Here is a 72089-nt window from a genome sequence, read left to right as displayed (position 1 = left end):
TAAGTGTTGTATTGATAAATTTGTACCGACGCGTAGAAAGAAAACTAAACGTCATAGTCCATGGATCACTCGTGAGAACATTCATCTCAAGCGTAGAATAAAGCGCAAACGCAAGTATACGTTAGCTCAGCGTACCGAATTCTGCTCTTTAAGGGATGCTTTACTCATCAAACTACGTAACGCCCGTGACAAATTTCATAATCAGACTATGATTATATTCTTAAAAACTCCCTAGACAATTTTTGGCGTTTCATGTCTAACTCTAATCGAAGTGTTCAACAGCTGAAAATAAACAGCAGCGTAAATTCTAATCTTAATGATATCGTTAATGAATTAAATCACACATTTTGTAAAGCATTCACTCGACCTTCAATTCTCAGCGCCTGTGATAAATCATATACGCCTCTGTGCATCTCAATCAGTTCCTGACGTTTCAATTAGTCGCGAAGGAATTCTTTCTATGTTGCTTGATATTGACGTAAAAAAATCGCCTGCAGCCGACGATTTGCCTAACAACTTTCTTCGACGCTACTCCGAACTAACTTCTGGATTCCTATACATTTTTTTTAATGCATCCCTTAAACAGAGCTCAGTTCCAAAAGACTGGCTGACGGCCAGGGTAATCATCATCATCATCAGCCTAGTTACGCCCACTGCAGGGCAAAGGCCTCTCCCATACTTCTCCAACTACTCCGGTCATGTACTAATTGTGGCCATGTTGTCCCTGCAAACGTCTTAATGTCATCCGCCCACCTAACTTTCTGCCGCCCCCTGCTACGCATCCCTTCCCTTGGAATCCAGTCCGTAACCCTTAGTGACCATCGGTTATCTTCCCTCCTCATTACATGTCCGGCCCATGCCCATTTCTTTTTCTTGATTTCAACTAAGATGTCGTTTACCCGCGTTTGTTGCCTCACCCAATCTGCTCTTTTCTTATCCCTTAATGTCACACCCATCATTCTTCTTTCCATAGCTCGTTGCGTCGTCCTCAATTTCAGCAGAACCCTTTTCGTAAGTCTCCAGGTTTCTGCCCCATATGTGAGTACTGGTAACACACAGCTGTTATACACTTTCCTTTTGAGGGATAGTGGCATCCTGCTGTTCATGATTTGAGAATGCCTGCCAAACGCACCCCAGCCCATTCTTATTCTTCTGGTTATTTCAGTCTCATGATCCGGATCCGTGGTCACTACCTGCCCTAAGTAGATGTAGTCCCTTACCCCTTCCAGTGCTTCGCTACCTATCGTAAACTGCTGTTCTCTTCCGAGCCTGTTAAACATTACTTTAGTTTTCTGCAGATTAATTTTCAGACCCACCCTTCTGCTTTGCCTCTCCAGGTCAGTGAGCATGCATTGCAATTGGTCTCCTGAATTACTAAGCAAGGCAATATCATCAGCGAATCGCAAGTTGCTAAGGTATTCTCCATCAACTTTTATCCCCAATTCTTCCCACTCCAGGCCTCTGAATACCTCCTGTAAACATGCTGTGAATAGCATTGGAGATATCGTATCTCCCTGTCTGACGCCTTTCTTTATAGGGATTTTGTTGCTTTCTTTGTGGAGGACTACGGTGGCTGTGGAGCCGCTATAGATATCTTCCAGTATCTTTACATATGGCTCATCTACACCCTGATTCCGTAATGCCTCCATGACTGCTGAGGTTTCGACTGAATCAAACGCTTTCTCGTAATCAATGAAAGCTATATATAACGGTTGGTTATATTCTGCACATTTCTCTATCACTTGATTGATAGTGTGAATATGGTGTATTGTTGAGTAGCCTTTACGGAATCCTGCCTGGTCCTTTGGTTGACAGAAGTCTAAGGTGTTCCTGATTCTATTTGCGATTACCTTAGTAAATACTTTGTAGGCAACGGACAGTAAGCTGATCGGTCTATAATTTTTCAAGTCTTTGGCGTCCCCTTTGGCCAGGGTAATACCGGTGTTTAAATAAGGTGATAAACTTATTCCTAACAATTACAGAACTATTTCCCTCATAAGCACATGCTGTAAGCTCTTGGGGCATATTATCACTAATCACATATCTAACCACTTGGATGCGAATGATTTTTTTGTTGATTTTCAGCATGGCTTTCGTAGGAAGTTTTCAACCTCAATTCAATTGTTATCCATTGTGGACGACTTTGCCAGTGCCATAGATGAACGCCTGCAGATTGACGCAATATTTGTAGACTTGTCAAAGGCATTCGACCGTGTGCCACATTCAAATCGAATTGAAATTCTTAAATCACTTGGACTACCAGAAAATATAGTTCACTGGATTCAAGCTTATTTAGAGAATCATGTTCAGTTTGTGGAAATCGATGGTGTGAAATCTAATAGCCTGCCTGTCTTATCCGGTGTGCCACAGGAGTCAATGTTGGGATGCTGTTTCTTATCTATGTAAATGATATTGCTAAAAATTTGGATCCTAATGTCAAGTTGAAATTGTTTGCGGATGATTGTGTCATTTATTCTACTGTCAGGGGTTCTTCATGCCAGGATACACTTAACAATAGTCTTTGTAAACTCGCGGACTGGTGCGACGACTGTGATGTTTGTGATGTGTGTCGTGCCCGACATGGTGCGGTGGTCGGGACTGACAGAAGCAGACGACAAGGAGTGCGCGGTGCTGGAGGGGGAGAGAAACCGACAACGCCGGAGAGGCACGTGAACGCGCGGCGCAAGAAAAGCAAACAATAAGAAAATGCCAACCTATTAGGAGAGACCACGGGGCGTCAGGCAGTCAATCGGAAAATGATTAATCGGCCAGAGCGGAAGAAAAAGCGTGGCGCGCTGGCAGAAGGGGGAGACGCCGGGAGAGTTCAAGGAAGCGACGCCAGGAGAAGGTCGGCCACCGGAACGGGAGTTGAAGACAGGCCGTCGGGTTCGGGACCCGAGCCACCAGGAGTTCACCCGACTTGGGCCTCCTGCCAACCCGTTCCTGCGCGTCGCCAGTCTACCCGCGCGTGCCGCCAGCTGCTCAAGGCCGGCGAGCTTCTGTGTCCGTGGGCAGGACGAGAGCATTCGGGCTACGGGCCCAAGTTCTACGCCCAGCTGCCCGGCCAGAACGCCCCCGCCATCTACTCGTGCCGCCTAGCCTCCTGCCTCTATCTTCAAGCCAGAGCAAGGGCGCTCCCGTTGCCCGGTCAGCCATCCTATACCCCGACCCTTGGTGAGACCGGCGCAACTCCTTTCGTCAGCTTGTCGCCGCGTCTCCGCGTCGAGACTGTTATGTGTCCCTGCCGTCGTGGCAAGCCTGGACACGCGCACTATTAAACGTCATACTAGCCTCAAGTGTGTTCCTTATCGCCGTGATGTCTATTTGAGTGTTTATTTTATGCTTTCTATCCCCTTCTATTTATTTTAAGCCTCTTTCTAGTTCCTATAAAAGTTTGTGTGTTTTCGAAACCAACGGCTTTGTCCTGAATTAGGTCCTCGGAGGCGCCGCCTAAGAGAACCGTTAAAACCTTTCAGTACACGAACATTGCATCACAATGACAGAGGAATGCAAATAAACTTATCCAAAACAGTGTCAACGACACTAACACTGAAACGAAAACCACTACTTTATACATACCACATTGGCAACCGGAACCTTGAATCTATTACCTCTGTGAAATACTTAGGCATAACAATTAACAGTAATCTCAAATGGGACACCCATATTAACAACATATGCAACAAAGCCTTCAAAAACTTTGCTTTCTACGCAGAAAGCTAAAGAAGTCACCTTCATCTGTCAAGCAACAAGCTTATCGTTCCCTGCATTTAAATATTTTGTGGAAGTAATATCCGCCTCTTCGAGTAGACCAGCTCATGGAGTATAATTATGCTATCTGCCACAGGTAATTCTTTTCAATGTAAAGTGTTCCCTGAGCATGAACTGAGTGGTAAGAAAATCATGCGCTATTTCGCTCTGTGAAGGTATATCACCAGTGAAGCGGTGTGGCAGACGACAAAAAAGTGACACAGAATTTGGAACAAAGGTGCGAACGGATTATCTTGATCGGTGGTCATCGTGACGAAAGGTACGCGCACACATCTATCTTTATACATCCGCGTTCATTAGTGTTATAAATTTGTTATATACATACGTGTTTTCATTTCGCGATCTATTGAGGCAAAGAATTTGAGACCGAAATCGCCGCACCGACTGGCAGTGGGCAGTGCCGTCAGCGCCTTCGCAGAGGAAGGGGCAGTGTGGGAACGCTCGCATTGAGCAGCAACGGAACCAGCTGTGGAGGACTAGACGACAACGACGAACGCGCGAACAGTGGCGCGAGCTGTTGCTGATGATGATAGTTTTTGCTGAGAGATTTATTGACAAACACGCAAAATTCACGGAACCCTAGCCATAAATGTCTTGGGTGTAAAAACGTTTAGTACTGTTTCTATAATGCCTTTTATATGTTGCAGAGAACTAGACCCATGGTCGTCGTTTCGAGCGACTTCCTTCTCTTTGTTTTCTTCCTCGTTCTCTTCCTACCAGTGCTCATCCGCATGTTTTGTCTTCTTACTCGGCCACGCTTCGCAATTGAAAAAAGAACCGACAGTGCAGTTCTACCGAAGGAACCTTTTCTTGAGGCGTGACACCTGCACGAGCGAAATAATTTCTTTTACGCCTGTCGAGTCCGGTGCCTGGAACTGAGGTGCTCACGTGCTCTCCGATGCGATCAGTAAATGTAAAAGGTCCTTCAAACCTCGCTAGTAACTTCTTGCCTGGTGAGCTGGCTCCCCATTGTACTCGCACCTCGTCACCGACGTGATACACCGCAGTAGGTCGATGTCGGCGGTCATAGTAGCGCCTCTGCTTTTCTTGCGCTTGTGAAACTCTTCTGATTGCTGCTATTCTGATCTAATTGAAGGCTGACGCTCGGTCGTCGGAGCTGGAGATGGTAACGCGAGTGTCTAGGTTGAGGACCGCTTTAAACAGGGGCAGCTACCCGTAGACAGTTTCATGTGGCGTTGCCCCGGTAGACGTCTTCAGCGCCGAGTTAGCGGCGCTGAAGACGTCTACCGGGGCAACGTCCCAGTCGGCTTCCCCTTTTAAAGCGAAGCTTTCTTTGCCTCTTATTTCGACTTTGACACTGCTGCGGCTGCTGCTGCTGCCTTGCACGCCGCGTAGGTTGAGGGGTCACGGGGGGGGGGGGGAGACGAGATAGGCGACGTCAACGACGTTTCGGTAGAGCGAGACCACAGTGTCCTCTGACGCGCCCTGGGGGACGCCACAATGCCTTCTGAAGCACCCTGGGGGATGCAAGAATGCTCTTTGGACGCCGTAATTGGGCGTGACTTCCCGCAAACGAATTGCAGGAGTGGCCGCACTTGCCTCCGTGCTCGCGCGCAACAACAACGACAATACAGGGATGGGAGAATGTTGGACAGGGAGTCGAAGGCAGGGAAGGGGTACAACCACCGTATGCCGTACCGACGCAGTCAGGAAACGGGCGATTAACCTTATGCTGAACAACTCGCCCGCCTTTCCACTTTAATAACCTTAACCCTCTGCGCTCGTGGCAGTTCACCTAGCATGACACGGGAGAAAGAAAATGCGTCATCAGAAAGTATCGCTCATTTGAGATCTCTTCAGTAAAGGAATGTCTCTCTGTTTTGCGTGTACTACGTGGACAAACACAAGTGTTGCAGGCAAGCTAATATTTAACATCACATCACGACTGTCGTATGCTGTCAACATCACCACCAAATACCGTCAATACCGACAGCACAGAAAGCTTCGCCTACATCGAATCCCACAGTGCCGAGGTCTGCATATTTTTGCCCTACCTGTAGTGGAGCTGCATCGCGTACTAAGGTACTTTCTTAGTTCGCCGCTCCGGAATGTCGTGGCATGGTCTGACATTGAAGTTTTTGGAAGGCCATGTCTCTATTCAGATCTGAACTTCAGGAAATTGATTAGCTGACCGGAGGCGAGAGATCATTGTGAGTGGCCGCAATGATGTAGCGGTTTCTTGCTGTAGTGATCAGTAGAGCTCCGATGTAGTCAATGCCAGCAGTATGAACAATAGTTTCTGGGAGTGGAGTAGGTGTATCTAATCGAGGCTTGCATCCTGGCAGTTGCTTGTATTGCTGACAGAATTCGCAAATGGCGACGTATGAGCGGACATTGCTTTCCATATTCTACCGGAAGAAGTGTTCTTATGTTTTTCGCAGCGTGGCTCACTGGCTGATGTACCCTCCTTCCCGCGTGTTATGAATGGCTCGCAATTTTTTCTGTATGAAACGATCAGAAGTCACTAGGAGGTGACTTTCTTTTGAGTGTTCCTTGTGCCACTGACGCCGATACAGTGTGCCGACACGTATTATAAATGTAGAATTATTTCCTTCAGCAGCGATTGAGGCATTGATTGATGATAAGTCGTTGTCTTCCTGCTGGGCTTTGGAGAAGTCTTGTTGAGGGAAGAAAATGCGACGCTCCTCGTTCTGGGACACGAGGTCAAGGGAGTTCTGTGAGAGAGCACCGGCAATGTTGTTCAGTCTCCCCATCACGGTGGCGCACGTCACATCAAACTCGTACTCTTGGAGCGTGATAATTCATCGGGCAATGTGCTTCAGAAGCTGCTTGGAAAATGTCCATCTTAATGCAGCATCATCGGTCACGACTCTGAACTTTCGCCCGAAGAGATAGTGACGGCATTTATCATCCACACGCCATACCACCGTTAGACATTCTAGCTCATTGGAGTGGTAGTGACGCTTGGTATCTAAAATTTTGTGGCTCGCATATGTGGCAGTACGTTGGCTGCCGTCAGGCTCACGTTGCAATAGCGCTGCAACGAGGCCCACCTGACCGGCATAAGTGTGCACTACCGTAGTCCAGCGTCGTTGAAGTGACTTAGCACGGAAAGGAGGGTTAACTGCTGTTTTAAAGTTCGAAAAGCGCCTTCTTGTGGGGCACCCCATTCAAAACCAACTCTGTTTTTAAGTAAACAGGTCAGGGGAGGGGCGGTCGATGCGAAGTGGGGAATAAACTGCGTAAATACTAATCCATACCCACAGAACTTGTTTCAGGCAAGTTGGTATGGGATATTCTGCCACAGCAGCAATGCGTTCCGGGAATGGTTGGATGCCGTTTGCAGAGGTAGTATATCCTATGTGTGAAATCTTGGAGACACCAAGCTGGCCCTTCTGGCGGTTCAACTGAAAACCAGCCTCATAGAGCTTGCGTAGTACTCTGTCCTAACTGCGCAATGTTCTGCCGTTGTACGAGCGACCAGGATGTCGTCCAGGTGTACGACACAAGCTTGGTTCCTCAGAGGTCTCAGTACGCAATTAATGGTGGGCTGGAAGGTACTAGAAGCCGTGCGCAAGCTAAATGGCATGCGGTTAAATTCGTACACGCCTGAAGGAGTCCGAAAGGCTGTCTTACACTTATCTTCTTCTGCGGCGTGATATGCCAGTATCCCGTGGGTAAATGAAGCGACGAAATGAACTTGGGAATGTGGACCGTATCAACAGCGTCAATTCGAGGAGGTGGGTACGCGTCGGGCATCCTAATGTTGTTGAACTGCTTGTACTCTACACGAAATACCAACGAACCATTCCTTTTCCGAACAATCACGACAGGCACTGCCCACGGGCTTGGAGAGAGCAGAATGATGCCCGCGTCGAGCATTTCACGCGCGTGTAGCGCGATCACGGTACGCTCCTATTCCGCCTACATCCCCAGTGGCACGCATATCGACGAGTGGTTACCCGTGGGTATATGATACAACAGCAAATTAGTGCTTGAGAGGTCGGCAGTTCTATGGGCGAACAGTGCAGCGTGGTGAGCGAGTACCGATGGCAAGGTAGGCGAATTTGCAGGCTCACCTGTCGGTGTCCGAACTGGCGTAGAAGTGACCGTGGTGCCCCGAGCCAGGGTTGTAGAAGGGCGGAGCTCAATACGACCGCGGCCGATGGTCATATGAATGTCGTCGGGCAGCAAGATATCCATTCCCAAAATCATGTCGGCAGGGAGGTCCTCTAAAACAGGAACTGCTGGGATAAATTTTGTCCCGGCTGACGTCCGCACATGAATGTCGAGCGTGCCCACTGGCATAACGCTGCCTCATAAACTGTAGAACGGGGGTCGCGTCTATGGGCGGATTGTGTCAGAAGCGTGACGTTGGTGTAGCGCCTTCATCTCAGCGCCGGTATCTAGAAGCGCCAACAGGTCGCCTATCATGTCTACAAAAACTGGTAACACGGAAGGTTGGCAGACCTGGTAACGGATTCGGGTTTTGGCGATTGAGAGCAATCCTTCGCATTGCGACCAATACGACCACAAGAGGAGCAGCCGTGTCGCATGGGGACGGTCGGTGAAGGTCCAGCCTCCGGCATACGTAGAGCAATGCGACGCCGAGCACTCTGCTGTTCAGCTGCTTTCGAGCGAAAACATAGGGTGGCGTTTTCAAAGGCTGAGGAGAGAAGATGGCAGCATGCATAGAGTCGCGCAACCCGTCGACTACATACTGGGGAGCAGCAGGAGAGAGCCAGGTGATGCCGCAGTCCTCGAGAAGCTTGAATTTTTCCTATACTTAGAGAGTTACCTCTTCCCTTGGTGCTTGCCGGCGCGAGCGCATGCGCATGAAGCGATCTTCAAAGGCAGAAGGGAGCTGGCTGAAATCAGCCACTAAAACCGCACTCCCTTTGGCCCAGGAAGTCCACGTAGAGCCGTCATATCTGGGCCACGCCTTGGCGGAATCACGAAGCTTCCTTTCGGCGCGCGACATCTTCACGTCTTCAGGCCATGCGTGTCAAGGTGTCACTGAATAAGTGCGTACCCACAACGTTGGATTGTCCTCGATGCCACAAAACTCTGGAACTTTCAGGGAAAATGGCTAAGGAAGTCCGCTACGCGCAAGGGCTCTTATGGCGGATACCGTATCTTCCAGGCGCTTGGACAGTGCTGCTATGGTCGGTGTGACCGTAGCCCTGTCGCCGGAGACCGTACTCGAGGGGTTATGGACAGCGTCCACCGACGATGCAGTTGTCGCTAGAATCGGAATCCACGTGCAAGGAAGCGTGTACGGCATCCCTTGGCGGCAAAGCGCTTTGCATAGCGACGGGAGGTGAATCCATGACCTGAGTACTTGACATGAGAAGCGTCAAGCGCTGGAGCAGACGCAGCAGGAGAATGCGCCCGCTCCGCAACACTGTGTCCGAGGGCTTGTCGTCGAGCAGGGGTTCGTTTAGCAGCTGCCCATTGTAAAGACCCGTGGGCATCGTCGATGTAGAGCCTAGGTGTTCGTGCCACGTGGCCGTCGTTCCGAGCGACTTCCTTCGTTTGTTTTCTTCCCTCTTCCTCTTCTCTCCAGTGCTCGTCCACACGTTTTGTCTTCACAATATGCATATTTCTGGCGTTAGGGCACATAAATGCTTATTTTCAATATGGGCGGCTACATGAACAATATTTAGCCTTTAGTTTTACTTTCGAGTGCGCTTTCAGATTACTGTCCATGTTCACCGGCGACATTGACTTTTGTGAACTATATTGGGTTCAACCGTTAAACCACAACGCGCCGGCCCAGTCTACGTGTGTGGTCGTTGAGCGGTCAAGCAATCTGCTATACGCTTCTCAGCCAGCTGTGAAGTCATTTCGTTGGCTGACGTCTGGCGGCACGGTCGTGAGCCCTATTCTTAGGATTAGCTGCTGTTACCTTTTATTTATATTTTTCCATGTGGTAAAAAAAGCGAGGAGGCAGCAGTATTGCTTGGGAAGTGCATATAACGCTTCTGGATTACCTTTTTTTCGCGCTATCGTTGTTCATTTTGTATTCTAGCTCTGGTGTCGGGAAGGTGACATGCCAGCGCTGGCATGGCGAGGTGACAGGTGACCGCTAGGGCTACACCGAACAAAGAGAAGCCCCAGCCGCGGAGGTGCCAGGCGAGAGGAACAAACAAGACACCTCCGAGGTTTGTGGTGAGACTCCTGACCCCCCACATGATCTTATATTATATACAGAAGAGTGACGTCACGGTGACGCAGAGTTACACAAGGTGGTCAGATTTAAGTGCTGGCTTGAGCAGAAATGTAACCGAAAGTGACACACCACGATGCAACACTAGCGTTGTTTATGGAGTTCTCAACTTTCAATGCCATTGAGGTTATTTGGAAGGAGTGCACTAGGAACCTTGCAGTAGCGAGTCACAGTTCCATGTATCGTCTCTGTGTGCTGCGTAAAGTGAAAATAGATAAATTTGTTGATCTAATGAGCAATTGGTCGGCTGATATTGAAAAATGATGTTTTAAAAGGATAGCGCTAATGCACAGAGCATGTTTTTATGTTGTGTACTAAACATTAGTTAAAGCAAGGTCCACCTGGTAGCAGCATGGTTAAATCTATGCCGAAGCTGGCAAGAATGTCTGAGCTATGTCACGCCAAGCTTGACCTAATTCTTTTACTTGCTGCGGCATTGCTTTATTAATTGCTACCGTGGAATTTGCCGCATTGACGTCGCACGCAGTGCTGATACTGCGTCAAATTAATATTACGTCCGCGAGAACTGGCCTGTTCCTTGCGCTTTCAGCATGTTGTGGCCGTATGACGCGCGTGCCAACCCTGCGCTCAAGTGTCATAAAATAGGAGCTGTGGACGTTATGATCCATGTTAGCTTGTTTATTGATTCTGTAATTTTGAATGTCTCCACTTCGTACTTAAAAAATTTACTTTAGTAGAACGTTCTGGCGGGCTAGTTAGTCCATAGCTTTAAATGTTTCTTTTAGCTGCGCGAAAAAAAAAAGGAACGAGGACACAAGAAAGAAACACACAGCACACCACAAGCAATGTGTGTTTCTTTCTTGTGTCATCGTTTTTTTCGCGCAGTTAAAATAAACGTACTTAAGAAATCTTCACGCATTTGTGCAGATTTCCTGCGATGATAAGTACCATCTGATACAGCATGAGAAGACAGAAAGTCACCTGGCAAATGCTAAACGCGACAAGTCCTCAGCATCCAAATGATCGTTTTTGACAAGACTTCAAGGAGGACAGCAAAAGCACTTTCCACGCAGATATGTGCCATGCCTTATGCCCCAAACACTGGCACGCGCCGGAAAGCTTCGGCGCGCGCCGAAGAGTCAAATGCGTCAAAAGCGTCGGTCGGGAACACGGCGAAGCGGAACGTCGAGCAGCGATTATGTCTACTGCCGATGCTAGAAGTTTGCCGACGCGCGGCGAAGTTGCGCCGGCGTGCACCAATGAGAGGCTGCGACGCGTCGCAGGCGTCAACCAATCGGAGGCTGCGGAGCCTCCGGCTGCTAGGCCTGTAATGGCCGACCATGCGAAGGCGCCGGCACCAACGATCGTCCGAGTTCTTTGGACGCACGACGCGCGCGACAGTGTTGTAATAGTAGGCCGACAACGACACGACCGACCGACCGACGACCGTGGGTTGTGTGACAGTGTGACGTGGATCCGAAGCGACTTGAACGACGCCGACTAATCCAACTTGCCCACTGGGTTCCGCCGGGCTCAGTGCGATCGTCTGCTAAAACAGCCAACCGAATCACGATTGCCGCAACGTCTGTGCTTGTTGTATGTGTATTTTGTTCCGCTCAAAACGAATGGAAACATGTTTACGAGCTCCGAAGTCTGGATAATCAACACTCGCCTATCGCCGATGTTGTTTACGTTACGCGTAGGCCTAGCGCGTCCATCGAGTTCGTAACTGGCGAGTGAACGAACTCACCTGAGAAACTCTGTCGAAGGAAGTGAATTTTCAGGTCCGTTTGGTGCTGCAGTGATTTAAAATATGGCACTCGTGACTTCGTGTGATGTGTGATGTGGTGAATGAACCGTGTGGAAGTTGAGTTGGTCAACCGCGGCGTGTTTCGTATGGTGTCGGTTGACTCAAGTTTGACGGGCAAGCTCTGCGCTGTTTCCAGTGGTAGATAACTTCCGAAAGCGAAAGACACTAGTAGCCGAACTATTAGAAGTACATAATCAGCCGTGCCGCCTGTTTCAGTTGACACTGCGCTCTTCTATTCGGCATGTGAATCCACTTCAGTACAAGTTCACTGTACTAATCACTCGCTTCTTTCAAGTGCGTCCGTCTTTTGCGCTAGTTGGGGATAAATCGCTCGTGTAGCAATCAAGAACACTGACGCACTGAAGCATACGTGACAACGCAGTCATGTTTGAGTCAGTGTGTCCAATAGTTGAGCACTGCAAAAAGAAATTATCTGTTTGCAACGTGTGCCCTGTGTGCAGAGCATAGCAGGACCTGCAGCATGCAAGACCTATGCATGTAGCCGCGCATACCACGATTGCTTCGATGCCCGCTTCAGAAGCAGCGAGTACTGAGTCAATGAAACTGTAATTGATTTTTTTATCTCACTTTTTGTTTATGGAAATTGTAGATGGTGTGAGTGCGTTGTGGGAAAGGTGAAAAGGTGTCATCAGTGTTTTGTGCATTCGGTTTGCTTAAACTGCTGGAATCCCTTCAGTTTCTACTAAAATGTTTCTTGCTGTGATACTATAAACTGTAGTCAGGACAAAGATCTACTCAAAACCAAGTTACTAATGCATCTGCACAGAATGTGTTCGATTAACAAGTTAACACTTCCACAACACTATGCCGATGCACAGCATATGTGCATACAATAAATATATTCCGTAAAGGTGAACGACTGGGCCTGCAATATCAAACTTTGTAGTAGCACCGTAAAAAGTGCTGCCATGCGTATCAGCCACAACGAAACTGCTGCATGTCCAACCTTCTTCCTTGGAGGCACTTCTATAAAGACTGTTCGGGCCCTTCCCATTCTGGGTGTAACATATAGCTCTTCTCTCAACTTTTCCGCATATGTCACCAGCACTGTATGTAAGCACCGGCCCATTCTTGGGTTTGTGTCCCGTGTCTCCCTTCCCTGATGACCTAAGGTTTTCCTAGCACTCTACACTTCCATTATTCTGTCACGACTTGGATACTGCTCATCAGTATAGTTCCCGTACCAAACTCGCGACGCTAACAAACTTAAGCTTGTTTAGCGCCGGGCAATACGCACTGTTTACTCCCGTCTTTTCGGTTGTCACAAGCTCGTGCCACCCTTCGAGGATTGCCTCAAACCCCTCTAGTAGCACGCCCTGCAATACCAGCGCTACATTGCACTAGTTTATACTGCAGGGTGCTTAACGACTCTCTGGACAGCACTGTAAACCAAAAGGGGGTTCTCTACGGCGGACTCAGCTAGCTAACCGCGCACTTGGTTACAAAACTAGCTCTGGCCGAGAGCGGCCCGCGAATGTGCCACTGTGGGCCAGAAAACGCGACTTAAAGTAAGGCTCACGCGTACACTCGCCCCAAGCGGCTCCCACGCAACAAGGGCGCCTCGCGAACTTGGGGGAGCAAGCAGACACACAACCTTTCTTTTTTCAATGCAACTTTACTCTCTCCGACGCAGGCTACTGTACACCGCCAGGGTCGTAAAACGCGGGGCTCGAGGCGGAGGGAGATGCGTGCGGTCAGCGAAGGAGGGTCGAACCGGGGTGGCGGCGAGGCTGCAGGCATGCAGCCCGCCGCTTGCGGGACTCTCTTCTCAATGTCTTCTAGGCACCTCGATTTCTTAGAAAAACAGTGTCTTGTAGTGAAGGCACAGGGTTCGTTGCTTACAGCACTAATCTTTCTTCAGTTCGTCTGAACAAGTGGTCAGCACAGCCTGAGCCCTAATCGCGCCTCTATGGCCCGACACCACAACTCCATGATTATATCTGGCATACAGAGCTTTCTCTCCACCCCCCTGGCGATTTGGATTCTCCTTCCTTGGAACCAGACTGAATTGGCACTCCTGTGTGTTGTGCACCTGTCGAATGTGTGCGTGTGTGCCGTGCTGTGTTATTGAGCAAGTGTGTGTGCACGTGGAGGGGAAGGAAGTGTCTTCTGCATCCTGCAAATTCCTGCTCTAGATGGCTGGTTATCAGATGCTCTAACATACAGGCATCGGCCTTTCTTTAGTCTAGTGTGCCAAGTTACCACTAAGATTATTATTATTATTATTATTATTATTATTATTATTATTATTATTATTATTATTATTATTATTATTATTATTATTATTATTATTATCAGTACGACCACGCTGACTGTGTTGAAGCCAGCGTGACACATAATTCAAAATATTTCTGAAGCTTTGTGGGCTCTCTCTTCTAAAAAGAGTGCCAAAGATGTACGTCTTCTTCATGAAAATAGTGGTGTTGTCTCGAACACTGCTGATGCCTTTGCAGAACATTTCTGTTTGCTATATGGTGTGAAATATGCTTCAAGTAACCTTCCTTCTCAGTTTGACACAGTGTATGCTATCAGTCAATGAAAACCTTGTTTCCAAGTATATGAAGTGCCTTAAACCTTGCCTTAAACCTTCCCTTTCTTGCGGTGTTGATGGTATTTCGTCCGCAGAGCTTAACCCTTTGAGACGCTGTCTACACAATTGTGCAGCAGCAGGGGAGTGCATCAATAGCAAAAGCACTGATGAAAGTAATGGTATTTCAAATGTGTTTCATACATCTTGAAAGACTCATTATTGGAACTGTGCTGCAATTTTGAATAACATGCAGAATGTTTTAACAAAATGAGTGGGAAGGTAAACGGCTGGATGCTTTTACTCTGTGTCAGTATGTTGTATGTAGCGGTTCACTTCTTTCGTTGTTTTTTACTACGTCGTGCACCAGGCATAATTTTCAAGTGGCTGGAGAAGTGCTTTTCAAGCTTTTCAAAACACGAAATAGTACATGTTCTCATATTTTGTGTTCCTGTAGTGAGTTTTCGCGTGGAGTCGAAATTTTGTAAACTTGACAAAACTCGCTAAACAATTGAAAATTCTTAATATTTGCTGCAGCTGTACACTTTCTACGATTCTGAAGATGCAAGAGATGGTGGTGAAAGCAACTTTTCAATCAACGGGATAAAGTGGTGTCTGAAAGGGTTAAGACGTATAGAAGCATACCTGCTTCCCGTTCTCACAAGCATCTTCCATAATTCCCTAAAGTCTAGTACCTTTTCTAGCACTCGGAAGGTAGCATGAACATTGTCCATGCAGAAATCAGGTGCTAGATGTGCAGTTACTAACTGCCGACCTGTATCTATCCTCTTCAGTGCGTCAGGTGTTTGAATTGATATGGGATTCCTCGCTGTCTGTTAGTGCTAAGAGCATTTTAATGAATGAACAGCATGACTTTCTGTGCCGAGAACTTAAAACTCTTTGAGAATGTCAACAGTGTTCACCACTGCATCGACTTCCAGAAAGACATTTTTTCACTCTCAAACTGGTGCAGAAACAATAAGTACTCTTAAATGCTTCCAACACTATGGCATTAAGTTATATGCACAAAACGCAACATGTGAAATTTTGATACACCCTATCTGATGCTCCACTCCTTAGGGTCGATGAAATGAAAGATCTTGGTGTGTACTTCGACAAAATGCTAAGCTTCTCTTCACATAGATAATCACATAACATGCCCTTCATGCTCTTGGAATCGCATGCCTTATATTGCATGATTTCCACTCACCTGTTGTGTTTCTGAAATTCTGCTGTGTGCCTCCAACTACTAGAGTATGCCTCTGTAGGAGGGGGGTGCAATGAGCAAATCTAATTCTCACCTCATTGAACGCATCCAGAATAAATTGATATCTATCTTAAAGCACCACTTTTGCCATTCTGGCGACCACAGTTGAGCCATCTCAAATATACTTCTACTCGCACCTCTAGATTCAAGTCTTGATTAATCACACCTTTTGTTCCTGTATAAGGTGCTCCATGACATTATACATTCCTTAAAGCTTCTTGATCATATGCATTTGTTGGTGCCGCAACAGTATACCAGGTAGCATTCTACATTCGTTGCCTGGGCTTGTTACAAGATTGTGCTAATAAGACTCGACTCGAAAACATACTTTAGATTTCATTTCCTTTGTTTTGTGTATCTGTAGATAATCACGTAGGATTAACTCACTTTTACTTTTCCATGTTTCCTTTTTCCCTATTTGTTTCTCCATCTTCCATTTTTTTGCCTACTACATTCATGTTTTCTGTACAGTTTGTCTCACATAGTGCTCGTTAAGTGCACCAGTACAAAGGCTCTCTAGCTGTTCCTGGGCACTACAATAAAAATTTGACTGATTGATTATTATCGTAGTATAAAATTGTGCTTTTTAAGTACGTACTAGTATACTATTTCAGTGCAGTAGCTTTTGTGCGATTAAAAAAAGGGCATGAATTAAGAAGAGAGCGCGAAAATGATAAATGAAACGTAGGGAGGTTAACCAGGACTGAGCCCGGTTGGCTACTCTACACTGGGGAAAGGGAAAGGGGAACGGAAAGATTAAAAGAAGAGGAAGTCCACTGGGAATATCAGTCGGTCACTCAGTCCGGATCACAGACGCTGACTCAATCCGGTATCTTTCAAATATCGCAGCAGCGCTTTTGTGGCCTTTTGTAGCTGTGATATGCGAGGCCATGGTCCCAAGATCTTGTTCAATTTGAACGGCTTTCCATCTAGCTGATTGAGAGCTGTGCAGAGGCCTTGCCCTTCATCTTCAAAAGATGGGCAATAGCACAGTAGGTGTTCTATGGTTTCCTCGACACCGCAGGCATTGCACTCGGCGCTATCAGCCACTCCAATCATAAATGCATATGCATAGGTGAATGCGGCACCCAAACGTAAGCGGCACAGCACTGTTCCCTCATCATAGCAATAATATGCTATGTGCCTGATCATATGCATTGTGCTATTAATTTCTTCTGAGTTTTAATAATGGCTGGCTACTGTATGCAGTGTTGTGCAATAAAATAATATGCCACAGCAATTATTGCGTGCCTCGCAGAACAAATTGAATATATCTTTCTCAGTCAAAACACCATAGCAGGCTGAAAACAATAAACTGCAATTTTTCTTTTTGTGGTGACGAAGTGTATCAATTGTGAAAATAACCTGTTTATATATTTCTTATACTATGCAAATGAGCTGCTCCCATACATTCGAATAAGTGCTTCAATAGTACGACTTGGCAAAGGGCAACGAAAGACTCCTATTAAAACCCTCTAAATCTCAAGCTTGTATTATCTGACGGTATGTCATTTCTTTAATGTAAAGAAAGAGAAACTTGATATGTGGAAACCAGTTACAATATAACATGGCCCTTACACTGTGAAAATGTTTTGTAGCAAAACACTCAATGTGAAGGCCTCCGGGTGCGGTGTTGATGCATCAAAACAACTTAGAATAATAGAGGTGCTCCATGGGCTAGATTTGGCAGAATCAAGAACGGGGGGAGACAAGATACGAATTACATACATTTTAGCTATTCTAGTTTTTTTGTGTGTGTGAGTGCTACAGGTGTTTCAATTCTGTTTTGCTGATTTTCTCAGAACCCACTTTTTCACGTTTCTCTCATGCACCAACAAGCATAATTATATTGACACGGATGATTTATCTGTATCCGGTTACCGTATTTCACCGGCTAAAAAATGTTAAACGTTATCGCTCGGTGCAGGAAGCACCTGAACGTATCGGAAGTTTCGCGAATGTTATCGATGGTTCTGTCTGTTGTCGACGAACCTTGCTAATCTGATTGCATACGCGACACGAATTGTGTTGTAGTTTCTGGAAGGCGCGCGGGCACCAGCGAATAGGCTGTAACATTCGACGACTGACGTATGCAAACCGACGCGCTTGACCCGCAGATGAGATTTTCGAGGATTGCCGACATCGCTCGCCGCTATCGTTGCGATTGAGGCGGCACTATTTATTTATCGTCACTACTACGTGGCAATATTTCCAACACATTTTTTCAGTTATACATTGCACGCCTAATTCTTACATAGTTGACTGTGCAATAAGCTACCAAAAAATGGAAGGGTACAACAGTTTTTGATATATGGCATCGTCGTGCAGGTGTTTGCAAAGCAATCTTGCCGACCGACGACTCGCGAGCGCTGATGTCGATATTTTGTACACTATTGTTACTTCAAAAATAAGAACAAACTGTTGCGGCAGGCGTATATTCATTATTCAAACGTGTTTGTTATATCTAAAAGCACATACAGATCACTAACTTATTCTTTCAAACTTAGTGTATACAGCACGCTGTTTTAGGCCGGACTTTGACCGATGAAGACGGAATAGTCCAGCAACAGTGCGCCGCAGCCGAGGAGCGAGCTTCGGCGCGCGTCGGAGCTTCTGTCTAGTGGTTGCGTGCGTAGGAAACTCTATGGTTGCGTGCCCTCTTCCTCCCACCATCGCGAAGCGAAGCTATTCCAGCCACTGTAGCGAAGCGTTCGCTTGTCGGCGCGCGCCGAAGCTTTCCGGCGCGTGCTAGTGGTTGGGGCATTAGTCGTTGCAAATATTCCATGGATAGAAATTTTATATCTTGTGCTGAAACAATTCCTACACAATTATTGTGACCGTGGCGTGCCGTCTCAGGCTGCATTGTGCAAGAACTGCCTCTAGCCTACGTATGAACAAACATTAGGCTCTCCGTATACGAGACGACAGAAGTCCAGACGTAACCTCCAATCACATTTTACTAATCTGTGTTTAGTACATGTTTACGTTCTTCCTGCTATTCCTGAGTCCAAGCATGGGCTTCAAGGAGGACAGCTAAGGCTAACCCTACAGCTTTGTAGCTATCTTCACAATCGAATAAAACACGTTCCATTGTTTCCCTAGCTTTATACCGCAACAAGCAGAATCTTCTTCTTTGGTGTACCTCGTATTATAACTTTGCCTTCTAAGGCATCCTGCCGCGTAGAGATGCAGAAAGTTTCCCTTTGAGTAATCATAAATTGTTCCTTTTCTGATTTTGTTTTTACCTCTTAAGTACTCATAGGAGGTTTCTTTTCCATTGCCGCCACCAAGAAGATTGCCTTAGTCTGCCTGACTTTGCGTTTGATCTTCTTTTTTGCCATGTTGCTTACTGTACCGGTCGCTTACTTGCTGGTAAGTTTCCTAGTTCGTTTCCTCCAATGTGAGTCAATTTTATTCCGGTGCAAATACTTTAGCACTGTCACAACAGTTACTTTTTTTCATATTCCTGAGTCGTTCTTCGAAATCAGCTTTAGTCTGAGCTTCTCTCACTTCAAAACCCGTCAAACCCGTCCAAAAATGTACAGCTTCATTTGTAGTTTTCCCGCGATCGCCCATTATGAGGCGTTCCTCGGCCCTTTGGTTGCCATTGAGTCCTGATTTTACCTCGGACTTCAGGCGAACAACCGCATTTCCAAATGTAAATCCCGGAATCATTGCACCTTTCCAGATGCCCCGGAGCTACTCGTACCTATTGCATCCCCCTAGCACTCTGTGTTTAACTATGGCCGCATTTTTCTTAGGCTTTGCTATTATTGTTTTTCCTATGTATCCATAGATCTATTGCGTTCGTTTATCCATACACGAAGGTATTTGTATTATTTTAACCGAGGTATTTCTTTACCCTGTATCGATACTGGCCGGTCACTGTTTTCATTGAGTAACATAAAACCTGAGTTTTTAACACTAAATTTAAATCTTAAATTCTCACCTACCTGTCCACGTATATAAGCAAGCAACACAATGTCGGCCGCGTAAACCAAACTTGGGAAACTTGGGAGGTGCTGCTCTACTATTGTGCTCGCCTGTTTGTATGAAAGATTAGCGCGAGAACAGGAAACTGACTTATTAGAAAACTTAGAGCGCAAAAAAGACAGTGGACGAAGAAGAGGAAGACACACGCCACATGAGCGCGTGTGGTGCGTGTTCCATTTCTTCGTTAATTGTCTTTCTTGCGCTCGAAGTTTTCTCGTAATGCAATACCAACTAGCCCACCTATCCATCCTGTCGCAAGGAAACAGGCGCCGTCTGTTTTCGGTTCTCACCATGAGTTTTCCCGACCAGACGAGATTTTGTCAGACCCTGGACTTCATGAGAGATTAAACCCGATATAGATTCCTTCTAGCGCCATTTCCATCCTTACCATGTATATCATAAACAGCGAGATTAAACGGTACACTTGTCTTATTCTTTCGACATTACTTTCTCTTCGCTTCTCATCCTTTTACATTCAACGCAAACAATATTTTCTACGTAAATCTCCCTCAAAAGCTGTATACAGTTGTTGACTAAGCCTTCTTCCAGAATTTGCCGCTAAATGTTGCGATTCACGCTGTCATACGCTCCAGTAACGTCTGAAAAACCAACATATAACTGTCTTTTTTCTTCTTTGGATATCTCAACAGACTGAGTAAGAACAAATAAATTATTAGTTAGACGCCTAGCTATTCTGATGATGATGATGTTTAATTGGCATCCCCTTCGAAACGAGGCGGTGACAAGTAGTCACCTAGCCTGTTTGAATTAATCAGGTATGCCATATATACATCCTTTTCATCCTAGGATTTTCGTATACATCTCCTTAATCTTTTTTCTCTTCCTCAAAACTTATCTAGCTGGTAACGCTACCTATCCCTGTATCGAATCTGGTCGTATCAATCTCTTCCGTACTTTTTTTCCACCAATATTCTAAACGTTTCTTGCTTATGTCGATTGCTGACAAGTTTGTGTTTCCGTCCACTTTGACTACAAGCGCTTCTGGAAGGTTTAAGGTTGCGTAAGGTCCTAATCGGATGAAATCCTTCACATTCTACTAGGATGTGCTGATTGGTCTCCGCATTTTTGCCGCAGCCGACACGTTTAATCTTGTTGCGGATATTTGCTGCGATATCATTTTTTCCTTGGGCAACCAGCTCGATCCGTAAATAGCAAGGCACTACGCTGCGCGTTATCGTATAATTTACCCTTCTAATTTCTTTTCATTCTTGTAAATGTTGTTGTAACTAGCGCGTGCTATTACCGCTCCCTCAAAAAAAAAAAAAAGAAAGAGAGTACTTCTCCATGCGACTAGACGAAAGTTAGCCCCCCCGCCAAAAAAAAAATACAAGAATGTTCAGGAGATATCAAATGCCACAAGAAGAAAATAAAAGAAATGAGAAAGACAACGGACGTGACGACAGGGGCCGCACCACAAAGTTTGTGGACGGGAGCCAGCGCGAGTGGTAGGACTTCATCCTGATAACGCGAACAATGTCAGAGGAACGTGGACTACGGGAGTGGTGCGAAGTTTCGGCTGGAATAACTTCGTAGTTGACAGGACTTAGACGATTCAAAACTATGTAGGGTCCAAAGTATCGGCGCAATAATTTTTCTGAGCGTCCTCATTGACGTATAGGGGTCCAAACCCATGCGATATTTCCCGGGTTGTGTGTCACGTCTCGATGGCGTATTTTGTATCGACCAGCATCTTGACTTTGTCCGGATAGAATTCGTTGCCGTGCAAGGTGCCGCGCTGCTTCGGCACCTAACTGTATTAGGCTGTATCATTAAAAAACTAGATATGCGCATGACATTGTAGCTGCTACTACATATATGACTATGGGCCTACACTAGCCTTTGGCTACAGGCCCAACAGTTCCTTTGTACAAATTATTATCAATGAAAAATAAACTGTATTGAATTGAATTGAATTGAACAAAGGCGTCTGTATCTGGTGTGCAGTGACGTAGCCAGAAATTTTGTTCGGGGCGGGGGGGATTACGTTGGAGCTTGTCCTCCTCACAGAATTTGTCGAGGGATCAAATACATGAATAATATCTGCATTTCCATTGGCAAAGATGCTGCACACAAATTCTTCAACGCTACGCACTGTCAAGACAAGTACAATATGTATTTTTTCATAAAATAATATATTCTTATGTCCTCAAAATTGTGCCAAATATAACTGATACCAATGCTTCTATGTTGTTTGTCTATTTATTAAGAAAGAACATATCAAACGAACTTTAGAACTATATCAGTGCGAAACCAGCAAAGCAGTGCATGCCGCTGATATGATAAATGCGAAGGCCGTGAAATGAACAAGTTGAGGACAAATATGTTAATGATACTTCGTCGTTCGAAAGCCTTGTTTACATTTTTGCACATATGCAACGGCCATGGAAAAATCTCAGTGGCGCTGTCCTTCGTTCCAATGTACTGCGCTGGAGCAGCTGTCATCGGTTGCGTATTGCTATTGCACCGAAATCGTAGTCGCAACCGAGATAACATATAGAAAGCAGCAGTTCTGCAAAATATACATTAGAAATTCGAAGTACAATAGAATAAACAAATGCGAAGATAGTGATAAAAAGCCAAAAAAAAAGAGTGTGTCTGGAAACAACTACATGTATCCACAAAACCACGCAATAAGAGATTTAAATATACGTATAAGTGACCAATAAATCTACGTATCTAAGCAAAAGTCACTTTATACACGGTGTTTCAGCTCATTTTAGCCAGAATTTAAAAACATGCCGATGCACTCTAAGACGATGCAACCAAGTGCATGTTGCTCACTTTTGTACGTAGTGTGTCACGCTATATTTTGTATGTTGCTTAATTAGATTTTTAGTCAATATTATTCAACTAACTTCTTAAGTAACGAAGTTAGGAAAAAAAATTCTACTTTGAAAATTGCAGAGCGGTTTGCAAAACGTCCGAATAAACAGTTTCTGTCTTTCTATATATATATATATATATATATATATATATATATATATATATATATATATATATATATATATATATATATATATATATATATATATATATATATTTATATATATATATATTAGGTATTAGTGTATTTCAGCTTGCATGCCCGCGAACTACAAAACTAGTGACATGCCCGTTTGCGCGTCATGATTACACTACTCCCCAATGTTCCGCACACAAACAGCCATAGGCGCGCTACCACTTAAAAGGCGACAGGGCAACCACGTAGGCGTCGGCTGTGCCGTTTACGCCAGCGATGTGCTCCCCTCGCGAAAGTTTGTTATAGCGATAAGCAGACGCAGCGGTTATCGTTTGTGCTGCCGGAAGCAACAGGTCCGTCATTTCGCGATAGCTGTAAGCAAATTGAACATCCTTAAATAAAAAAAACTCAGTTTTCAGAAGGCTGAAAATGGTGGAATAACAGTATCATTAATGACCAGACGCAGTCTTTCGCTGAATTTACGTTTATTTTATGCGTTGCATATTGCAATCACTCAGTTCAGCCCTTGGGCGCGGCCGGGTAGCCACCATTGACCTTTAGCGCAACCACGTGACGTGACGTCACGACAGCCGGAGGAAAAGCTGGGCCCCAAGTCGCGCGGTCGCGCGCGGCCGCAGCCACCACCTGACTCCCGCTCCTCCCGCTAGGGGCGCTGCGCCGGCGCGTGACGTCACGGAGGAAAAGCTGGGCCCCAACTCGCGCGGTCGCGCGCGGCCGCAGCCACCACCTGACTCTCGCTCCTCCCGCTAGGGGCGCTGCGCCGGCGCGTGACGTCACGGAGGAAAAGCTGGGCTACAGTGGCTAGAAAGGGGAAGTGTGATTATCCCCGAGCGGCCACTATGGGAGTCGCTGACGCTGCCTAGCGATGCCACCACCAGATGGCGCTCGATCCTGTTTACACGTCGTCGTCGAGTTGAGCGCTTTTCCAGCGGATGGCTGCGAGTTTCCTACACGTGCTGTCGGAGTTTTTTCAGTCTGCTTGCTAAGATTTTCGTCGAAGTTTGTGCGAATGACGCACAATGAGCCGCCGTCAAAGCCATTGTTTTGTGCCAGGATGCACGACTGGTTACAAGTCATGCAAGAACAAGTTTTCATTGTTTGGAGTCCCGAAGGAAGACGCCGTGTTTCAGAAGTGGCAAAGGAACATACCGAGAGCAGATAAGCCGCTTGAATGCAACGCAGCCGTATGTGAGCTGCATTTCGATCAGCAGTTCATCTCACGACACTTTGAACACTCAATTGACGGCCAAACAGTGCTCTTGGACCGAAGCAGGCCACTTCTTCTGCCGGGCGCCGTACCGACGATATTTCCAAATGTACCAAAGTACCTTTCCAAGGCAGTTCCGAAGAAAAGAAAGCCTAAAGAGAGGTCAAGCTTGCATTCCCCATTGCCACCAAAAAGGCGTCGAAAGGATGGGCCGCTGCAACCACTTTCGCAAAACGACGTTGATCACCTTGATCTACCTGTGCCTTCCGACGATGAAGACGCACATGACTATAAGAATGTCCGTCTTCCGTCCAGCCGGTGGGGAAAGCACATTCTCAGCGAAGAACCGTTAAAGGTAGCTTATAGTTTGTGCTTAGCTGTGCCCAAAAACATGAGTGTTCTGCATGCACAAAAGCTGGTGCTTTTCACAGTCGTCGACACCGTGGTGAAGTGCGAAGTATTTGTGCGAGGGGTTCCGATCGCCCTGGAAACCTCAGGGGATCCAGCTTCTTTGCTGAAGGATGTTGACGCCATCTGTGTTTGCGCTGGGGCCGGACTTTTGGAAGAGTTCCCGTTTGCGTCTTCAAATGCGAATTTAACAGTGTGGAATGACACCATCTACAACCAGTGTTGCAAAGGAGTTTCAGGGAGCGAAGAGAAATGCTGTATGAAGTGCAAGTATCTCAGAAAGCTTTTGATTAACCAAAGGTGCAGGAAAAAGAAACAAAAAGTAAGACCAAGCTCTGCCATGAAAATGAAGGCAAAAGCCGAAACAGTGCGTCGCCTCAGGACAAAGGTCAAAACTTTAGACCAAGTGATTTCCAAGCTGCAGCAGGAAAATGAGGAGATTGAAGAATCTGCCGTCCTGAAGAGAATTGACATGCTCCCACCCAAACAGAAGGCTGCTATCATGCAATGCTTTGAAGCTGGGAGACGAAAGTCCCCAAAAGGCATGCGTTATAGTCCGGAGTGGCTACTCGAGTGCATCATCATGCACATGAAAAGTCCTCGACTTTATGAACACGTCCGCAGAGAAAAAATACTCGCTCTGCCCAGCCGAAGCTGCCTCAAGAAATACAAAAAGCAGTATGAGAGCAGCTTCGGGTTCAATGCACATGTGCTTTCAGGCATCCTGAACAAGACGAAAAAATTGAGTGACTTTGAATGCCACGGAGGGCTCATAATCGACGAAATGAAACTTTCCGAAAACTTGGGTGTTGCGGGAGGTGGAAAGATTGATGGGTTTGTAGACCTCGGTCCCTTTACACCCGAATCTGACAAAACACTCCCTTGCGACCATGGATTAGTGGTAATGTTTCAGCCGCTGTCAGGTTCGTGGCACCAGATTCTCGGTGTGTTTGCCTGTAAGGGCAATGTCAAGGCGCCACTACTCTCCAAGATCGTCTTGGAAGCGGTGATGCTAACTGAGAATGCTGGGCTGAGAGTGGATTATGTGACATGTGATGGAGCATCATGGAATCGGGCAATGTGGCATCAGTTTGGAATATCTGGTAAAGGAACAGCTATCAAGCCATCAACATCCCACCCCACTGATGATGACCGACGACTGTTTTTCCTGTCAGACTTTCCACACTTAGTGAAGTGTGTGAGAAACGGCTTTGTTAAAGCTGGTTACAAGACACCAGCAGGGCATGTGGACGTGAAGCCACTAAAGATAGCATATGAACTGGACAAATGTGCCACAACGCTCAAAGTTATGCCAAAGATAAGCGAAGTCCACCTGAACCCTAATAATTTTGAGAAAATGAAAGGTAATTATGCCTTTCATCTTTTCAGCTCTGAAGTTCTACGTGGCCTCTTCTTCTATAAGAGCCAAATTGACAAAGCCTTGGCACACCGGAAGCAGACAGAACATTTCATTGGATTTATGCAGAAGTTAATTGCCATCATGACATCAAGAATTCCATCCAGTGCCCTCAGACCGAATTCACCAGAAGAACAGGTGCTGAGTGATTCCCTACTTTACATCAACGAATGGGAAGCCAAAACAGGCCCCTCAAAAGCAGGTTTTTTGTCTTCAAGCACAGCAGAGGGTTTAAGAGTGACCCTGCAAGGAACGTCGGAGCTTTTAAGATACCTAACGGTGCAAGTAGGTTACAAATATTTGCTAACTTCCCGCCTGAGCCAGGATCCCATAGAGAAGTTGTTTGGCATAATTCGCCAGTTTTCGGGATGTAATGATCATCCAACCTCAGCACAGTTCCTTACTGCTGTTAACTGTCTGAGCTTCAATAATTTAGTAAAAGCTCTAGACACAGGCAACTGCTCAGGTGGCACAATCGTGTCATTTGTCGGACCAGCTGAGGCAGCCGACCAAGTGGACAACTTGATTGGTGCAGGAAGAATTGACGAAGCCTCCAGCGTGCTTGAAACATCATCCTTGTGCACTGATAATCCTTATCCGGAGAAGCATAGTGATGCAAGGCTGGTATTTTATTTGGCTGGCTATGTGGCCCGACGGAAAATACTAACAACGAAATGTCGAGACTGCTTTGAGCAGCTGCTGACATCGGTTGAGAATTCAGATGAAGCTCTCTCATCTTTCACCCAGTTTTGTGATAAAGGAGGGCTTCTGTATCCCTCAAGACAACTTTTTTCATTCGTGGAAGCTTTGGAGGATAGCTTCACAATGTGGTTCAGTTGGAAGAAGGTCCAAAGAGATAGCGCCACCGATATTTTGCATTGTATGCAACACGTGCCTTCCATTGGTTGTGATGCCCACAAAGAAGCACTGTCAAGCAATATAGTGAAGTTTTTTATCTTGACACGACTTCACTTTTACATCAAGTCTTTGAACAAAGAAAGAATATCAACGCGAGAAAAAAAGAAACATCTGAAGATGCGCCGCACTACATAACCAACATACCAATGCGGATGCTCACTTTGCCTAATCTTAACTTGCTAAATAAAACTGATAAAAATTAAGAAGCTTGTGTGGATCTCAGTTATTTTTTATTTTTATAGACAGTGCTATGGTGCCTGTTTGTTAGGAATTAGTAGTCAACACCAGCATGCCAGCAATTTTGAATCTCCAGTAGTGCAGGTCATCTCACAAAGTGAACCGATTAACTAACTCAGACCTCACGGGTTAATGAGGAGCAAGATCGGCAGGAGGGCACGAAGGCAGTTACAGTAAGGTCATTTTCGCAGTATTATTTAGGAGCTAATGCCGCGGTCATGATAAATTAGTTTCGGATATAGGTCAAACATGGCACCGTTCAACAGATCATCGTCGCTTGTCGAATGAATAAACGCAGATCTCGGCACTAATACGCTCTGTGTTTAGTCTAGTAAACATGTGAAACTGCGATCGCGTGGCCTCCGCTGTAGAATCAACGGCACCAGACGCATGTACGGAATAGGCAGCTGTAGATGCATCTTGGACAGGCTTTTGCAACAGCGCTAAGCGAAGTGCGGATGCCATGCGATCGTAGTTGCCTCAGAAATGGCTTCATTATGACTGCAGCTAAACTAAAAAAAAGGAGTGTAGAACACCAAGCTGCCTCAGTGCCGCGACTGGAATGCCACAGTGCCTACAGCAGACCGCCGCCTCCGAACGACGTGTAAGCGAATGCGAGCGCCACCTGAGCGGAACATCCGAGAAGCCCACGCGAGAGGCGTCGCCTTGCGCACACTTCCCTATTCTAGCCACTGTAGCTGGGCCCGAACTGGCGCGGTCGCGCGCGGCCGCAGCCACCACCTGACCGCGCAATATGCAACGCGTTCTTGGCTTAACCAAGCTAAGCCTGGCCATTTTCATGCGCTTTCACAGCAGACGTTCGAAGAAGTCACCTTCTGCAACAACACTGGGACCTTCTGAGAACGCTTGCTGTCGCTGCCTTGAGCACCGTCGGCGAAATGCTGTGGCAGACTTCAATTATCTTCTCCTGTAAGGCTTCTGGAGTCGTCGTTTCCGTCGTGCACCCGTTATCCTTAATGTAGCCCCAGAAGAAAAAGACAAGAGGGTTGAGGTCGGGTGACATTGCCGGCCACAGCACAGGCCCGTTTCTCCCTTTCCATTGCCCTGGGAAAGTAACATCAAGGCTTGCTCCTGCTTGACTGCAGCTGGGGGCTGGGGCCCCGTCGTGCTGACACCACATTGCGTCAAGCTGGGCTAGTGGCATGTTGCAGCAGAAGTCTTCAACCTGCCCTTTGAAGAACTGACATACATCTTGCCGGTCAGTGTTGTTAAAAACACTCAGCCAATGACTGTGATGATTCTGCACCAAACGTTAGAAGTCCACTGATGTAGCTACCTAAGGAATATCCAAGAAAACGTGAGACGCTTGGTCTACAGAGAACCACATGCATGCGGCTCGTTATCCTACACTGGCAAGATAAGACTTTGCGTAGACGTTGCGATAACATCAAAACGATGGTGATGCCTTCAAGCGAACGCGTTGCAATTTGTCGAGTCTCCGCAATGGTGACGGCCAGAAAGCGTCCAAAAACTCTCCGAGGTCAAAATCCGCTCGGCCAGAGAAAAACGAACGCGCACCGCAGTGCGCCGCGCGGTTGTCAGGGCAACACGTGATAAACGCATGACCTCTGGCACGCTCTGGTAGCCCGCGGATAGCGAGAACAAAAAATTGGAGAGGCTCAATGTGTCCTCGCGAATAAAATTAAAAGTAGAAAAAATAAATAAAAAACGCAGTTACCTTTGCTGGCTTTAGTGTCTTGACATGGATGCTCTGGCGCAGGTGAAAAAGATGTTATTGTTTTCTGTGACATGATGGCAAATATAAACCATCGCAACGCTTCGTCTCATCGGACCTCGCTGCGTGCTTTGCCAACTTGTCTGATAGTGTATTGATTTGGCTTGTTTCGTTGTATAGTCCGATGTCCGACTTTAGAAAAGTCAATGCAGCTTTGGCATCAAATGTTAATAAGCACATTAAACCCACAATGATCCGGAATTGAAAATGGAAAGCACGACATTGGAAATGTCAATGCACCTTTTGCATCAAAACTTTAGTGACCTTTATACCTCTAAAGTTTCTTAATTGAAATCCATGCGATCCGTAGATTCTGCGGCCTCTGCGAGATGCTGCGACGAGCCCACTCGCCATCAAAGCGCCCTTGCAACTTTGTGCTCGGATGGCGATCTTTGCGTTATGTGACTCCAGGTGCACGGCCGTTGCCACGAAATCTAACGAAATCTAACGAAATCTAATCTTCGCGCCGAAATGTCTTTTCGGGTGCGAAAAATACATTCTAGAGAAAATCCAGAATGATTTCCAGCGCCGTGGGTTGTTTTGGTTGGCGATGCATCACGGCACGAAAAAAATGCGGGTGGGGGGGGGGCGCTAGAGCCCCATAAGCCCCCCCCCCCTGCTACGCCCCTGCTGGCGTGGTAGGTTGAGACGAAGTTGGTAGGAGCATCATGTCGAGCATAGTGGTGACGTCGCGACCGTAGACCAGACGAAAAGGAGGAAACCCGGCGGTTTTTTGAAGCGCAGTATTACACGCGAATGCAACATACTGGAGCACTTCGTCCTATTTCTTATGATCCGTGGCGACATATATAGAAAACATCCTCAATCGTTTTGTTTAGACGCTCAGTTAACCCGTTAGTCTGCGGGTGATACGCAGTTGCTGTACGGTGCGTTGTTCCACTCAGCTGCAGAATATCTCGGACCAACTGGGCGGTGAAGGCCGTACCAAAGTCTGGGATGACGACAGCGGGAGCACCATGTCGAAGGACGATTTTTTTTATAAAGAAGTTGGCTACATCTGAAGCAGTAGCTCGCTGAACGGCTTGTGTTTCGCAGTATTGAGTGAGGTAATCGGTGGCGACAACGATCCAGTGGTTATCAGCCGATGACTTGCGAAACGGGTCAAGTAAATCCATGCCGACTTGTTCAAAAGGTGAGCAAGGAGGTCGTACAGGCTGAAGCAGAGCGGCTGGTTACAGTGGGGCAACTTTGCGACGCTGGCAATCTCGACAACTTCTGACGTACTGCTTCACGGTTTTTGTGAGTTTTCGCCAGTAGTACTTCTGCTTGATTCTTGCCAAAGTACGCGTGAAACCAAAATGCCCGGACATTGGTTCGTCGTTGCATGCACGTAGAAAGTCGTGGCGGAGAGGATCGGGAACAACGAACAGGAAATCGGTTGCCGTAGGGAGAAAGTTCTGCTTGTATAGGATGTCGCCGCGTAGGCAGAAAGAAGACAAGTGACGCGCGAACTTCCGCGGGGGTTGTGGGCGGCTTCCTTCGAGGTATTCAATCAAGGGCTGGAGCTCGGAATCTTGGCGTTGCTGTTGAGCTAGGTTTAAAGACGGAATAGTACAAAGAAAACCGCAGTCGTCGTCAGTATCTAGTGGTCCGGGTTCGACGCGGGCGCGGGAGAGACAGTCGGCGTCCGTGTGTTTCTGGCCAGACTTATAGACGATTGTCACATAAAATTCCTGCAACCGAAGGCTCCATCTTGCGAGACGGCCTGAAGGATCCTTGAGATTCGCCAGCCAGCAGAGAGAGTGGTGGCCGCTGACGACGCGGAAGGGGCGTCCGTACAAGTACAGCCGGAACTTCTGGATAGCCCATATGACTGCCAGTCGTTCCTTTTCAGTTGCTGAGTGGTTTTTTTAACAGCAGACAACGTTCGGCTGGTACGTAGAACAACAGCATGAGACTGTACGAGTGTCGCTCCGAGACCAACGTTACTAGCATCAGTATTCACTTCTTTGTCGGCCTCGGTGTCAAAGTGACCAAGGATTGGTGGTGTCTGTAGGCGTCGCTGAAGGTCGTGGAAGGCGTCGGATTGTGCCGGGCCCCAAACAAATGTGACGTCGTTCTTGCTGAGTCGTTGCAAAAGTTCGGCGATCTCACAAAAATTGGGCACAAACGGCTATAATTCGCAGAAAGCCCTAAAAATCAGCGGACATCCTACTGTGTCTTGTATCGGGAACAGAGCAACTGCCATGACTTTGTCATGGTCAGGACGCACACCGGTGCTGCTGACAATATGACCTAAAAATTTAGGCTCTTCGTAGCCAAAGTGACATTCTTCGGGCTTCAGAGACAGGCCGGCAGTGCGGATGGCTTGAATAACCGCCTCAAGCCGCTGGATGTGTTGTTCAAACGTGGTGGAAAAAACAACTACGTCGTATAAGTAGACTAACCACGAATGCCACTTGAGGTCAGATAAAACTGCGTCCAAAATGTCGCCGGAGTGGCACACAGTCCAAAAGGGAGGACCTTAAATTGATGGAGACCGTCGGGTGTTAAAACGCCGTTTTTTCCTGGTACCATTCGTCAACTTCAATCTGCCAGCACCCACTACGAAGATCCATTGAAGAAAAGTAACGGGCATGTCGCAGGAGATCCAAAGAGTCGTCAATCCGAGGAAGTGGGTAAACGTCTTTATTCGTGACCTTGTTCAGTTTGGGATAATCGACACAGAATCGTAGTGAACCGTCTTTCTTCTTAACTAATACAACAAGTGAAGCCCAAGGCCTTGTCGATGGTTGAATGACATCATCGTCTAGCATTTGTTTAACTTGATGACGAATAGCATCCTGTTCTGTCTGCGACACGCGATAAGCGTGTCGGCGAACAGGTTGAACGGTCGGTTCAGTTATGATTCTATGTTTGGTTAGTCTGACCTTCGACGTGGTGGCGAAACAGTCGCTAAATGACGATAGCAGAGTGACGAGCCTCTCCTTTTCGGGTTGGTCTAGCTGTGGGTTGATGTCGATGCGACTGGTCAAGCCCACATCGCTGGGTTCCGGAATCGAGATTGTCGTTACCGAAGCACAGGCGTTGGACTCGGCCACCATTTAAAAGTAGGCCATGGTGGTATGCCTCGCAAAGTGCTCGTATTCGCCACTGAAGTTGGAAACTAGGATCGTGGTTTGCCTATTTTGGAGCTCTACGAGACCTCGTGCGACGCAGACTTCTCGATCAAGCAAGATGGTGAGGTTACCTTCGGTGATGCCTATTGCTATTGGTCTTAGGGGCATTCAACGAGGACGAAGATGCTACTTCGAGGTGGTAACGTCACGCAGTCATCGACCACGCGTAAAGTCGCGCGGTGATGTTCATCCTCCACACTCGATTCCGAAGAAGCATAGTTAGAAAAAGTCACGAACAAGCCACGCAGGTTAATGATTACCCCATTTAGCTGGAGAAAATCCATGCCCAGTATAATCAGCCGAGAATACTTGGGCAGCACAAGACGCTACGGAAGTCGAAGTAAAAATTGCAAGTCTGGTGGTGCATCGTCCAATGGGTGACACGAAGTGTCCTCCAGCCGTAATCAGATTTGGGCCGTCCCACGCTGTCAGCATCTTGCGTAGCCGAGTGGCCAGTGAGGCACTCATAACCGAGTAATCAGCTCCCGTATCGTGCAGTTAGCGGATAACCGTCAATGGAAGTTGTAATAGCAGCGGAAGTTCTTGTGGCAGTTTCGAATTAAGGCGTCGGTGGTACGTCGCGAGGGGGTGGCGTCGGCGGAGGATATTTGACAGTTCGCATGACAATGGCCTCACCCCCGGAGGTCGCCGTTTTCCTTCCACCGTTGACTCCAGCGGAATCAAAGGCGGGTCGAGCGCGGTTTGGTGACGCGTACCGACGAGGTGATGGCGACCGTGACTGTCTTCGCTACGGGGCAGGAGGAAGCCGGTTACTTTCTAAGTATTCCTCGATTTCGTGCGGGCGCTCGCCATTGCGCGGGCAACGGGCGTCTGGGTGGTATCCCCGCAGACCAATCCGTCGGTACTGGCAGTCGCGATACATGTGACCAGCCTCCCCACAGTGGTAGCACAACGGACTGTTGTCGGGAGCGCACCATACTGTAGACTTGCGCAGACCAGGATGAAAGGCTGCTTGCAGATTCGTGCGGTGGATTGGACTTGGGAAGCGTCGAGGAATCCCAGCAGGCGGCTGCGAGAAACGGCCCGTCGATGGCGCGCAAACCCGAAGAGCGTCCACGTTCGAGAACGTGGGGGGTTCGGTACGTGTTGGTGGCGAGGAATGAACCACTTTGCCGATTTCCTCCCGAATGACGTCCGTAAGAGTCGGAGCCGGTGCATAAGACTTCTGCAGTTCTCGAACAATTTGCCGTATTAGTTCGGTAAGGGACTCCCTGTCATCATTTGCAGGTACGACAGAGTATGCAGCAGCCATGTTTGTCTGGCGCTCATACTGCGAGAGCCGCTGCAGAAGCATACTTTCCATGACTTTTGCCTCACGAACGAACTGAGACACTGTTGTAGGAGGAGGATAGCGCACGTGGCCCGTGAAAAGCTGTTCTTTTACGCCGCGCATTAACAGACGCGCCTTCTTTTCTCCTGGCATTAGTGCGTCGGCCCGACGGAACAATCGTGTCATGTCTTCGACGAACATGGCGACGGTTTCGTTCGGCATTTGGAACGTCGAAGACAATGCCTGTTCGACTCTTTCTTTCCTTTCGGAGGTGCTGAAGGCGTCGTGAAGCAGTCGGTAAAACTCCTGCCAGCTGGTAAATGAGGCTCCGTGGTTCTCGTACGATACTCTTACCGCGTCTAAAAGGGAAAAGTAGATGTTCTTCAACTTACGGCGATCGTCCCAGTCGTTAAAGGCAGCGACCCGGTCGGAATGGTCCAACCAGTCTTCAACGTCCTCAAAGGCGTCGCCGTGGAATGGGTTAGGCGTGCGAGGCGCGTTGACAATGCATGGTACAGCAGCATTTGGGATCCCCTTGGTTTGGCTCGCGGTTGTTGACATCTTCCTCACGGAGCTTGCCAGGGGACTGTATTGCGGTGGAAGACCTTGGAGGCGACGGCTGCTTCGATGGATTTCTGCCGTCCCCGAGGTACTGGCGTCGGTAGCTTCTGGTTCAGGACCAGTAGGCATACGGTGGATGCGTATCCGGCGCCTCCACCATTTTGTCGCGAGAGGAAAAGGCAAGCAGTCAGTTCCAAGTGAACGGCCGTTTACTGTTCGTTTCTGCAGCAGCTACCACGCACACTTCTTCCTCCTCGGCTCCTAGCGTAACTAGCGCGTGCCAATATCTATGGTATCTTGATGCTGATGATGATTTACTGGCATTCTCTTTGAAACGGGGCGCTGAGAAATAGTCACCCATTGTGTTTGAGTTAATCAGGTATGCTAACATAATTTTCGTTCTAGCGTTTTAGTATACATCTCCTTAATCTTCCTAGCCTTCTTAGGCGCCCGTTCCTGTGTTGGGCGTCGGCGTCCTCGGCTTAACCGAACGAACGAGCACAGCGGAGGATGAGAGAGCGAACGTGGAGCGCAGCGCGGGATGAAAAGACAGCGATAGCGAAGAGAGCGCTAGGAAGAAAGAGGAGCAGGAGGCTGCATCGGAACGACGAGGCGGAAAGTGGAGTAGGAAGGTATGGCCAAAGCATGAGAAGATAAGCACAGCGCCACGCAAGACGGGCTCTGCGGCGACGACTGCTACGAGATGACGCCAGAGTAGCGCACGTCGTTTGTCCACCGATGACGCCATCGTTGAGGCATGTGGCGAGCGCGTCCACCGATATCATGTATAGAAACAAAGAGCAACATGAGCGCAGGTCTGTCTGCAGCGGCTGCTGTGAATTGCGCCCCACGTCACCCACGCTGCCTTTCGCGATCTCGATTAGCGAGGAAGTCGCGCCACACTTAGGTCCGTTTGCAACGTACCGCACGAGACAGATTGTCCGTGCCAGCCATTATGTAGTGAAATGAAAACACGTATATAGCTGTGTTCAAATTTCGAATTAGGGAGTATCGTAATCGTCAGTGCATCTTTCTTTTCCTCAAAACTTCGCTGTCTATTTTCTACTGCTACCTGCGCCTGTAACGAATCTGGTCGTATCCTCAGAACTTCGCTATCTACCTTGTACCGCTACCTATGCCTTTAATGGATCTGGTTGTATCAATGTCTTCCCTGCTTCTTTTAGAGCGCAGCTCTTTGGCGTCCGTTCCTGGGTTTCGCGTCGTCGTCGGCGTTGTCGTCGGCCTCGTAACCAGCTCCGCCCCCCTTTCATCCCCCCAGCGCTAGCAGCGACCGACTGATACCGCTGGATGCCGCTGACGCCGCTAGAGAGTCAAGATAACGTGACTGCATAGAACACCGTCGCCGCCATGCAGAAAGAGGAGGAAAGGGTCCCCCCCCCCCTGTTCTTGTGTGGCGGATAGGGTGCTCTTCAGTTGCCGACGCGCCGGTTATTTCACGTAGGCCCCGGCACGTCGACGAATACGTGACCACCTTCCCACGGCTAGACCTGGTTCTTAGCGCTGCGGAAGCGAGGGTATCATATTGTTTGTGTCGGCATCGGCGGCTTGTCCCTGAAACCAACTCCGCAGCTGGGGTTGACTCACTATCGGCGTCAGCGGCATCAGTCAGTCGCTGCTATCTCTTCCCTCCTCCCTTTATCGTGTTGTCCGCTTGCTGCGCGCGCTTCTGCCCCCATCGTTTGCCGCTGGGTGTACACGCCGCCCCCCTCCCCCCTCTTCCTGCGAGTCTCCGGTTGTCAAAGCGCCGGCTCGAACTTAATTCCTTTCTTCGCTCCTCCTCCAATGCAACCCCTGTGCGGTGGCAATCAGAGAGCCAGATCGGTGGCGGCGGATCTGTATATGTGCACCGCCCGAGCCGAAATTGCCGCTGCCGTTCGCCCTGTGCGGTGGCAATCAGAGAGCATCTTGAAGGGGCAGCGCGAAAAAAAACGACGACAGAAGGCAGGAACACACAGGACAGCGCTGAACTCACAACTAACTTTATTCGAAGGCATACATACACTTAAGTACACAACCCATAGCCACGTGCTCTCCCATCCATGGCGTCATATCCGTGCGCAGGCAAAAAAACAAAAAAAAAACAAAAAAAAAACAAAAAAAAAGATGTTCAACCTTCAAGATGTTCAACCAGTACCAACTCGCCCAAATGTCGATCCTTCGGCAATCAGAGAGCCAGATCGGTGGCGGCGGATCTGTATATGTGCACCGCCCGAGCCGAAATTGCCGCTGCCGTTCGCCACTGCGAAATTATCTGCCAGTTCTTTCTGAGCCATGAGCGAGACGACCGATGGAAGTCCTCCGTCTGCTGCTGCTGCTGCTGCTGCTGCTAAACGAGCTGCCAGAGCAGAGGCCCAGCGCCGTCGCCGTCAGAATCCAGAGGTGCGTGCCGCCGAAGCAGAAGCTTACCTAGTGGAGTCTTTGTTAAAGGGATACGTGTGAAAAATAAAAAAAAAATTCTGTGATAGCGCATACATGTGTTGCTCGATTTCTTTGCCTCAATCTATCGAAAAGGTGAAACAGCTTATTTGCTGCGCTCAAATTTCGCATTAGGAAGTAACGTAATCGTCGGTAATTTTTTTTTCCTGGAGAGAGAGAGAGAAAACATTTATTTATCATGAGTTTTGGCGACTTCCTCGCAGGGTGGAGCCCTTAGTTCAGGGCCCCATTGGCTCGCGCCACTCCGCGTGCCCGCCGGATCAGCCGTCGCTGCTCTTGCGGGTCTGAGCTGGTCAGCGCAGTCTCCCAGGAGGAAGGGGAAGGTGAAGGAATAGGGGAGTAGCCCGGAGGGTGTGGGCACTCCCACGTGCAATGATATACTGTGGGCTTTGCTCCACAATAGGGACAGTATGTGGGATATTGTGTGGGGTGGAAGAGGTGAAGATAAAAGAGGCAGGGAAATGAATTAGTTTGAAGCTGTCGCCACGCGACGGCATCTTCTCGATTAAGGGAATTATGTGGTGGAGGGAAGTGTCTCCTGGTATCTCTGTAATATTGTAGAGTTTCAGTGTAGTTCAGTGGTTCTATCGGTGCGTCGTCTGGGTTGGACAGATCTTCCAATGGCGCCCGGTTAGCGAGCTCTCGGGCTACCGCATTAGCGCGTTCATTACCATGGAGAGAGGCGTGTCCAGGTGTCCAGACGATACGCACCCTGTGTAACGCTGTGGGGTGTAATGATGTAAGGATGCGGTGTGTGTAGGGTGTCACCCTCCCTTGTGCCAAAGTCCTGCAGGCGGTCTGAAAATCAGTGACCACTGTGATAGGTCCATCCGGCGCCGGCATGGTTGAAGCATGTACGATGGCTAGGCCAATAGCAGCCTCTTCCGCCGTGCCACTGTCCACAGTGTTGAGCGTGGCCGAAGCTCTCAGAATGTCTGCACTATCTAGTACGACTAGACATAGGGCACGTTTCTGTGGGTAGCGGGCCACGTCGGTGTATAGGACTGGAAATTCTTTGGTGGCGAAAAAAAAGGAAACTGAACGAATGTCATCAACTCCTAGGTATAAGCTTGCTGGAGTGCTACAGTTGTTGCTACTATACAATTCCACATTGCGTGCTGTGCTAGCAATGCCCCTGCTTTGTATGTTTTTGCATTACGTTCATTATGTTCCCACTAATAATCAGTAAATCGATCTGCTGCTGTTTGGAGTTTGCCCGCGCCGGGTGAAGTGCTCTTCTGCGAAAGACCGCCTGCGGCCTTGGAATGTGCGCTTCTCTTTCCTTTGCAGAGCGCCTGCTAGTATACTCGTAAACAAGTCTTGATGGCTGTCCATTTGCGGCGTGCTTGATTTCCGCTCGAATAACCGGGAGCGTTCCTTCCGGTCATTGTGGCATTGTGCATGCTGAAACGCGTTGATGGTTCACGAAAGAAAAAAAAAGACGTATGTCCTCCGAACGGCCACAGCTAAAGGTGTACAAGGTGGCTGCACGGCCAATGCATAATGGAGTGCCTTTTCCGAGAGGTCTGCCACGAGATTAATGTGTGGATGGGTTTTGGCGGGACAAGGCTGGCGTCTAGCGAATTCATGCCTCACGACGGGCGGTAACGACCACTGCGCAAGCACTCCGTTCTTGTGAATATTGCCGGCGTGTTGTGCGCGCTAGTCTACATGTCTCTATCGTATAAAGGCTGTCTACTACGAGATAGATAACGAGCGATGTCCCCCTTAGCGACGGAGATCGATGCTCGTGGTCCTAGAAACACGTCCATGGTGGTTGTCGCAACAAATATGACGTCACTCCCGTTCGCCCAATCAACTGCAGAGAACTTTTACTCTGAATTATTTGAGTAAGTCTGATGGTATGTCTTTCATAAGACGGCTATATTTTATAACGGCTAGTCGGCAGGCTGGGAGGCTGCAGTTTGTCGTGTCGACGAATGTCATTATAACGACCACAGCACGCCAGTTGCGTGTCGGTTGTAGTAAACAGATCGTGTTCTAACCATCCTACCGAACGCCCGCTACATTCTTCTTCTGCCAACAAAGATAGGCATTAATGCATTACTTGCGTCGTAAGTGCAGTGACTTCTTTTTTCAGAATATACATATACACAGGCTTGCTCAATGAGCTCACGCATATGTCTTGTGTTAGCGGCGCCAGTAGGAAGTTGCCAAGCTGGCCATATCGCACTGTTTTCGAATTTCTTTCGTATAGTTAGAGCTTTGCATCTGACTTCTTCGTGCTATGGGTAGGGCTAGACCAAATAAGTTACACCAAGTTCTGGGCGTATAACCTTTTCGAACAAGTCGCACCGCTGTTTTGATTTTATTCATGTTGCAATAAATGAAGAATCCTTTTTTGACATGCTTCAATGTGCTTGATAATTTCCTGAGTGGGATTACTCCTACATGTTTGCAGCATAAGTAGCCTCTGAGAAAAATCACTATAGCCAATATTAACAGCTCAGGAACCGCTTGAAGCCATTTAAAGAAAACAAATGACATGTTACGATGTTGTCCGGGAATAGGAACGTAATGTAGCTTTGAGATGGAGTGTTCTTCTGTGGCGTTTGTAAGTGAGAGGATACTGCCGCGACTCGACATTACTTGAGCATAGGATTGTTTTTGCAACCAGTGAGCTATTCTTGTTATTACTGCGCGTACCTGTCTCAAAAGCAAACCAATTTTCTTACAGATAGGCAGGACAAAATAAACAACCACGCTTTCTTCGTCCGAGCTCGACGGGAACCAGTCCGAATGAAGGAAAGGACATGTTCTTACATGATGAAGCATTTCTGGAAATATGGGATGCTCGGCCGGATATTTGGGTGCCTATTTATTCAAGATTTTTGGGACAGATCACTTACGAAGGCCGATGTTCGTATAATCAGTCTGTACACTTTCTACTCTGCCATTTGGATACTGTTTAGCACATCGCTGTCAGTGGTTCTTGTGGGCAGGATATTTCTATTGTCCGACATAGCTCGCTCGTTCACCAGATCCCTCATGTTCATATTGAACAGCGTCGTGACCTGCAAGATTGTCCTCAACTTCGCTTGCATGGCACTGGGATCGTCCAGGCTACTGCTGTTCCTGCGAGACTCTCAGGCCTACGAGAAATCTGCATATTTGGTGCCCTTCGAAGACCCCATTAACCGAGGGCGAATGTTGCGTTTTCGCTTGAGAAAAATTGGCAGCCTGGTGGTGCTGGTCATCGTGTATGGCTTGGCCATCCGGATTTACGTGGATAGCGCGATGCAGGACAGCAGGAAACAGTGGCGCATTCCTCTCTTGATCTGCAGCTTCTTCACGATGTTCGTCTTCCTATTCTACGACTCCTTAGCGTACGTTATCCTCAGCTCGTGCTCAGCAGTCTTGGCTGAGTACCTGCGCGTCGAATTGGTAGCCCTAGGTGGGTGCGTGACGCCTCGTCGAGTGGAGGAGGTGAGACTCAGGCTTTCGGCCATCAAGAAGCTCAAGCGCTCTCTGAACGAAATCTGGCATCCGGCGCTGGCTGTTTGGTCAGCGTGCCTCGTACTTGTGCTGTGCATAACCCTATACGCCATCTTCGACGGCGACATTGGGCAGCCCGAGGTCTTGCTCGCTTTGGCCTACTCTGCTTACGCCTCGATGAGCTTCGCTGACCTCGCCATCTTGAGCCAGTGTTTGAGTGATCTGGTAAGCTGGCATGAAAGTTTTCATCAAACACCTTTCTTTATTATTTGGTGGCTTGTTGGGAGGCTTAAAAACACTGCAGTTCGGTGCGCACGTGGCAAACCTAAATGTTGTTGCGTCTATATATGTGAAATATTTCTACGATCCATGCATTACTCCGCATGATGCCATATGGAAGATCTCAAGGTGCGCAGCCGAATAGAGACGTGATGTTCCGTTTCAGCGGGTTTATAGTAAGTCATCAATTTATGGATGCAAGGAAATACAATTTTACACGCTTAAATCTTTACAATTTACTGCTTAAATACAGATTGACGCAGTGCTCCTCACTATTACGTCACTGGCCCTCCATTATGCTGTTGTGATAACACCTTGGTCGTAAACATTCCGACTATTAACACTCAGAACCGCTTTAAAGGTGTGTTTCCTGTTTTCTGGGAGAACTACCTTGTACACCGAGCTTAAATTTGGAGCGAATGGGGGGGGGGGAAGGTACACGTTACGGATGGTGCGTGTTAATTAGTACATCGGGGCAAAATTTCTGAATAGTTGATTCTCTCTATTTAGAGGGGTCGACGAAGCGCCCGACTTTGTTTGCCCGATGTGCTTGGAAAAGAAAATGTCGCACCGAGAGTCAACTTTCTTTTTATTTATTTATTTATCTATTTATTTATTTATTATACTCAAAGGTCCCTGAACAGGACATTACATGAGGGGTGGGCACGTTGAAGAAACGGCGTGTCAGGTTAGGTAATGTGACTTGAAAGATGGTCTTCAACGGCAGCTTTGAAACGAGAAATGTCAGCGATGAGGGCGATGTCAGAAGGAAGGGTATTCCATTCACGGGCTGTGTATAGAAAAAAAAGAACGTTGATATGTAGTGGAATGGGCGCGTTGCAGATACACAGCATTAGGATGTGTGTGGCGGGAAAAACGATGGGCTGGAATGATGACCTGGTTATTTCAGGGCTGTAAATGCAAGAACCTAAAAAAAAGAAAAAAAGACGAGCACTTTTGCGGCGGAAGGCGCGCGAGGGAAGACACAACCTGGATTTAAGCCTGAAACACTTGTGTTATAGGAGTAGTAAGAAAGAATGAATCTGGCCGCTCGGTTCTGAACCGATTCAATGGTGTTAATCATATTAACCTAATGGTTGCCATAAATAGCACAAGCATATTCTAGTTTAGTTCGGATTAAGGTTTTATATGCTAGTAGTTTGACTGAGGGAGATGCTGATGACAAGTTACGGCGTAGATAACCTAGCAATTGTTTGCAGGAATTAGTTAACTGATTTATATGATGGGTCCAAGATAAGTCGCTTGATATATGCACTCCTAGGTATTTTAATGTTTCACACTGTGTTAAAGTGCAGTTGTTAAGGGAGTAGGACGGTACTACATAATTACGACGTCGATGAAAGCACACGTGAGAACACTTACTGACATTGAGGGACATGTACCATTTGCTGCACCATGCTTGGATTTGGAGGAGGTCTTCCTGAAGAGCGGAGCAGTATAAAGCATTTGTTATTTGTCGCTATAAAACGCAATCGTCCGCGAAAAGACGTATGTTGGATGAAAAGTTAAGTGGAAAGTCATTAATATTGTTACGTGTGGAAAGACACAGATTAAAGAGGCTATATACAGGACAGGTTATTTACACTGGAGCCAAATCACCAGTCCCACACTCGCTCGCGCCAAAGGCACAGACCCACTTCGTCGTCGTTCTCGCAGCGGCTCGTCCCTTCAGCATCGCTCGATGATATCGTAATACTACCCCCCGGCGGCAAAAGCGCCGTCACGATGCTGGTAAATATCCAAGGCGCGTGGAAAGTTGTAGGGTTTGAGTCGGGCGACGTGGACAATGTCACTGGTTGTCATAGTGGAGGACGTAGTGGGCGCGGCTAGAGCGATTTCGTAGGAGACATCGGTTACTTGGCGAAGCACGCGATATGGGCCTGTGTAGCAGGACAGCAGTTTTTCACAAAGCCCAACTTTACGTGATGCATGGTGACCAAAGCAACACGAGGGTGCCGGGCACAAAATGGACATCACGGTGACGGAGGTCGTAGCGTTGCTTTTGTTTGCCTTGAGAGACTTGTAGACGAGTGCGCGCAAGTTGGCGAGCAGGGTCAGCATGGGCGATAGCATCACGGGCATAAGCGCTAGTTGAAGCTGTGGTGGATGGAAGTACAGTGTCCAGTGGTAGCGTCGGTTCACGGCCATACAAGAGGTAAAAAGGCGAAAATCCAGCAGTTTCGAGACGGGAAGAGTTATACGCAAATGTAATGTATGGTAGAGCCTGGTCCCAGTCACGGCGGTCGTCTGAAACGTATTTGGATAGCATGTCTGTAAGGGTACGGTTCAAACGCTCAGTGAGGCCCAAGGACAGAGCCTTGGGGCACACCGGATTGGACGGGAGATAGGATTGAGGAGATCGAGTTAGCGGAAACAAACTGAAGGTGCTCGGTTAGAAATTCACGGATCCAATTAAAGATGTGTGGGTGAAGACTGAGGTGCGAGTGTCTATGCAGGAGAAGAATATGTGACACTTTATCGAAGGCTTTTTCCAAGTCCAGAAAGAGAGCGTCAGTGGGGATATGCGATCGAGATGAGAGTACAAATCATGTAGGGACAGAGCAAGTTGTGTGTCGCAAGAATGAGCTTTGCGAAATCCGTGCTGATTAGGATGAAAGAAATCGATACATGAAAGGAAAGTGGCAATGTGGGAATGTATAACGTGCTCCATCACTTTCGAGCAAACACTGGTGATCGATATTGGACGGTAGTTTCTAGGATTTGTACGGTCGCCTTTTTTAAAGATGGGAATTATTTTTACCAATTTTCCAGTCAGTGGGAACTGATCCCGTTGTGAGAGACTGTTGAAATATTAGCGTTATAAAAATACTGCTAATGTGCATAGTGCTTTTTAAAACCTTGGAATTAACGCCATCAGTACCACACGAGGGCGAATTTTTTAGCGAATCTATGATTTTAATAATTCCGTTCGCATTAAAAGTAATGTTTGCCATAGAAGTATAATTCAAAGGTGGTAATGTGGGAAGAATTTCAGGGTAGTCATTAGTAAAAGCAGAACAGAATGCAGTGTTTAAAGCTTCAGTGACCTCAGTTTCGGGAACTGGGGAGCCAGAACTGTCAAGTAGAAAAACAGTGTTGGACGACTGGGGATTAATACATTGCCGGAAACGTTTTGGGTTATTGTGCAACATAGAGGGCAGCGTGGTTAAAAAAAAAAAAAAAACACACGCTTCGCCTTTGCGACCTGCGTGTCATATTGTTTGACTGCAAGGTAGTATTTCTCCCACTTAAGTTCGGATTGAGGAGAGTTTGCAGAACGGAAGAGACGTTTTTTCTTGTTGTTCAGTCGTTTTAATGTGTTGTTAAACCATGGGGATCGTTTCCGTTCATTAATTGTTATGGTAGGAACGTATAATTTAATAAGATGCAAGAATTCAGATTTGAACAGTAACCAGTTAGACTCAAGTGAGCGAAGAAAGAAGTCAACTGTGAATCTATCAAAAAAGGTTGTTAATTCTCGTATCATGCTGTCATAATCGCCTCTGTCGTAAAGAGTGAGTGTTTTTTCCATTTTTGTTTTATTAGATATATGGCATGAAAAAGAAGCGTGCAGTATCTTATGGTCACTGAGGCCAATCACGTACGAAATAGGGGAAAGGTTATCAGGGTGTGAAGATATTAGAGGAATGGTCTGTAGTGCGAGTGGGACGACTGACAACATGGGTTAATCCAAATGTGAGACACGTATTTGCGAACTCACTAGCCATGTTATTTTTTGATACTGAGGAAGGTAGATTTGACCAATCGATTGATGGGAAAATAAGATCGCCTAATAGTAGCACAGGTGTGTTAGGATATGATGCAGTTATCTTGCATAAGGTGTCGTGAAAAAGCGGAAAAAATGAGGAGTCAGTAGAAGGCGGGTGATAGCAAATGCCAAAGCAGTTCAAGAGATGAGGATATGGTAACCGGGATGCAACGTAGGTAATGACTCGTGGCGATAAGGACACCACCACCACGAGTATCATCGGCTCGATCTTTGCGAAAGATGTCGAAGTCGGGAAGGAGGGGCAGGATCTCGGAATCTATAACAGACGAATTAAGCCATGTTTTTGTTAGGCAGACAAGATTACTTGAAGAAGAGCTGATGAGGCCACATAAAGAATGAAGCTTTGGAATGATACTGCGGATATTAGTGAACAAAAAAGCAATAGGAGAAGGACTAGGAGGGGTGGAATGAGGCTTCGACTTAGGTAATTGCTAAGTTTTGCGTTCAACTACCTTATCGGCTTGCTGGTCAAAAATGTAGGTTTTGTTACCGGAAACGAGTTTGTCGTAACGTAACTTAAACGGGATATTGTTCGTCTTTCCGGATTCAATGAGGCGTTTACGAGCTAGGCGAACTGTGGGGCAAAAAAATTCGGAAATGCTGAAAGTTGTTCCTCTGAATTTCTTAGTGAAAGGATGTGCTCTTTATCTTTGAAGTGAGCGAATTTAACAATTACTGGTCTGGACCTGCCATAGTGATAAGTTCCGAGCCTATGAGCGCGTTCAGTTTCACGTGGTTGAGTGGGAGACTCATGGTGCTGGATGCAGTAATCAATGATTAGTTTTTCGGACTCTCGCCAGGTTTCATTCGGACAATCTTTTAGCCCATAAAAACAAGGTTACAACGACGAGATCTGTTGTCGGCAGTGTCAGCGCGGGCAGTCAGAAGGGAATAAGCGCCATTTTATGAGGGATGTGCGATCAAAGCTTGAAATGTGTAGGTTTATCATGGTCTTTGTGGCAAATTACTTATTCGCTCTGGAATGTTGGACGCGTGCGTGTTTTACTGATTGTGTAGTTAGACTGTTTGCCCAGTGCTCTGGAAGAAATGGATGTGGCACAGAGTTCACATTTGGAAGGCTTGAGGTTACCTTATGGGTGATGTGCGGGCAAAGTGGGGTGGTCACTTATGACTTTTGAAGAAAGTTAGTTATTGCAGCACGTGAACGTGTCCTACGATTGAAAGTCATGTTTTGTGTGTGTGTTTCGGAAGAACCAAACGTAAAAATGCTTTAAATTTGCAGCAAATGGAGGCAACGTTATGGGTCATGTGCTGGAAAAACTGCCTGTAGCAATTTGCTTTGCAGCAAATTGCATTGGAAGCGCAGTAATACGTGCCTTTTACTAACTGTATGGAATGATTGCCTGGAGCCCTGAGCGGTAGAATTAAGAGTGCACCGAATTCGCATTTGTTGAAGTGGAGGCTTTGCTTGTGATACAGCAGAGTCGCAAAAGCCGGCTGTGTGTTTGTATGTGTGCGTGTGGCGGGGGAGGGGTATTTTGGCATTCACATATATCGTGAAATTATCTTTGTTAAAAGCGCCATTGGTTCGAGAATATCAGCGAATTGGGTGTTTGGTTGGTATTGGTTGAGTTTGAAAAAAGAACACGGCATACTTCAAGGGATATGGTAAAAAAGGTTGTGGTGTCCTTAGAATACACACGTGTCTTCCTCCTTTACCTTGTCCCTCGTATTGCGCGCCTTTTCTTAGAATAGTTGATGGAGTGTGCACGTCCAATAAGGCGAAGTGTGCTGCGTAAGCTATTCTCTGCCGCTTCTTGAATGAGAGCTGCGGCTCGAATTCGGAGGTGCTACGTGCTCTCTCGTGAAATAATGTCTGCACGTGATATTGCTGAGCAGGTTTATCAGTGGTGAACTGCTGCTCCTTATTTCAGGCACGACAGTTGAAAAATGCCGCACTCTATTTGGAAATGACCGGAGCAACAGAATCCTACAAGGAACAGGTAGCTTAGGCGCTCAGGTAAGGAAAACACTGACACCTGTTTTGTTTCTTGCCCTTAAACAGGTCCGATATTTGCACAGAACGGTCGACCCTGAGTCCATGTGCTTCACAGGGGGAGGCTTTTTCCGCCTCAACAAGAATCTCCTGGTCTCTGTGAGTTCCGCATAAATCGAAAACATACCGCATCTGAAGGTTTTCATTTCTGCATCTTGTTTTTTGTTTTTTCTGCTCAAATTACTTGCGTTCGTATTTTTAGGTATCGCAAGGCAGCGAGAAACATTGAGTGAGTGATTCTCCAAGTGGTAGTTTATTGCGAAATAAGATGAGAGTTTCCTGTTCGAACTGTGTGCTTTAGTGTGTCCCTGACTGTGGCAGTTACATTTTATGAATTAATGATATTCAGAAAGACTGCAAGGCTTTACCCGTGCGCTTGTTGATTTAGGTGAAACTTGCATGGCACTACGGTCAGTAGTGGAATCGCACCAAGAAACGTCGGAAAACGTAAGCACTTCCGCGGAACATTTTGCTTGTAGCAACCCTAGTACAAATGCGTGATCATGGTTGGCTTGCCTATATGTACGCATAGATATGCTTGAACCTTGCTATATATACACAGTAGAGTCCTTTCAAGACGAACTCGAAGGGGCCAAGAAAAGTCGTTCGTCTTCATCAGCCTAGTTACGCCCACTGCAGGGCAAAGGCCTCTCCCATACTTCTCCAACTACCCCAGTCATGTAGTAATTGTGGCCATGTTGTCCCTGCAAACGTCTTAATGTCATCCGCCCACCTAACTTTCTGCCGCCCCCTGCTACGCTTCCCTTTCCCTGGAATTCAGTCCGTAACCCTTAATGACCATCGGTTTTCTTCCCTCCTGATTACACGTCCTGCCCATGCCCCCCCCCCCCCATTTCTTTTTCTTGATTTCAACTAAGATGTCATTAACTCGCGTTTGTTCCCGCACCCAATCTGCTCTTTTCTTATCCCTTAACGTTACACCCATCATTCTTCTTTCCATAGCTCGTTGCGTCGTGCTCAATTTAAGGAGAACCCTTTTCGTCAGCCTCCAGGTTTCTGCCCCATACGTGAGTACTGGTAACACACAGCTGTTATACACTTTGCTCTTGAGGGATAGTGGCAACCTGCTATTCATGAGTTGAGAATGCCTGCCACACGCAGCCCAGCCCATTCTTATTCTTCTGGTTATTTCAGTCTCATGATCCGGATCCGTGGTCACCACCTGGCCTAAGTAGATGTATTCCCTTACAACTTCCAGTCCCTCGCTACCTATCGTAAACTGCTGTTCTCTTCGGAGACTGTTAAACATTACTTTGTTTTTCTGCACTATAATTTTCAGACCCACCCTTCTGCTTTGCCTCTCCAGGTCAGTGAGCATGCATTGCAATTGGTCTCCTGAGTTACTAAGCAAGGCAATGTCATCAGCGAATCGCAAGTTGCTAAGGTATTCTCCATCAACTTTTATCCCCAATTCTTCCCAGCCCAGGTCTCTGAATACCTCCTGTAAACATGCTCTGAATAGCATTGGAGAGATCGTATCTACTTGTCTGACGCCTTTCTTTATTGGGATTTCGTTGCTTTCTTTGTGGAGGACTACGGTGGCTGTGGAGCCGCTATAGATATCTTCCAGTATCTTTACATATGGCTCATCTACACCCTGATTCCGTAATGTCTTCATGACTGCTGAGGTTTCGACTGAATCAAACGCTTTTTCGTAATCAATGAAGGATATATATAAGGGTTGGTTACATTCCGCACATTTCTCTATCGCCTGATTGATAGTGTGAATATGGTCAATTGTTGAGTAGCCTTTACGGAATCCTGCCTGGTCCTTTGGTTGAAAGAAGTCTAAGGTATTCCTGATTCTATTTGCGATTACCTTAGTAAATATTTTGTAGGCAACGGACAGTAAGCTGATCGGTCTATAATTTTTCAAGTCCTTGGCGTCCCCTTTCTTATGGATTAGGATTAGGTTAGTGTTCTTCCAAGATGCCGGTACGTTCGAGGTCATGAGGCATTGTGTATATAGGGCGGCTAATCTTCCTAGGACAGTGTTCCCACCATCCTTCAACAAATCTGCTGTTACTTGATCCTCCCCAGCTGCCTTCTCCATTTGCATAGCTCCCAAGGCGTTCTTAACCTTTTCCGGCGTTACTTGTGGGATTTCAAGTTCCTCTAGTCTATTCTCTCTCACCTTATCCTCGTGGGTGTTATTGGTACTGTATAAACCTCTATAGAACTCCTCAGCCGCTTGACCTATCTCATCCATATTAGTAACAATATTGCCGGCTTTGTCTCTTAACGCGCACATCTGATTCTTGCCTATTCCTAGTTTCTTCTTCACTGCTTTTAGGCTTCCTCCGTTCCTGAGAGCCTGTTTAATTCTATCCATATTATAGTTGCTTATGTCAGCTGTCTTACGCTTTTTGATTAACTTAGAAAGTTCTGCCAGTTCTATTCTTGCTGTAGGGTTAGAGGCTTTCATACATTGACGTTTCTTGATCAGATCTTTCGTCTCCTGCGATAGCTTACTGGTCTCCTGTCTAACGGAGTTACCACCGACTTCTATTGCGCACTCCTTAATGGTGCCCATGAGATAGTCGTTCATTGCTTCAACACTAAGGTCCTCTCCCTGAGTTAAAGCCGAATACCTGTTCTGTAGCTTGATCCGGAATTCCTCTAGTTTCCCTCTTACCGCTAACTCATTGATTGGCTTCTTATGTACCAGTTTCTTCCGTTCCCTCCTCAAGCCAAGGCTAATTCGAGTTCTTAGCATGCTATGGTCACTGCAGCGCACCTTGCCGAGCACGTCTACATCTTGTATGATGCCAGGGTTCGCGCGGAGTATGAAGTCGATTTCATTTCTAGTCTCTCCATTCGGGCTCCTCCACGTCCACTTTCGGCTAACCTGCTTGCGGAAAAAGGTATTCATTATCCGCATATTATTCTGTTCTGCAAACTCTACTAATAGCTCTCCTCTGCTATTCCTAGAGCCTCTGCCATATTCCCCCACTGACTTGTCGCCAGCCTGCTTCTTGCCTACTCTGGCATTGAAGTCGCCCATCAGTATAATGTACTTTGTTTTGACTTTACCCTTCGCCGATTCCACGTCTTCATAAAAGCTTTCGACTTCCTGGTCATCATGACTGGATGTAGGGGCGAAGACTTGTACTACCTTATTGTACTACCTCTTATTAAGTTTTACAACAAGACCTACCACCCTCTCGTTAATGCTATGGAATTCCTGTATGTTGCCAGCTATTTGCTTATTAATCAGGAATCCGACTCCTAGTTCTCGTCTCTCCGCTAAGCCCCGGTAGCACACTACGTGCCCGCTTTCTAGCACTGTATATGCTTCTTTTGTCCTCCTAACTTCACTGAGCCCTATTATATCCCATTTACTACCCTCTAATTCTTCCAATAACACTGCTAGACTCGCCTCACTAGATAACGTGCTAACGTTAAACGTTGCCAGGTTCAGATTCCAATAGCGGCCTGTCCGGAGCCAGGTATTATTAGCACCCTCTGCTGCGTAACAGATCTGACCGCTGCCGTGGTCAGTTGCTTCGCGGCTGCTAGAGACTGAGGGCCGGGGTTTGATTGTTGTATTCATATAGGAGGTTGTGGCCAAGTACTGCACCAGGGTGGCCAATCCTGCTCTGGTGAGAGAGTGCGTTACCGGTTCTGGTCACCGGGATCAGGCCGCACTCCAGGCCTGTTTGTGCAATTTTCTCCACACACGGTTTTTTTTGGTATTTTCCGTTGGAGAATTAGGCGGCACCGGGATTTGAACCACAGTCCTCTTGCACGGGAGGCGGATACTCTACCGTCCCCGCAGGAGTTAAATTAAAAATTAAATTATGGGGTTTTATGTGACAAAACCACTTTCTGATTATGAGGCACGCCGTAGTGGAGGACTCCGGAAATTTCTAGCACCTGGGGTTCTTTAACGTGCACCTAAATCTAAGTACACGGGTGTTTTCGCATTTCGCCCCCATTGAAATGCGGCCGCCGTGACCGGGATTCGATCCCGCGACCTCGTGCTCAGCAGTCTAGCACCATAGCCACTGAGCAACCACGGCCGGTCCCGCAGGAGTTGTACGCTTCATTTAACCTACAGTGGTGCCTTATTTGATCAGTCAAGGTGGACCAATCTGAGCTCGGTTATACCGCACGGATGGCACTCGGCTAGAGAAGCTGGTATTTATGATTTGCACATGTGTGGCCATACATAGTTGAGAATATATATACTTTCTTTAGGAGGGTTCCCGTACAGTGATAAACTAAAAGAAAAGACACTAAAAAAGGAAAAAAGAGGGTGGGGAAAGGAAGAGAACATGTAATTTGAACTCGTGACCCTTGGATGTTGTCCGGAAAGATAGCTCAGTCGGTTGGTTCGTCAGGCCCCAGGTTACTTTGAAGCGCCATAGCTCCTGCTCCGAGCCTCATACTTACGTGGAAAGGGACTGATGTTGTCCGCGATGGTCGATCGCGATGGCGTGGGAAGCTAGCCAGAGTAACTATCTCAAGGACTGCTGCTGACGAGGGCGAAATACCTTCGTGTAATTATAATAACCCTAATAGGACTACTTTCGAAAAAAGAAACGGCCCAGGGGGCTATATATATATATATATATATATATATATATATATATATAATATTCATATCATCTATGAGATCGAATGCGAGCGCTGTTGCTTTGTCTCTGCGTGTAGTAGTTAAGAGAGCCAGCTTAAGGGAGGAGAAGAAGGAAGGAAAGGAAAGTCTCTGAAGCAAAATTGCAGCGCCGTGGTTTTAAAGCGCACCCGTGGCAGAGAAACGGAAGGCGATATAAGCGTGCGTGGCCATGATACGCACACGACAAACTGCCTTAAAATATTGAGACTTGAGGGAAAGCTTCGTTAACAAACGATAACACGGAAATCAGCACTCGAATACGACGAGAGAAATTATTGAGGCGTGGAAAATTCCCTTCAAATAAGTATGGCTTGCGAGACAAATGCTTGTAAGTATTGAACCTTTTAAAAGATGACGGGGAATATCCGATCACCGAGAGGGCAGCGTCCGCAGGAGACCACCACCAGGCACCTTACTGAGACGTGAAGGGCTTCGCGGCCGGAACAAAGCCTCCCTTCTCTGCCGGCCAAGAGCAGAAAACGTGTTTTCCGATCGCTCAAGGTTGCGCGGACATAGTATAGCTCTAGCGTCTAGGAAAAGCTTAAACTGGTGCGAGGGCGGCACGCGTAGCGCGGGAAGCTAGCCAGAGTAACTATCTCTATATCTCTATATCCAAATATCTTACTTCAAAACGGTAACTTAAATAGAGGAGGAGGAATAAACTTTTGTTTTGGAAACAAAAAATTGGAGGACGCTTAAGCGTCGCCTTCAAGAGTGGAACGCGATAGCGTTCCCGTCGACCCGCCAAGGGGTTTAAGACAATGGGCTACGGCGCAGCGACTACGCGCCCCCCGCATCGGACGCGTTGAGCGTCGAGCAACGCAGCGTTCGGCGCGGCAACGAAATGTGCGCCTGAGCAAGCGACGCACGCCTGAGCCTTAGAAACAGCTCGCTTCTAAGGCAACACCGCATTCACTAGAGGCGCTTTTGTACCGCTTTGAAGCATCGAACTCGTGGCTGAGTGGTAGCGTCTCCGTCTCGCACTCCGGAGACCCTGGTTCGATTCCCACCCAGCCCATCTAGCAAGTTGTTTTTTATTCATGAAGTGCCTGCTGGGATTTATCGCTCACGGCGAACGACGCCGACGACACCGGCTTTTTTGCGACACGGTTTCCTTAACGCTGTCGCGTCAATATTTCGGGATAAGCCCCGGTTCTACTCTCGGTGGGAGGTCTCCTCATTCCAGGAGCCCTCTGGCCTTCGCTGCTTCCTTGGCCCTGGCGATGAGACTCCGTTGTTGTCCCAGGTCCTCGGAGACAAGCTTGGAGTCCCACGTTTCTATGAGGTCTCCGCTTTGTCTGGCGTTGCAACAGTCTCTCGGTGAAGGCAATGTTTCTTTGTCTAGACGCCATGGACATTCGAGGATCAGGTGCGCTAAGGTGTCGGTACGCCGCACATTGGGCAGTATTATCCTTGTAGCGTTCGGTACAGTCTATGCATGATGATTCCGTCGATCTAAGTATTACTTTGCAGTCTTCTGAGTGTAGTGCTTTCTTCTTTGTTGAGCTTTGGGTGAGGTGGTGGGTACACCCTGCGTTCCAGCCTGTGATGTTGAAGGATCCTTGAATACGTGATGGGTACGGTCTCTGCCTCCGCTTGCGCAGACCGGGCGTCTCGAGAGTAGGAAGGGTTGGCCCGGCAGGTGTGGCGCCGGGCAACGGCGTGTGCCGCTTCGTTCCCGTCCAACCCCTCGTGCCCAGGAACCCATGTCACGCAGGTGTAGGGGATCGGAGTACTGCGGTGCTTCAATAGCTTCAGCGCTTCTGTCGACACGCGACGCTTAGCGTAGTTCCTGACGGCTGCTTGAGAATCGGAGAAGATGACAGCTGCGTCCATGCACGTGGTAGTTGCTAGGGCGATCGCAGTCTCTTCTGAAGTCTCGGGGTTTTGTGCACGGACTGTGGCAGATGCTAGCTCTCTGCCCTGAGAATCTACGACGCTCAGGGCGTAAGCGTTTCTTTACGGGTATTTAGCTGCGTCGGTGTATCTGGCGTCCGGATCTTGCCTGTGTCTTCGCCGTAGCGCATCCACTCGGGCTTGTCTTCTTTCCTTGTGGTACGTGGGGTGCACGCTGCGTGGAATTCGGGCTATGCACATGGATTCGCGGAGTTTTGAAGGAATTCTTTCTTTTCGGTCCGTGGTGGCTATAAAGGTTTCACTGTAGCTCAGCCGTTGCAGCACTGATATTCCGGTGGGCGTGAGCTTCAGTCGTTCTAATTCACTGGCTTTGTTAGCTTCAGCTAGCTCTTGCCAGATGTTGTGTACGCCCATCTTGAGAAGTCTCGTTGTCGAAGCCGTAGATGGTAGGCCCAAGGCGATTTTGATGGCTTTCCGTATTTGAATGTTAATTTTTTCTACCTCTACATTCTTCAGCGCGAGGTAGGGCGTACCGTATGTTATTCGACTGGTGATGAGTGCTTGCATCACGCGTAGCGTGTCTTGTTCTTTAAGTCCGCTTCTATGGCTTGCAACTCCCCTGACGAGATGCGTGAGCTGTGATAGCGTTCGCTGCAGTCGCGGGAGGGTGGCCGCCCCGGACCCGTCTTTGTGTATGTGTAGCCCTAGAACTCGTAGGGGTAGGGTTTCCACTTTTGGAATGGGCGTTCCATTGAGGGTAACGTTAGGATCGGGTTCATCGTAGCCGGGTGGTCTGCCTCTCGTTCTTGACTTGAGGACGAGGTGTTTGGACTTCTTGGGAGCACAGTGGAGGCCGCATTTCTGCAAGTAGCTCTCGATGGTATCTACTGCTTCCTGTAGGTGTGTTTCTTGTGTTCTAGTGTTTGAGGCTCTTGTCCATAACGTGATATCATCTGCATAGAAAGCGTGTCTTACGTCTGGCATCGCGTCAGTTAAGCTGGGTAATTTGATCATTGCGACGTTGAAGAGCAACGGCGATATGACCGAACCCTGCGGGGTGCCTTTGCTCAGTAGTCGGAAGCTCTCGCTGCGCAGGTTGTATATTCCAACTGTGGCCGTGCGGCCCGTGAGGAAATTCCTGATATAGTCGTATGTCCGAGAACCGCAGCCGCGGTCTTCGAGGTTGCATAGGATAGCTTCGTGACTGACGTTGTCAAAAGCTCCCTTTACGTCGATGGCTAAAATCGATGATTTGCTTCTGGTACTCAGGTGGTCGATAAGGTCTTCCTTGAGTAGAACGTAGACATCTTGCGTGCACATAAACATGACATAAACAGCATGCACAGTGAAACATGCTCAAGTAAAACTCTCGCTTGGGCTAGTTGGTTCATGCTTGAAGTAGTAAAGGCAAGGCGCGCAAGACCAGGACTCAGGAAGAACACAAACGACAGGACCGGCGCCGGTCCTGTCGTTTGTGTTCTTCTTCTAGAGTCCTAGCTAGCTTCCAATCGTCGTCGTCGTCTTCTTACTGCTCGGCTCTTCGTCATTGGAAATACTATCCCGTAGCAATATCAACGAGACGATGGAGTACCCAGCGACTCATGTTACAGACACAGGCGCATTACAACATTACAGACGGTACAGGTGTATAAAGTGAGTCAAATATCATAAGAATGCTAATGGCATTAAAACTAGAGCATGCATGTTTCTCATATTATACCACCGTCGGTATTTCCCAGGTCGTAACGCTTCTTGCGCATCGCCGCTATATTGTCGACAACGCCTTGCTGTTGTCGTCACAGACACGATTGCATCGCACACATAATTGCTATTCTTACGCAAACATATTAGACTATAGTTAGTTGGTTCAAAAGATAGTCTTTAGGCTGGCTAAACAGCGACGGTCCCTCCTATTTCACGAGGCTCCTTGCTGGTTTCGGACGTCACTTTGTTTACATTGCAAACAAACACGTGCTACAGAAACACCACACAGACAATCGAAACTAAGACGCCGCTAGAATACCCAGAGAGTCTGTGCCGACGCATGCTCACCAGTTGGCGCACATAGCCACATTAGCGATGCGGGAGGCGAACCATCGAAGGCTTCCGCTTCGGCGTGCGAGGGTTGTCGAAGGAATCGGAGCCCTGATGACGTTGGCAGAAGAACGGTCAGGCCACGTGGAGCCTTCAGCTGTAACTCGTGAGCCTTGAGACGGACACTCGGGCCTGGCCACAAGTCCACTGCCGAACTTCTTGTTTCCTGCTGAAATGGCGCAACCCACTCTGGGGGATCGGCCATGAATCGGCCGGTGGAGGAACCGCCCGAAGTTGTTCTCGCGCTTCTCTTGATTATGATAATGAAGCTATCATGGCTCGTACTCACCAAGGAAGATAGGCCAAGAATCGGGCGGTAGTAGGTTTCCAAATAAAATTCTTATTTGAAAATGAAAAGCGGTATGTAAATGAAAAAGAGCCCACAGAATATTTTGGAATAACTAAACTAGCATGCCAGCGAGCAGTCAGAGTATTGAAGGGCAAAATTTAATTGAGGTTATACAATCAAGGAGAGTACAAATACAATGTTAATAAAGCGGTCAGAGAAACTAACTTCAGTGAAATGAATGCTGATATGATCTGATAGGTACTATGAAATTACAGTAATTAGCAGGGCAATTGTGTTGTTTCACTTAAAAAATCAAATATTGAGCAACAAACGTCTCTGTGGCTATAGCCTAGGTTGGAGGCCCCAAATGATAATATTACCGGTATACTTAGTCCTGATATATTTTGTCAGAGTGGAGTTTGAGAGCAATATCTTTCTCTGTTTAGAATATCGTCAGCATTATGAAAAGTAGGGTTCAATTAATTCAATTTCCTTACAATTGTGGCTTGGAGGGGACATCGTGAGGCCACCTTTCTTTAAATAGAAATGCAATTACGGGATGCGACAGCGTAATCCAGTGTATAAGAGTTCGAACTACCGAGAAGGACACCACTGTTTATTCCAGCAAAGACTGGAATGCTGAATGTCTGGAGATGGTACCAGCGATAACTTGCTCAAATCGTTCTGTAGGCAAAATTTTCTGCATCTCAATGCAGTTACGTAAGCTGTATCCGGTAAAATAGATACCAGAGGTCTACTTAAGGATGTTCTGGCTAATAAATCTGCCATTTCATTTAAGTACAAACCACGGTGTCCAGAAACCCTTAGCAAATAAATGCGTAATGTTGTATGAACTAAATTTTGGAACACATTTAAGATAGTTGTATTCGTTGCCGTGGAAAGCGACGCACATACCGACAGAGAATATGTAATTACGACAGCTGACAATTGATCCGCGGGAAGCTTGCGCAACGACAGAAGAATCGCCAATAATTCTGCTATAAAAATAGGCGTGTGATCAGGCATGGCGACCTGCAAAGGACCAACCAAGAGAAGGATCGCAGATCGCGCACTGTGCTGCACCGCCGCCATTCTCATGTGCTGCAACGCCACCACTGGCATTTTGCGCGCACCTCATGATGAGGAAAACATGATTTTAGGTCACACGCAGGCACTCAGAGCGTGTGTTTCTCTCTTGAGTATGTCTTTTTAGCGCCTTATAATCGTGTTTTCCAAATCGCACCAACTTTCCCAAGAAGTTTTATCAAGGTCATAATTATTCCATCCGATAACGATGCTGGATAGCCAAAATAGCATAGCATTTATTCTCTCAGTGCGTGGGATTTGGATAATATTGTGTCGTCTCTGTTCACTGTTTCCGTGCTACACCCATTGTACTTGCAACAACCGCCCCTGAGGGCTTAACACATAGCTCAAGGAGGCGGGCCGCGAAAGCTTTGGGATTAGGAAAGCAGAGCTTCGTCTCTTCAAGTCCTTCGTGGTTGTATGAGTGCAGCAGAACGAATGAGGCGTAAATACTGTGCCATAGAAGTGTCGTAGCCAACGTGTTGCAACAAACACCATAGGAAACGTCTTGTGACGAACAGTGTTGTCTTAACAACGTTCGCAGATGGCTGGCTCCATCATCACCTACGCCGTCATTCTAGTGCAGACAAGCGACGAACTCGCCGAACATGTAGATGTCTCAAGGCTGGTCTGAAGACAACGCGAGCCGGCAAGCCTGAAATGGCACACGTGTGAAAATTCGGTAAGAAGGTCCATGGAGGATTTAAAGTGTTGAAAACAACAGAGTATGCAAAACAACACAGTATGACTTACACAAGCACTACTTGTTTAAGTCAGACATGTTTTCTACAACGCGGAGTACTTTTTCTTAAGAACGTCCAAATGATCTCGCTAGTTTTGGCCTTCGGTACAGTCTGCCTCAAGCAGCTGGTGAGCCGGCGCTTTGAGTGTGTACTTCATCTCGCCGTCTGTCGGATAATGATTTTGCTAGCAGCCCCTGTGACCCATGTCTCTTTGTGTCCTCTGTGATTGTGCTTTCGCGCTGCAATATATCATTGAGGAATTGCGAACTAGCCCAACAAGTCCGCCTGCAAAGAAGCACACGTTCTAAATAAAAGGACAAATATAACTAGAAAAAAAACAAGCAATATGCAAACGCTGTCAGATGTTAAGCAGAAGTGTAAGGAAGTAATCAGAAAGTTCTTACTAAGAGGAAGCGTTAGCTCGGGGCCAACTCAGATGCCACCTATTCAAACACATGTAGAAACGCAGAAATGCGTTTATGAGGCAACGTCAGGACCGATTTGAGCGATATTTGTTTCACTTCAGTTAGAATGTGAAACTTTAGTGACTGTACTAAGCGTAATTTATAGTTAGGCCCTGGATTCTTTTTCTAAAAACGCGAACAATAGCTAAGCTTTAAAAAAATGCAAATGCCAAATTTACAAATTTTTTCTGTGCACCAAGAACCGATATCGCAGTCTTGTAAACTGGGTCTGTTTGGGCGTCTGAAGCGAACGAAATTTATATATTACACATTGTTTTGAATTACACCGCTGTGCGACTACGGCATTTCCAGTATTGCAAAAACCTCGTAAACATTGTTATTTATGTAAGATAAGAATTAAGTTATCACATTGCCCGCTTTAGGTGTACTATTAGGCGCAGGTGACAGTACTGTGATATCGTTTTCATTGCCGAGTTGCGAAGTTGATAATATCGTTCGCAGAAATTTTATAATTGTCAACAACATTTATTAAAAAATGTCCGGCCTAAATAAATAAGATTGCTTGGAACAGTCAGTAGATTTGAACTTTTTTATTCTAAATGCAACAAGTGTCATGAATTCTTGTGCAGTGATTCCAGATAAGAACGATTTATTTGTTACCATGTATTTAGATAGGTGCGGCCGAGCTAAAGCTTCCCCTTAATTTCTTTTTCAAGCTATATAAAGACTGAATGGTTTATGAAGAATGGTATGAAATTCAATAATGAAATAATCGCCAAATTACAAGATGAAACTTGGAGGGCTTTTAACGTACACTAGATTGCACTACATGCTGCATACGTGGGCAAGCACGCACGGGATCCGCATTCTGAATGCTTTTGTTTGATGAACTTCATGAGCCCCGTTCTTGCAACTATAATTGATTTTATTCGAAGTAAGCGTAACTTCATATCTCTTTCTTTCGATTTATTATTATGTTTTTGCTGGCTTTTACTGACTTCTGTCACGCTTAATAACTGACAACCTCATGCTGTTCACATGCCTCAGTTCTATCGTGTGTCGCATGCGGTAAGGCATTTTATCCGAGGGAACACTCACGAAAAAAATGGTGCAGCCGGAGCCATCTGCAGCCAACGTCTTCACCCGAGCTTACTGTTAATCGCATTGGACGGTGCACTTGAATGAAGCGACTGACAGCTCATTTTCAACTGTTCCAGGCCTCGATCACTAAACGAATCCACGCGCAAGTGGTGGGAAAGCTGCGTCGACGAAGTTGAGCTGGCATGAAGCGGAACATACGCACGAGAAATTCGAAATCCTACGGCGATCTCATAAGGCGCTTTGTTTGATATGGTAAAATAAACGTCAAGTGAATTTGTTTCTTGCAATTCAGCTGGAAATAGAACGAATGATGCCAATATACGAAAGTAATAATCTTTCACGCGCACTAGCTCTATCAGTCCATGTACGTGCGATGCCACAGACGTGAACTGCGATCCTGGGCCGTGAATGGTTCGAGTAGGCCCAATCACGTGACCAGTGGCAGGGGTGCAGAGCATAGCCGAAGGTCAGAATTATGTCAACGTTTTACTGCCGTGCAATATCAGAGTAATGCGATGCCACTGGTCAGAGTTTAATTTGCGAGTGCCTGGTTTAAAAGCTATTTCTGTAACAAAAAGAAAAGTATTCCAAACAACAATAAATTTTGGCAGAGCCCTCTATGTCGCGTTGAATGTCGGAGTTGATATACAGGGTGTCCCAGCCAACTTTAACCAGAGTTAAAAATATGCGCCTGCCACGTAGCTATACAGAAACAAGGTAATGTTGTTTGCCGTCGCCCGGAGATACTGAACTTATTGTTTCAATTCCTCCGAATTAGATTATTAGTCTTAGTTAATTCATCAACTTCTCAAACATTATAATTTGATGGAAATTGTCGATGAGAAAATTGTAGAGAGACAAAAAACTCCCGATATAGCTTTCTGTTGCTCAATAGGTGCTACATAAGTGTCTTTCCGAGCGTGAAAGAAGCCCGCGAATACACGCAAAAATTTCCGCGCGACTAGCCGCTCGAGGCACTTTGCGCATACCCAAGTTGTCGTGAAAGAGGTTCATTCAAGGGCGATGCATTCTCACACACCTTGTGACCCAAGTTAGTCCGATGGTTGGTTTTAAACCCTATTCCCCGAGCACAGCAGCCCGACGCGCTACCCATTGATCCAGCAATCCAAGTTGTGGTAAAACGTTTAGAGAGAGACTGATAGGCCGCATAAAGGCTTGAGTATCATAAAAAAAGAAATCTTAAGTTTGACGGAAACCCGTCTGGCCGGGAAAGTACATATCGAAGAAAAGTCAAGTGAAGGACTGACTAACATAGTACCGAAATGTAATGATTTTTCGGATCCCAAACAGAAGCTTTCTTCACAATAATAATAAAATTAGCAAAACTCATTTCACGATGACTGTCCATTGAATCAATATATCTGCACAACCTATTGCCACCGTCGAAACGAGTTATGTATGAGGCGTGTTACAAAGCGAGACTCGTCCTTTGCGTCATCCAGCGCCGCCGCTGGGGTGACATTTGAAATGCGTGGTGCACCGGTGCATGCGAACGCTGAGAAACGCGTCATGCCGACTACGGAGCTCGTCTCTCGTGCGTCTTTCGGGACACGCTCCGCCATATAGTGGCACTGCCGAGAAGTACGCTTGCGGTCTCCGAGACGAGAAGGGTGGCGCGCGGTTGCCTGCGCGCGCTGAGAATTCCCTCGCTTGACACGCACAGAGAGAAGAAAAAAAGTTTATTAAATGCCCTTGCTGGGGTCAAGGGGAGCGGGGGCCGGGAGGCTATCCCCACCAGAGCTCCCCTTCTTCAGGTGGCAGCCAGATCTTGAGTCTTGGCGGCGTGGTCGGCAAGCCGGACTGCCCGGAGTTGTTTCTCCGGGCATGCGTTTAGCAGCGCAGCTTCCGCTGCTCGGCCGTGGTGATATTAAATTTAGTTGAACATCTTGAAAGGGAAGCGCAATAAGGCGAAGACAGAAGGCAGGAACACACAGGACAATTTAGTGTTGGTGGTGTGTTTTATGGTGTCTGTCGCTGCAGGACATGCCCAGATTATGTGGTCGAAGTCGGCGCGAGCGGCCCCGCACGCTTTGCTTTGGGATGTGTAAACATCTGGATAAATGTGACTGTACAGCGAGGGTATGGGGAATTTGCGTGTCCGTAAAAACCGCGTTGTAGACGGGTACTTATGGAGTGACTTGCCTGGAGGTGGGTATTTCATTCTTGCCTTACGGCAATGCATGAGGATTTCCCCATAGGTAACCATTGTGTGTCTCGCGTGGTCGTGCCAGGAGACGACTACCTCGTCTTTAGCCTGCTGGGCTGAGGGTCGTCGGGGGAATCGCTGCTCCTATGACGGGTGACGCGTCCGGTGGATGATTTCTCGGGGAGCGTCGTGAGCGGCTTCGTTCCCGGCAAGGCCCGAATGGCCCGGGGCCCAGATTAACTGAACGTAGCGGCGGCGACATGGGTATTATGCTTGAGAGTACGCTGTTTGCTTGCGGTGAGATGAGGCCTCTGGTGAAGTTGCGGATAGCCGTCTTGGAGTCGTTAATGATGCAAGAGGTCGTAGTCATTGCGTAGGCTAAAGCGAGGGAAGCTTCTTCGCCCTCTTCGGATTGTGTGCTGCTTGGGGAGCTGGTTAGTAGTGGTATAGTTCTGCCCCGTGACCACACCTTCCCTCGCCGGTCATGGCTGGTAGTGGCGGGTACTCCACTGCGTCTGCGTAAGCCACCTGTGTGGCCCCCTGTAACGCTTGTTGAGTTGTCTTGCGCGGTCGGCTCGCCGTTCTGCATTGTAGGCAGGGCGCAAATTACGTGGGCTGGGAGGGATGAGGAACGTGCCCCGGAGGTCCACGGGCGTGGGGACCTTGGCTCCTGTCTGCGTAAAATATTGTACGTTCACGGTGTGGAGGATATGCCGCCCGGTCTTTGTGAGAGCCGCTCGTAGTGTGCAACGAGCTAGGCCTCGATTAACTCATCGATCATGTAGGCCCAATTCTGTCAGCTTCTGATTCGCCATCGATTGTGGGGGAAAGAGAGAGAGTAAACTTTATAGAAAAGAGCACATGAGCGTAGGTAGCTCTGCAGTAGATGGTCCCCTCAGTCCAGGGGTCCAGCGGCCTTGGCTGCCCTTCTCGCTCGGTTGACCAGGTTGAGCTGATCCGTCGAGTCTGAGCTGGACAGCGTTGCCTCCCATTGCATTGTGGTGGGGTGTGTTATGGGTGTGAGCTGTGGTCTGCGTGCGCAAGCCTATACCATGTGGTAAAGCGTTGCGCATTGATCGCAGCTCTGGGCATTTCTAGGAATACAGCGCAGGGTACAAGGCGTGGTAGAGACTCAAGTGAGGATATGCCTTTGTTCGGAGTTTTTGCCGTATTACGACGTCCTCTCGCGTCAGACAGTTATGAGGTGGCGGTAGTGTTCTTCGTGAAAAGCGATAATGTTGTAGGATGTGCGTGTAGGTTAATAGTATGGGCTCCGGGTGGGACTGCTCGGCGTGACCTCCTCGCGGCTCCCAGCGTGCATGGGCTCGGCCGTTGAGGGACGTGCAGGGCCTGCTTGTATGTCTTCTTTATGATCTGCTAATCTTGTGTTTTTCAGCGTTGGACAGGCATATAAAGGGTGTGACGTACACGATGCGGCTGATAATAAAGGCTTGTACCAATCGTATCAGGTTGTCCTTTTTCATTCCCGTATATTTAGTGGCAACGCGAAAGATGGGAGCCTTCCTATTTGCGTAGAACGTTGCTGAGGCGTTGTAAAGTATGTGTTCTCACTGTTGTGTTGTATACGGAGCTCCAGGACTCGCAGATGACGCACGCGGGGTGTGTCCTTTGACCTCCCGCGTGATCGGGTGCATCTTCTCGTGAATCGTTCGGCGGTGCGTAACGGGAACAAGGATGACAAATTCTGATTTAGCCGGTGAGCATGAACGTCTTCGTGCCTCGATGTACCCTCCCACTGAGTTGATTGCTTCTTGTAGGGTTTCTTGTATTTCTCCATCACTGCCTCCAGCCATCCAGAGGGTGATGTCATCCGCGTATAGGCAGTGATGGAGGCGTGGAATGGCCGACAGCTGTGCTGGGAGCCCTAAGAGGGAGATGTTAAAAAGCATGGGAGAGAGGACCGACCCTTGTGGTGTGCCATTGCTTCCCAGCTGGATAACCTCCGACTGGAGCCCCCTATTGTCAGTCTGGCAATGCGGTTGGAAAGGAAGTCTTTAATGTAGCGATAGGTCTTTGTACCCACGTTTAGTTGCGAGAGTGCCTCGAGAATAGCAAAGTTTTCAAACTCTTTATTGATGTCTAGGCCGATTATACTAAGTGGCACATACTCAGTAACTCAATTTGAAGTTGAAGTGAACGGCGTCTACCCAGTGCACTCATGGCGCATGCAGCTCGCGTTGGAGTGATAATTGAAAAGCAGAACATACCCAGTGCATTAATTGTGGAGTAGCCTGCAACTGCGTTGGGTTGATGTCCTTGAGGAGCCTTTGTGATGTGGGTTCGATTCCGCTCAGCATAGTAGAAATTTAACGGATCTTTTTCGTCGTCGTAGAGCGGCATATTCCCCGCGACACATACCTAGTTGTCCAAGATGGCCTCAAGGACATTCCAGAAAGATCTTTTTCTCGCTATCGCTAGTTTAGAAATAGACGTTTATACCTCTCGCTCCCTTTCAGTATCGCAAATGGTTCCCTCAGCAAAGGAGCCAGATGCTCTAACCATTACACCGCAGATGACCCAGTGACCCATGGCGGGAAAACGGCTGGAGAATTGATAGGCCGACAGACAGACAGCCTGACCCAGAAAAGAGCGTGAAGTACCCTAAGAATGCTAATCGCATTATTGTAAGAGTTAATAATGTTACGGCTCCAATAGGAGTGTTTTGTTCACACACACAAAAAAAAGAAGAAACACTGACATAGGCACAGTGTATACAGGTACGCTTCAGTGCGTTATACAAGCAATGGGCATGCATTGTCGGCCGTGTCCCGTCATGCTGTTCAACGTAGGCTCCGTGGTCTGAATTTCTAGAGATTCTAGATGCAGACGTGATGTGTCCTTGTTTTCCTGTGCCACTACACGTGCTGTTTCCCACTCAATCATTTAGCCTGCAGGTTCTGCAAGGGCACTCGACGTCACGTGAAATTTCTTGGACGTCGTACTCAGGCTGTTTACTCGTCTTTGAAAGGAATTATGTCGCCCATGTACTTGTATTCGCAGCCACCACAACATACGTAACTTAGACTACACCGGGGATACTTCCACGTGGCGGCTTGCTTTTTGCGTTCACTGGAACGTCACTTGGCTTGCACATTGCCACATGGGCAATGTTGACGTCGCAACTGCACATGATACGAGATATGCTTTCATTTATGCCTGGGACATATGGAATGCCCGCTTGCTTCCTTGGGAATGGTTTCAGTGCTGTCTTGCTAGGTGCGACAGTTTGTTCTCCACTGAAGATAGAAAAGATGAGGAGTAGCCACAGGTTTTCCTATCGTCACATATGTTCACAGCATCACGTGCGCAATCTTCCTGGCTTGTGCTATCGGATTTTGGTCGCTGGAATACCGTAGCAGCAACAAACTCTTGTGTGGTTTCGGATGTACCGAGTTACAATGCAGGTACCTGCCTGTATGTGCAGGCTTCATGTCTATGTTGAACGACAGGCAAATGTTACCGCTCTTTACAAGAACCTCGCGCAGGCCTTCGCGAGATATTACTGTTTAGGCATGGCAGTTCATCTTTATCTAACACAATAGAAGGCTGACTAACGCGTGCACTTCCGCTCTTATTGATACGCCAAGCGTAGACCATTAGACTCGCTTTTCCGATATTATGCCTGAAAAATGTCGCAGTTTAGCCCGAAAGGCGGATCATTGATTGCGATAAGTTATTGAACATATATACGAAGTAAGGTTAGTATTTCTATCGGCCGTATAAATTTCGGTAATATTTGCTGACTAACGTAATAAGCAAGCATGCTGTCACGCACGCACAGGCAAGCAATAGCAAACCTCACTCGATGACCGCAGACACACGTTGTCAGAAAGCTGACGCGATGAATAGCGGTAGCAGCGGTGAGCGAACGCTTCGGGCTGCCTCTAGCTTCAACGCGTCTCCGACACTTGAGATAACGTGACCTCCAACACAAGGCACGCGATAACACAGCGCACGCAAAGCCGCAAGCTATCTCGGCTCAGCAGCATGTACAGCCGCCTCAGATAACCTCCGAGATAGGGCGCAGCAACGGCCGCGCTAGAAATGGAGATACGCGTCAACTTGCCTGCCTTCCCTCCTTATCAATGCATTTCGGGTGCTCACGACGCACGCCTGTGAGAACCCGAAGCTTGAAAAAAGTGACAAAGGGCTTGGGAGGCCAAACTAAAGTCAAATGTCCCAGGTCACTTGACTCATTGGATAATGAACAAGTGTTCGTACGTTGCTGCAGTGCTTGCATGAAACAGGGCTTCATGCATTTATTTGCCAGTATTTGCTATTTTTGGTACATGTGCCTCGTGGCAAGTCCACCGAAAGAAAGTTAGGCAGGCTGCATCGGAGACGCAGCCGCGTTGGGGTATGCGAAACGTCTTATGCGTGCTTCAGAGGGTGTATGGGCCACTACGGTACAGAAGTAACGTAACCAAATGCACAAGTTACATTTATTCACACGTTAAAAAGTTTGCATGCCTAAGCCATGTTACAGCTACAGCGGGGGTCTTACGGTCGAATTTCACAGTTGTGCTCGCTCCCTATTCGTAGTGCCCGTTTGTTTGGCAGCGCGTATTTGGGCTCTGGGGTAAAGAAATGACTCGCGCTACTGGTGGCACCCGAGACCTCCTTCCGCCACTCAAGCCCGTCGCACTGGTTGATGCTCATGTGCGTGCCTCGATCTCCGTCACTTGCAGCCCCCAGGGAGACGGACATGTTCCTCCCTGGCCAAAGTGGTTGAGTATCCCTCTGTTTCGCTGCCCGAGCCTCTTGACGCCACTTCTGGACCCCACGTGTCAAACGCAGAGGCGCCATAGCCGAGCAAGCATGAAATTTCGGCAACGAATTGCACACCTGTCAGTTTTATATGACTAGTGCATCGCCTATATATCTTTATTTATTTATTTATTTATTCAAAAATACCCAAGAAGGCCCTCATTACGAGGGTAATACAAGGGGGGGGGGAGGGGGGGATAGATCACAGGTTAGTGTTTCTGTATATGCTCCCGCAGGGAGCAGAGTTGCGCCTAACTTTTCCGGCGCCGCTCGCACCGCTATTCGCCGAGCGCTATCACGTGGTACAAAAATGACGTCAAATGATCGATTTCACGGGCACGGCGCCAGCTGGTTTCTGTCAGTACCGTTGAAATTACAATCAGCGGACCGTCAAGCGTGCCTTGCACCGATCGGCTCCTGGTTGCAGGTACGGTGTTAGACGATATTAAATTAATAACTTTGGTGAAGTGGTAGGAAACTCATCATTTTGAAACTTGTATTCCAGTATGACTGGGTGAAGCGCACCAAAATACACAAACCGCACGGAAGGTGGCAAAGCTTTTTACGTGGTGCCATGCGGCGGACGAAACCGGCCGGTTCCGAAAGGGACCAGGATATGCGAGGTGTGTTCGCCTTGTTTACAGAGGTGAGTTCGGCTTGTTTATACTAAAGCAGAATTTATCTCGAGTAACACTCTTTTACACGCTGAAATTCGTGCGTCTGGCATGACAGGTTGTTCACTTGTGCAATGTTTTGAGTATATGTGCAGCGCGACAAAGACGCGGGACAAAGAATGGACGACACGTCTGTGTCGCGCTGCACATCGTATACGCCACCATTGTTAACTTACCAACTAGCTCAATTCGCTGTGTAGCTTGTACGATTGTTCTGACTATGCGGCTATATAACAGTACGTTCAAAACAGAGTAAATACTAGCAGATACTATTTGCCCGCTGCATCCTGGCTTTTCTGTTTTTTTTGTCGACGTTCTCATTTTTTATGTAAGGTCGATTAATATACTCGTGTTCATTATTCTGTAATATGCGAAAACATCGTGTGCTCCCGCTGATGAGACAGCTGTTATAGCTTCATCATTTACCACCCGCAATATGTTCAGCCTTAGTCGACGTGAGGAATGTGAAATTATTCTTGTACGCTAAATAAGGGCTGTGTTATAGTAAATTAACCTGAGTAGAAAGAAGAGATAAGGAAATATGTGTTGTCATATTACAGTCTGCAATGTGTGAATAATTACTTTCCAAGTTCAGCATTTTATGTGGTTATAGTGCAATAAAAATAACCTGTTGTTACGCTTAATAACTTGTTGCCTTTCCAGTGGCTTTGAATTCTGCTCCCAAGGCTCCAAGAACGAGCACTTGTCCCTTGCTGCCACAAGCCATTGCCCATCGACTATGCCCTGGAACGAAATAAATTTGATCTAGAAGCTCGTGCATCTTGGATCTTTTTCCATTTGCAGATTTGCTCCTACGAAGGAGCTGTTAAGTTTGCGGCATGGATCGTAAAAATACGGTCTGCATAAAATGTGCACATGTGAACATTTGAAATGCGTTTAAATGTACGTGTCTGTAACGCATATATCGAAAACATGCAATAGCTGTGAATGACGGTTAGTGATGAATGACGGTCACGGTTAAAGATCACTGACATAACTGCAGGCACCATAGTTCTCTTGGCCACGATCGTTATTCGTCTGGTTTCGGCAGGCAAAATGTGCTCACATAATTGTCCACCACACATGCTCAAAGTTTTCTTTAAACACCCTTTAAAACATTTCTTGCCTTCCGGCCTTCGCGAGAAAACTTCATATGTAGGCTGAAAAATATTGCGCCGCTTTTTGTTACAAGGTAATGCGCGTTTACACGTGAATTTTTGAGCTGTTAGAGCCACTGACGAAGTCAGGATTTTATTTGGAGGGATCAAGTGGGTTCTACATATACGTTCATGCGTGTTATATATGTGCGTGTATATATGTACATACAAACTAAACATTCCGGGGGGTTGGCACCCCACCGGCTGCGCCAATCGTTCGAGAGTAGCCTGCATTGTAAAGTGTCATCTTGCTCACCGCTTGCGAACAGTTGGCGCATGTAGCTCGCGACCAGCAGAGAAGATAGCAAATGGAACACCGCGCTGCATTTGCCTCCAGCGCTCTCGAGGAGCTGTTTCACTGCAGAACTGGAGCACAACGGCGGACCTATGCGCAACTCTGCTTCCTGCGGGAGCATATACAGGGACACTAATAGAGGCGCAACTCATAGCCACCTAGCGGGCGCTTCCAGCAGTACGCGCAGGTGCAGTAGCAGACGACAATCCTTTGCAGCAAGGATGGCTGAAGTTCACGGCTGCGATTTCTCCTTTGTTCGGGTGCCAAACTGCTTCTGCGGTGACAGCTGTAGGGAAGACGCTGGCCTCTATGGGAGCGGGTATTAACACGATGTTACCGGTGTTTGGGACAACATGGTCCACATACGTGCCAGGTGCGTCCTGCAGACGAACGACATGAACCAGACTTACATGAAGTGGAGCTCATGTTAAGTAGCCGATAAATTTTGTTGAGTAATGCCATGTCTCGATCGTTCATTTTTAATTCTACACTTGCCGTAATGCTGCTTTTATACCTCAATAATAAGCACCCGTCGTTAGCGCAGACTTATATCAAACAAATCCGCACGGTGCGACGTCGGCACATGCCGTTGTGACTTTTCTGCCGATGAACGCATGTGACATCGCCGAATGAGTGCAGTCGCCTCAAGACAACTAATTGCGAATTTATTGATGGAAACGCGTACACTACTCGACGAAGTCACCAAACGCACGGGTTAATAAAAGCGCGTGTTAGCGCTGTACCACCGATGCAATTCTACTGCATCCGCCGGTGAACTGCCGTTCTTGCTGCAGTTTTTGCAATTTTACATTCCCCAAGGGAGCTGCTTGGAAACGTACAAAGCTAAAGCCTGACCAACTTTTTAGTTCTTTTTTTTTAAATGTTACTAGAGAGACATGCCACATGATATAGCTAATGGTAGAGCAGCGCCAATTGATGAGCGCTGGTAGCAAGGCCGGGTTTAGTCCTCTGCGGCGTAAGCATAATAATAAAGAATTCAGCTGAGTACTAAATTAACATGAAAGAAGGCACTACGTTGTGAAACAAACAAATCACTCGGCGTGTTAAGTCTGCTCAGACAGCATCGAGGTGTGATGACTTCCCAAACGTGACGCGACGTTCTCAGCGAAAAAGGGAACAAAAATTACATATGCAGCAACCATTAGCAATTCTCGTCATGAACTATTTATTTTCTAAACACATTTCCCAAAAAACCACAATATCTAAGATGCCCTCGGGCGAAAAAAACAAAGCTGTTAAGGAAGCACTTGCTTGGTATCATTCAGATAAGACACAGCGTGATTTATGCCCTTTAAAAACAAGAAGGGTGAAAACCTCGCAGCTCAAAAGAATAAAAAAATAGTTATAAATGAAGCAACCAGCAACAGTTAAACATGTGCGAAGCCATGCATAAAATAGATGTAAAAACATGAAGTGCGCGATAGCTGGTGCGAGAATTTACCGGGCCACATAAAACCAACAATTTCAGTTCTTGCAAACTTCAGTAGCTTTAACATACAACACAATGCGCTCGGGCAGTCGTGCTGCCTAGCTAGCTTAACGCGGTAAAGAAGCGGAAAACAATATAAGCGGCAAGCGGCAATCCGAACTTTAGCGAAATGCCTTTTGAACCACATGCTGCACTGCAGACGAACTTCGCCGCTTACGCGTCCAACTATGATCGAGTGCAAAAAAAGACACCAACGCGACAAAGGAGAGGACGAGAACAAGAAATTTCCCGCCAAAGCGACGATCCATTGCTACCATTTGCTCCCGCTGATGAGGCTTTCCGGGGAATAATGAGAAGCGTACCGCCGGCACGTTTTCGCCGGCATTTCAGCCCCCCACCCCACAACAATTCTTCTTCGACATTCCTTGAAGGTTTGGCCACCCCACACATGCGAAGGTTGTTGCCTATTTTGCTCTGAAAACCTGAATAAGACAGAAAAGCACTATCAACGACACAACAAACTACGGCGCGCTGCTGGTTCCTCTCCCGTGTGTTCTGCGCAAGGCCGCCACCAGTGGCGGGTCCATCGGCGCGCACTACGCGTATAGCTCCTGATGAGAGCCACTTTGAGCTTGATAGAATGTACCTATTATAGCCTTGTGAACTGTCTCAAACGCGACCATTCCAGTTCGGATTGGAAGATATACGGCCGGGAGCTATGTCTCTCAGAACGCCGAGCAAGATGCTGAATATGGCCCTTATATCTGGTGGTGGCTGCGTACGCAATCACCGTCGCAATCAGCTGCGCACGGAATCACCTAGCACCAACTGCAACTGCGCACCTGACTAGGGAATCGACTGCCTATAAATCACGAGCACCTGGAGGGGTGGTCATTTGGCAGCGGCGGCAGCATCTGGCGAGCACCGCTTACCTTGCTATTACAATTGTGCAGGTTAGTTTGTTCCCCTATTCTGTAGTGTAAAAGCGCTGGCGCTGCTGTCGCTGTCAAAGACTTGTGTATCTTGCCTTATTGCAGGGTTTGTGGTTGTTGTTTTGCTGTGGCGAAAAGAATGTCTGATGTCTGCTCCACTTGTGATGAGGAATTTCATAAAAATGAAGGGCATGTAACTTGTTCCGAGTGCGCGCACGAATACCATATTGAAAAGTGTGCGGAAATAGCAGAGAATTAAGTCGTACAAAGGGAAGTCCGAAGCTGCAAAGAAAACATGGCGATGCCAAAATTGCCGGAGCTCGGTACCAAGTGTTAGCTGCACTGGTGAACACAAAACAGACATTGAAATAAAAGCTACCCTTGTATCTATTAATCTAAAGCTAGAAAGCCTAACTCCCCTCATAGCTCGAGTGGAAGTTACGGAAGAATCTGTCCCGCACATGTCTGTAATTTTTGAAAAACTAAGAAATACAATCCGTGTGCAAGGAAATGAAATTAAAGTACTTGGAAAGCAAGTGCAGGAACTAGAGAAAAGGGAAGATGGGAGCCGATCAGTTCAGGCTCAGCTTCGGCGAGAAGGGAACGATTTGGAATTCGAAATTGGCAGCTGAATTTGGAAATTCATGGGGTGCCTTTCGTGCAAGGTGAAAACTTCCACAAAGTGATAAACGAAGTTGCAGACCAGCTGGAAACGCCTCGTTTGGTTGAGCATGATATTGCCTCAGTACACAGGCTGCCCGCACAGAAAGATAAGGTACCTGGAATAATTGTCCGTTTCACAAGGCAGGCGATCAGGGAATCGTGGTTGAATAAGAACAAACTAAAAGATAGCCATCCGCGCATCTTCATTCAGGAAAACTTGAGCCGTCACAATAGAGACCTGCTACAAGCAACAAAAAAAAAAAACTGGGCCAATGAAGCTGGGTTTAAATATGTTTGGTATGTACATGGAAAGGTTCTATTGCGTATGTCTGATGGCGCCAACGCAATTCACGTTAGATACCGCGAGGACCTTGACCGCCTTCAGCCCAGATGATATGCGTAGCCAGTGCTATTCTTGACCAAATAAATGCAGGGATGAATGACCACGATTTATTTTCCCCAGGTGACTTGAACAGCATAGTATCTAAAATTAGAGCTCATGCACTGAAATGTGTGCATCAAAACGCCAGATCTGTTCGGAATAAAGCATTTCTTCTAGAAGAATTGTTTAGTGAATATTCTTTCAATTTCTCAGTTATCATGCTCAGTGAAACATGGAGCAAAAACGAGAGTGACGTCTTCAGAATTGAAGGTTATAATACACATTATCTCAATCGACCTTGCGGTCGTGGAGGGGGTGTTGCACTTGTAACTTTAGAACAAATGAACTGCGAACTAGTAGATGCTTTCAGTATTGTGGCGCCCGATTACGAAGTGTTATTTTTATGTGTAAATAAAGCATTATATTCTGTCTATTATCGACCACCGAGTGGGCATATCAAAACATTTCTCGAATTTTATGAAAGATTTCTTTCGTTTGTTGTAGAAAGCAGGTGCATGTTGGTTGCCGCAGGTGATTACAGCATTGATATAGAAATCAATACTCCTGTCTGTACAAATTTTAAAAATATTCTACTGTCGAATGGGTTTGATAATGTTGTCAGTGTACCAACAAGAATAACAACTGAATGCCAGTCAGTATTGGATATATATATAACAAATTTTTTGTTGCTAGAGGTAAATGGTGGTGTCTTTTCACACTCTATTAGTGACCATTTTCCTGCTTTTTTGCCTAAATGATGCCGGCATTCCTAAACATCCGCCTGCTGAAAGCTTTCACCAGCCAATAACTGACACAGCTCTTAACGCGTTCAGAAATGAGCTGCTTCAAGTAGACTGGTGCGGGGTGCTCAATTCGGGCGATGCTGACAGCGCCTACAATGCATTTTTAGATATCTTTAAAGGTTTTTACGAAGTTCACTTTCCTGTTAAAAGACGCCAAAGAAATAGAAAAATTCGGAAACCATGGGTAACACGCGACCTCTATCAACAAATGAAAACAAAAGATAGGCTCTACAGACAATTTCTCAACACTCGTAACCCTGATGGCTTGACCATTTTCAAACAATATCGGAACAAGCTAACGAAGAAATTGCGCATTGCACGTAAAGAGTACTTCTATTTCATGGATGTCACGAATGTACCGAGCGAACTACTTTGGGACAAATTAAATACACTACTACTCCGTGGTAGTGGTCGTAGCTGCATATCCAAACTTACCATTAAAGGTAATGACTTGCATGGGGCGGATCTGGCTGATGCTTTAAATGCTTTCTTTACAAACGTGAGTACATCGGGTAGTTCCCCAGATGCATGTCAATATTTGAACATGAGGAATGATAAGTCTTTATTTCTGCAGCCAGTCACAGTACACGAAGTGATTTCAATAATCACATATTTAAACAACAGCAGCAGTAGAGATATCGACGAAATTCAAGTAAAACCTGTCAAATATGTCGTAGACGTAATTGCCCCAGTTCTTGCGAATATATTTAATACCTGTCTGACTACATCAAGATTTCCAATAAAATGCAAATTTCCAAAGTAGTAGTGCTCTTTAAAAAGGGAATCGAAGTGACTACGCTAATTACCGACCGGTATCTGTCTTGCGAATTTTTTCAAAGGCTCTCGAGAAAATTCACTGTAGGGTCTTGAACTTCGTTGAAAGCTCTAATGTATTAACACCTCATCAGTTTGGGTTCCGGAAGAACATGTCAACAGAACTGGCCTTGCTTCACCAAAAGGAATATATTTTAACACAATTCGAAAGCAAGAAAATAGTGATTGGCTCATTTGTCGACTTCTCCAAGGG

General features: G+C 47.2%; 1 protein-coding gene across 1 annotated transcript; it reads left to right on the top strand.

The window, feature by feature from the left end:
• Positions 1-38963: 38963 nt before the first annotated feature.
• Positions 38964-66141, top strand: LOC142564425 (uncharacterized). Its single transcript, XM_075675421.1, has 6 exons — positions 38964-39635; positions 45396-45464; positions 45527-45616; positions 56027-56164; positions 65212-65352; positions 66044-66141. The coding sequence occupies exons 1-4, from the start codon at positions 38964-38966 to the stop codon at positions 56114-56116; spliced, it is 921 nt and encodes a 306-aa protein (XP_075531536.1). The 3' UTR covers positions 56117-56164; positions 65212-65352; positions 66044-66141.
• Positions 66142-72089: the final 5948 nt, after the last annotated feature.

This window comes from Dermacentor variabilis, chromosome 11, assembly GCF_050947875.1.
Source record: "Dermacentor variabilis isolate Ectoservices chromosome 11, ASM5094787v1, whole genome shotgun sequence".
Taxonomy (NCBI): domain Eukaryota; kingdom Metazoa; phylum Arthropoda; class Arachnida; order Ixodida; family Ixodidae; genus Dermacentor; species Dermacentor variabilis.
Note: the sequence above shows the minus strand (reverse complement) of the source record. Positions and strands in the feature narration are given on the sequence as shown.

Coding starts and splice junctions, on each gene's coding strand:
- LOC142564425 (XM_075675421.1), top strand. CDS start 38,964: ATGTTCATATTGAACAGCGTCGTGACCTGCAAGATTGTCCTCAACTTC. Junction 39,636..45,395: donor GCCAGTGTTTGAGTGATCTG/GTAAGCTGGCAT, acceptor TCCTTATTTCAG/GCACGACAGTTGAAAAATGC. Junction 45,617..56,026: donor ACAAGAATCTCCTGGTCTCT/GTGAGTTCCGCA, acceptor CAACGTTCGCAG/ATGGCTGGCTCCATCATCAC.